The 72,089-nt window shown below is 45.6% G+C and overlaps 1 protein-coding gene across 1 annotated transcript; it reads left to right on the top strand.

The window, feature by feature from the left end:
- Positions 1 to 24,616: 24,616 nt before the first annotated feature.
- Positions 24,617 to 54,686, top strand: LOC147731491 (gap junction beta-3 protein-like). Its single transcript, XM_086956544.1, has 2 exons — positions 24,617 to 24,746; positions 49,356 to 54,686. Exon 2 carries the CDS (start codon positions 49,367 to 49,369, stop codon positions 50,171 to 50,173), a length of 807 nt encoding a protein of 268 aa, XP_086812670.1. The 5' UTR covers positions 24,617 to 24,746; positions 49,356 to 49,366; the 3' UTR covers positions 50,174 to 54,686.
- The last annotated feature ends 17,403 nt before the right edge of the window (positions 54,687 to 72,089 follow it).

Here is a 72,089-nt window from a genome sequence, read left to right as displayed (position 1 = left end):
CATTGGTAACGACATCAGATGACCCCGAGGCTAGCAAACAACCACCAGCCAGACCAAATAGATTGAGCAAAGATGAGCGGGATGGGATTGACAAGATAGTGAAGACACTAGTAGAACGGAAGGAGAGCGAAGAATACACGATGGATATGCACAATTCACATGCCGGTAGCCACAGGCGGCATTTCATTTATGATTCAGCTACCACACCCTGAACGCATATGAGGATAGGTACCAGAATAAGGGCCCCGCTAAACTGACAGCTCTATATAGAAAGGTCGATGTCGGGGATAGGACTGAACACGATGTGACGGACCTCTTCATGCAAACGCTTGAAGTCTTCCGCCACCTCACGGAACAGAAACCAGAAGTCAAGATTACAGTCCCTGAAGCGACCGAGTCCCCATTAGAAGTAGCCAACACTATGATGCCTATCAGAGAAGCGGCCCCTTACTGGGTTCCGCCACGAGGCCAGGGAACAAACAACGATATCAACCACACAGATGCAAAGGGGAGGGTTGTGTACAATTGGGTTTATCAACCATGGGATCGACAAGATATCTTAACTTTTAGGCAAACCCTGCCCGATTTAAGAAAGAACCCGACAACATTTTATACCGAATTAGGCACAGCCTTGGGTTCGACGATAATGACTTTAGCGGACATTGACTTGTTTTTCGGGTTATGTCTGCCGGCTGACGTGTGGAAGCAAATCCGGAAAGCCGACCACACAGATCTGTTCGGACATACCTGGAATCAACTCAGTGAGCTAGATAGACAACGGGAGCCCGGAAGGAAACCTGTAAAAGACGTACTGGAACTCCCAGACAAAATAGTTCAGAAGCTAAAGACATTGATCCCAGAGAAAAAGGTAGATTGGTCGATAGTCACGGCTTGCCGTCAGAAACCCCAGGAAGATGTATCGGAAAACTTCTCCCGATTTGAGACAGTGTTCTCCGACTACAGTGGCCAAGACATGACCACTGCCACTGGACAACACCTGTTTGTGAAAAATTATGTAAAGGGTCTATCGCAAGAGGTCTCCCAAAAGTTACAGACGAGCGAGAGTAGTTGGGGGGCCTCCAAACCCGCAGCTATCCTTCAGATGGCTCAGTACTATGAACATCAAAAGAATGAGAGTGATAGGGCATCCGAGAGAAAGAAGAAAGATTTGAAAGAAAGGGTGATGATAGCCCAGATACAAGGGGTAGCGGTGGGAAGAGAGCCCCAAAGGGGGAACTACCAATCAACCGCCCCTAGAAATACACCTCCTAAAGATCGCACCCCGACACCCCACATTGGACGTAGAGACATTAGCGAGGACCAGTGTGCCTTCTGCAAAGGATTCGGCCATTGGAAATCCCAGTGTCCGGTTCTGTTGGAGATGAACAGAAATAGGGACCCCAAGGACGTAGCGGGTGGACCGAGAAATAAAGGACAGGGACGAGGGTACACAAATGACACCAACAACGACAGACCAGGGAGATCGAACACTTTTGACCGTCCCCGACAGAACCAGTATCAACTATCAGACAGTGAGAATGCCCCCGACTTTGCATAGGACTGCCAGGGGCAAGGGAGGGATCCAGTCGAGCTCTGTGTTGACCAGCAAGGTCCTTACGTAACTGACCGAGTGGGCACGGGTGGGTTTAAAGGACGATGAGGGCTGCTGGCAGACAAAAGAAGCAAACAAATGGTTGCTGCCTGACTCATACCTGATCCCCATACTGACTATGGCACATTCCCCCGCACACATAGGATCTGCCCCCATGATCGAACTCATTTCCAAAGTCTGGCACAACGACAAAATCCCCGACTCAGCCAAACGCCTGGTCCAGCAGTGCCTTATCTTTCTGCAACACAACCCTGAGAAAGGAACTGTGGTGCCCCGGGGAGGGTTTGGGGTCCCCGACCACCCCTTTGAGGTCCTCCAGATGGATTACATCCAGTTAGAGAGATGCCAAAGCTTGAAGTATGTACTAGTCATTGTATGTGCCTTCAGTAAATGGGTAGAAGCCTATCCAACCCGTGATAACACTGCCATGACTACTGCCGAAGTACTACTGAAAGAGTTTTTCCCCCACTATGGCCTTTGTCGAATTTTATGGAGCGACAACGGCCCCCACTTCATAGCTGAGGTTATCCAACTAATCTTGAAGGGGTTGGGTGTGAAGCAAAGGTTCCATGCGGTCTTCCACCCCCAATCTGCTGGTTTGGTGGAGCGACACAACGCTACATTGAAGCTGAAACTGTCAAAAATAGTGGCCACCACAGGACTTAAATGGCCAGATGCCCTACCACTGGCATTGCTATTGATGCGCTTCACTCCCACTAAGCACCATTTGACCCCCTACGAGGTTGTATTCGGGCGACCAATGAACCTTTGGACTGCCCCCAAACCGACCTCCATTCATGACGTCCCGGACGTCCTACTGTCTGATTACTTGTACAAATTAACCAAGACATTGTCTGTCATTCATCAGCAGGTGCAGCAGGCCATCCCCAATGCTTCCAGGGGTCCGGGCCACGACATCCAACCGGGGGACTATGTGTTAGTCCGGAATTTTCAACGGGCGAAGAGTCTGGAACCCCGGTGGACGGGCCCCTGGCAAGTACTGATCACCACCCGGACGGCTCTTCGAGTGGAGGGGAAACGGCACTGGCTGCACGCGCACCACTGCAAGAAGGTCTCCTCGACCCTGGCCACAACAGAAAACATTGACAACCAGGAAGAGCTCCTGAACAAGGATCGACCATCACTGAACTGCTATCCTGATACCGAGGCACTTGAACTTGCAAAATTCCCTGATCCCACTGTGCCATCCAGGGAAGGGTATTTCCTGCGTCGAAAGGAGGGAGCTTCGGCTAAGTAGACCACGGACTAAGTTAAATCTCAGAACGGTGACCTGAACACCACCAAGGGTTACCCGGAGAGAAGCTAAACAAAGTCTGTGGTTCTGCCCGCTACAGAGCACCTTGAAGATGATGGAAGCGCCAGATAAGAAGATGATGGAAACGCCAGATAAGAAGATGATGGAAGCAGCCGGAAATACCCACTACAGGAACCCAAAGACTGACAATCGCCTTCTTCATTGTCTTCCTCTTTTGCCTCCTCCTCATGACTTCCTTCTGGATCTTGGAGGAAAGCACACCTGCTCATCAGATATTGCTAACCACTGCACAGCCAACGACTATGAAAGAGCATCACCTGATCTCCCTCTCACCTCAGCTCCGAGAGAGGCGTAAGGAGTTCTGGAACAATTCCTTTGTACAACTGTTGCACCAGCACAACCTTGCTGCAAATGCCACCAACTGCTGGATCTGCGGACTGCTCCCACATGCCACCGGTCACTCCATCCCCTTCATCCCTTCTCCTTTCTCAGTTCATGGCTCCTGCCTTGCCTGGTTGATCCTCTTGCAAGAAAGCCACAAGGACAATGCCACTTCTGGTCAGACAGTGTCACACTTCTACTATGGGTTCTGGCTGAACAAAACCGGAAGGACATCTGCTCCCTTTTGCCCCGTGCCCTCCGGTTCCGCCTTCCATATGGACATCCCCGCAAAAGAGCGGGTGGAAATGCAGGTGCTCCATAATCCAGCTAGACCTACCTTTTCCTATCTACGGAAGCGAACCGCCGCCACTCTGACTGTGGCTCTGTCTGTTATCAACGTCACGGGCCTTGTGTGCATCGAAGGACTGGGAACGCAGCTGGTGGGTCGCAGTGCCTGCCACATCACCAGGTCGTTGGACTCAATTGATCCCCCCTCATTTGTCGCTTCTCTGAATATGTACTTTGTTTGTGGCACCAAAGCGTACACTTGGCTCCCGAAAGGTTGGAGGGGTACTTGCTACATCGCCTTCGTTCTCCCCCCCACGTACGTAGCCCTTGCTAACCATCACCGGCAGAGACGCGCAAGTGACATTGGACAAGCTGACTCCACTGGAGCACAGTTCCTGGATGCAGTGAAGGGACTTGTTCCCCTGTGGGGCCCAATGGCGAACAGCCGCGCCATCCGACACCTGACCCAGGCAGTAGAAACAACCATCAACATCACTGCTGGCATCCTCGCTAACAACACGGCTGAGCTTCAGGCGGTCCGCCTCGTGGCCCTTCAAAACCGCCTTGTTCTAGATGTGGTTCTCGCCGACCGTGGAGGAGCATGCCGCATCATCGGATCTAGCTGCTGCACCTACGTGCCAGATAACTCGCCCTCAGTCTACAAAGCAATTGAACACCTCCATAGACTTTCCTTGGAGGTTCACCAAGAGCAAGAAGGATGGTCGCTTGGGAGCTGGTTTTGGGATACTTTGAAGGACTGGGGATGGAGGTTGTTTACATTTATATTGATACCAGTTGTAGTAATATGTGGGTGTTGCCTAGGTATTCAATGCTTGCTATCTTTGTGCGTACTGATCTCTAACTGCGTGTGCCCTAAGACTTTGGACTTCAGAACTGAGCACATGAGTCCCCTCTATGAGGTAGAAATACGTGGCCTTATGGGGATAGATCCGAATTGACAAGTTGGCGAGACATGTTAATAGGGAGGACTGTGGGATTTTAGTTTGCGGACTGAACATCATCTGCGCCATCTTGTCACTCACGTACAATATGCACGGCAGCCATTTTAGGTACCATGGTCTCCCTGTTCACGATCGATTGCCAGCGCGCTCCCCTGACCCTGCGAGCATCCCCCGCACCCCCTAGCTGCCCCCGCTCTCAAATGCATAAGTCATAAACCCTCCCCCTTCCGCATGACTCTGTCCTTGGGAGTCACACCCGCGCCTGACCAACACCTCCTTTCCCTTCATGAATACCCCTCTTTTGATAAAACCCTCCCTCTACGCTCAATTGTCCACGCGGACCATTCTTTTCATGAATACCTCTCCTTTGACAACCCCTTCCTCTGAGCCCGATTGTCTGCACGGGTCCCAGGCCATCCCCTAGCCGGAGGATACAGTTTATTGCCCCTACTGTATGAAGTCGCCCCTCTTCAATGAGGCTACTATTGATCATGGCCTCCCCACCCCCTGAGATCCGATCAGGCGCACACATTCTAAAGAATCGGCGGAACATCCAGCTGCGTGATAGCCCCTTCCTATTGCATATGGGTGAGGACCTCTACTATAGCTACGTGTGGGAATGGGCCGGAAACGGGGATTCCGGGGATGTCTTCACAGTGTCTTTATTGTAATAAAGAATGGTCACATGCCATAAACCAGTGTATAAAAGGCCAAGCCTTAGAGAGGCTGTTAGAGCACCTCGAAACGATACCCTGTTGTCTGATCTGATGTGTTCTGCTCCGTCGGAATAAAAACTTCTGTTTCCTGCCTTCCAGTCTCCGGCGCCTGCCTCTTGGTTTGGTAACTAGAATGGTATAGAGGCGGTTAGCGCCGGGCAACTTTGGAAAAGGCCATCAGCCCTACCTTTTTTCCTACAGTACGTTTTCGATATGAGATGTTCGTTCCTTCGTGAACAATGGGAAGATAGCGAGGTAGGTCAAACTCCGCCTGAGTTGTACCGTATACGTTTGCGAAAGGGACTGTTGTGGGTCTCGATATTGAGAAAGCAGTTGGGACTAAGCATGAGCGGAAAATCCGTTCTGCTCACGGATTTCGCTGATTTTCGGTAAATTCACAATCCACGAGATTCGCGAATTTCCCGCAAAATCCGCGAACGAAAATCCGTGAACGGAAGGAATTGGGTCAAAAGTTCAAGCTGACTTTTGTAACTCTTTTAGAATGGCGCCGGCAAGCTGCCAGAGCCATTCTAAAATAGTTACAAAAGTCAGCTTCAACAGGAAGCTCTAATAGATAAAGTAAAGCAGGTGCTGCTCAAATTCAGTTACACAATCATTAATCACCCCAAACTTGGGGTGATTAATGATTGTGTAACTTAATTTGACCTTCAACTGGAGCACCTGCTTTACTTTATCTATTAGTGCTTCCTGTTGAAGCTATTTCTAGCTATTTTAAAATGGCGCCGGCAGCTTGCCGGCGCCATTCTAAGTGGGGCTGAGGGCAGAAGGGCGCAAAAGTGGGACAGAGGGCAGAAGGGGACAACAAATGAGTGGGGCAGAGGGCAGAAGGGCACAGAAACAAGTGGTACTGTGGGCAGATGGGCATAAAAAACGAGAGGGTGGCAGTGATTAAGCAGGCAAACCCCCCCCGCGAAATTGCAAAGCGCCTCGCGAACACCCGCGAACATGCAAAGCGCCTCGCGAACACCCGCGGACACGCAAAAATAAAAAAATCCACAAATTCGTGCGAATTCGCGAATTTTGCGGATTGCCAATTGGCAAATCCGCAAATTTGCGAATTGCCAATTCGCAAAATTCGCCCATGCTTAGTTGGGACGTTGTTGTCATTGCGGAATGCATCTTCTTCTGAGCGATTGTTTGAGCCTGATTCGTCAGTTAGGAGAAAGGCGCGTCAATATCCGATGCGTGAGGTTCCTCCCGTTTGGAGACCTGGCGATGCAGCTGTTAATCCAGCTATTCCGCCACACTTTCAGCGTGTTTGGGTACATGTTCCTTGGAAGGGTGCTGAAGTTTTAACCCTTAAGCAGTCTTTGCCTGATCCGCGCAAAAATCCAGTAGGGTTTTATAAGGAGCTAACTCAGACCACGGGTTCATGTATCATGAATCTGGCAGACATAGACATGTTGTTTGGGAATGTTGTTCCACAGCCTATTTGGGGTAAGATTGGTTATACGGATCGTGCGCAGGAACTTGGTGAGACCTGGAATAATCTTAGAGATGCAGATAATAGACAAGTAGGTGGTGCTAAGCCTGAGGATTTGATTGCTGACCTTCCTGGTAGGATTATTAATTATATGAAGACTCTAATGCCTGAAGTGCGTGTTAATTGGGATAAGTTGTCTGCGTGTAAGCAGAAGAAAGACGAGACTGTGTCCGACTTTTTCACGCGGTTTGAAGAGACCTTTGTAGACCACAGTGGTCAGGACATGAGTACCGAAGGAGGTCAGAGATTGTTCGTCGACAAATTCGTTCATAATTTGCTTCCCGAATTGTGCAATAGGTTGAAGGATTCTGGGAGTGCTTGGGCTGTTTCTACCTCAGCGCAGATTTTGGCTACTGCCCAGTACTATGAGAATAGAAACAAGGATGAGATAGAAAAAGCGGATAGAAAGACTAAGGAATTGAAGACTAAAGTTCTTCTACAACAAGCTTATCTGCCCGTAATAATCAGCGTAATTATCAGCAAAATCAGCAATATCAGAGAAACTCGCAAAGGTTAGAGTCTTCTCAGCAGGTCCTAATCGTGTGCGTATTGCATAGAAGAGGGTCATTTCAAGAGTAGTTGTCCGGTTCTGTTACATCGCACGAATGGTGCCTCTGGTGTGAGAGGTCGAGGTGCTCAACAAGCTCCTAGAGGTAGAGGTCGTGGTCAGAATACGTGTTCTTTGCCTCCACAGAATTCTATGAATAGCTTTGATCAGCAGAATGGTGCATCTGGTAGGACGGCACAGTACTATGCGGATGATTATTATGCTGAAGGTGAGGAAGTGGATGGTAATGATTGCTAGGACAGCCATAGACAAGGAGAGGAAGTTGCTTCAGTTCCAGTAGATCAGAGTGGACCTTATGTTGAAGTGATTGCATCAGGTGTGTCAGAGCCTTTTCTGTTGGATACTGGTGCTGCGAAGAGTTCTATTATGCACTCTAAACTCCCTGGCGCACCTTTGTTTGGCTTAAAGAATGTTTCAGTAGGTTTTTGTGGTGCCCCGGTTACGAATCCGATTTCTAGTCCGGTGTCTATTTCTGTTGGACCTCGTAAATTTGAAGCACCCCTCATTTTGACGACTGGTTGTGGTGAGAACTTGTTGGGATTGGACTTGTTAAAGAGCTGGTATGCAACACTATATTGTTCTCCTTCGGGAGTACATCTTACATTGGGTGAGAGAGTGATCTCTCCGATGTATCTGTCTAAAGATCGACTTCCACCTGAATTGTCTTCCCTCCCTGATTCTCTTTGGGCTACTGGTCTGAACGATGTAGGCCTTTTAGAGATTTCGCCATATGTTGTGACGTTGAAAGCAAATGCTAGGTTACCACGCATTCCACAGTATCGTATCTCGAGTGATGGTGAGAGAGGACTTTTGGCGATCATTTATGATCTGATTGAAAAGGGTGTGATTGAGGAAACGAGAGGTAATGTGTGCAATAGTCCGGTTTTGCCTGTTCTGAAGAGAACAGATTCTTCACAGCCTCCTGTATATAGGTTCGTGATCGATCTTCGCGAGGTGAATAAGATCGTTGTTCCGCAATTTCCTGTTGTACCTGATATCACCGCTTTACTGACTTTGATCCCGGCTACAGCCACGTGGTTTTCGGTGATTGACTTGAAGAATGCTTTCTTCAGCATCCCGATTGCCATGGAGAGTAGAGATATCTTTGGATTCTCTTTAGGGGGACGAAGTTTCCGCTTTAAGCGCGCTCCTCAAGGCTATTGCGAGAGTCCATCTATCTATAGTCAAGCTTTGAAGACTGAACTTGATTTGTTGGTTTTACCTGATGGTGCTGCTCTTATTCAGTATGTTGACGATCTGTTAGTTGCTGCTGACAATGAAGAGATTTGTAGAGAGGCTACTTTGTCGTTGTTACGACACTTGTCTGATTTCCATCATAAGGTTTCTCTTTCGAAGTTGCAATATTGTCAACAAGAAGTTACCTACTTAGGTCACCTCTTATCGAAGGAGGGAAGGAAACTGACCCCAGAAAGAATTCAAGCGATTGCGAAAATGAGTGTGCCTACGACACAGAGAGAAGTGCGTGCTTTCTTAGGTATTACATCGTACTGTAGACAGTGGATCCCTATTTTTTCGTTACTTGCGAAACCTTTGATAGCTCTTACTGTTAAGGATACTCCAAATTCTATTCCTTGGACTGACGAATGTCAGAAGAGCTTTTCAGAATTACGCAATGCGTTGTGTACGGCTCCTGTTTTGGGTACCCCCGACTAAAGCAAGCCTTTCACATTGTATGTCCATGAGAGAGACGGATGTGCATTGTCAGTTTTGACTCAACAGTTTGGCGATAAGCAGCGTCCATGTGCTTATTTTTCGTTGACTTTGGATCCGGTAGCTAGAGCATTGCCGAGTTGTTTGAGAGCTACATCAGCAGCGGCTGTTTCGATTCGAAAGTCTGCTGGTTTGGTTGTGGACAACACACTGATTGTGATGGTTCCACATGCAGTGGATACCTTGTTGAATCGTACCAAGTCACAGCACTTAACTAGTGCTCGGTTGTCGGGTTACGAATTGACCTTGTTAGCGAGTCATGTGCATATTAAGAGATGCAACACGTTGAATCCAGCCACGTTGTTGCCTATTTCAGCTAAGACAGATAACACTGAACAACATGATTGTTTCCTTAGAACTGAGGAAGAAACAAAAGAGAGGATAGACCTTAGGGATACTCCTCTTCCAGAGTGTGATGGTACCTTGTGGGTTGATGGTTCGTGCTTCAAGCTCCCGAATGGTGATACGACTGCGGCATATGCTGTTACGACTTTGCATACGATTGTTGAAGCTGCACGTATCCCACATAATTCAGCAAAAGCAGCAGAGTTGATTGCATTAACGAGAGTGTGTGTGTTGGCGAAAGGAAAACAAGTGACTGTGTATACTGACAGCCAGTATGCATTCGGTGTGGCTCATAGTTTTGGACGTTTGTGGAGAGAGCGTGGGTTCCTGACTTCGCATGGGACTAAGATCCAGCATGGACAATTGGTGAATGAACTCCTTGAATCACTTACTTTGCCATTGCAAGTTGCGATTGCGAAATGCAGTGCGCATAAGAAAGTTGAGGATGATGGTGGTCGTGGTAATGCGTTTGCAGATGAGGTCGCGAAAGAAACTGCAAGAAATGTGATGAGCCGAATGTATGTTGCAGGTCCAGTGAGATGGGTTCCGGATAGAAGTATGTGTGAAGATACGATTGAGAGTGTGAAATCCATCCAAGCTGAAGCTACAGAGAAAGAGTTGAATGAATGGAGAGAGAGTACAGGTAGATTGGATTCTAATGGTTGTTGGATTGATTTGTCAGAGCATCAGAGATGGTTGTTACCCGGTGCGTATGTACTTCCAGTGGTTACAATGACTCATGGAATGGCACATATCAGCGTGAAAGGGATTTGAAAGTTGTTGGCCCCGGTTTGGCAGAATGCTGGAATTCCTTAGTGTGCAGAGAATCTGGTTAAGAACTGTATGGTGTGTTTGATGTACAATCCTGGTAAGGGAATTCCAACTCCAACTGGTCATTTTGCTCCTCTAACGTATCAGTTTCAGGCTTTGCAGTTAGATTTCATCCACATGGAGAAGTGCAACAACCTAAAGTATGTGTTAGTGGTTTTTTGCTCTTTTTCTAGATGGGTGGAAGCCTACCCTTTGAAGGACAATACTGCCTTGTCCACAGCGAAAGCCCTTATCAAAGAGTTCTTCCCTAGATTTGGTTTGCCGAGAATGATCTGGAGTGACAATGGGAGTGAATTTGTGGGTCAAGTGATGAAGAGAGTGTGTGACGGGTTAGGAATATGGCAGAAGTTCCACGCTGCAAATCACCCCCAATCAGCTGGTTTAGTCGAGTGCTACAATGGCACCCTTAAATTAAAATTGGCCAAAATTCAAGAGAGCTCTGGTTTACAATGGCCAGATGCCTTGCCTCTAGCCCTTTTGTCCACTGGAATGACTGTGCATTCACAAATGGGTTTGAGTCTGTATGAGGTCGTCTTTGGCCGCCCGGCGAACATTTGGGGTGTGCCTAGGCCGACAAAATTCAGTGAGATTGAACATCCTGTGTTGCTCGACTACTCGTATGAATTGACAGCTAAATTGCGTTTTTTGCATCAACAGGTTCACCATACCCTACCACAGGCTTCTGAAGATCCAGATCACGCCACCAAACCTGGAAGCTGGGTCCTAGTCAAAAATTTTCAGCGGAGCAAGAATGAGCAGCCCCGCTGGACAGGACCCTACCTTGTTTTGTTGTCTACCCGTTCCGCAGTACGAGTGCATGGTAAAAAGAATTGGATCCACGGTGTACGTTACAAGAGGGCTCCTTTGCCTCTGCCGTACGACCGGTGGGTCCAAAAGGGACTTCCAGACTCTGAGACTGAGACCGTGCCTTGTTTTCTGCCTTTCAGCGATGCCCGTTTGATTGGAACGAGCACTGAGAAAGAAAGTGACGATCTTCTTCAAGAAGCTGTGCCTCCAGTGAAACGTTTGAACACTACTGAGCCTGAACTCATTTTTCGTGAACAGACATTGCCTGGCAAAGACCGTTATAATTTGCAACCGAGAGTCGCTGGACTAATAAAATTATAAAGTTCCTTTTGTAGGATTTTTTTGTTTGCAGGTTAACTCTCCTCCGAGGAACTACTTTGATTTTTGTTTTTCGAACCGCCATCCGGGTTCAGCTGTAGGGTTGCGGTTGACAAGTCTTTGGAGTGCAAGCCTGAGACACTAGGTCGGCGGTTCTGGTTGGCTTAAGGGAGTTGCCCTGGGCTGACAGAGGCATTCCTTAGCATAGAACATCCTACCACCGCGAGCAGCATATGAGTGAGGATGGAGATTTTCGAGATGGAGAGACCTGTTGAGACAATAAGCTTTAAGAGCAAAATTTGCAAACTGATGACTCGAAAAACGATTTTTAATATTGTGTTTATTCATGTTGCTTAGCCTAATGATATTTTTAATTGGTTATGTGACATTCTCTTTTAAAGTGACATTTATGCCCACTACGCAACCTATACCTCCTCCCACTATTTCTTCTCATTCTTTTTACCCTCTGCCCTAACATGAGATAGTTAGAAGATTGGAATTTGCTAACAATTCTTTTATTCAACTTTTGCACCAACACAAGCTAGTTATGAACACGACAAATTATTGGATTTGTGGCCTAATGCCCCATACGACCGATAAAGGTATTCCTTACTTGGTTTTGCCTTTCAGCCTAAATGGTTCTATTTGGGCATATAGAATGATGTTCACTTATGCTCATAGTGTCTATCCCCAACGTTCAGCGAAAGATAATCTGAAGAATAGTGCTCTGGCCAAGGGCATAGTCAACATGATTAAAGGAACTAGTTTGTATGAGACTATCCCGAGAGATGAGAGACAAGCATACATTGGTTGGAAAGTTACTGGATATGTAGTTAGTCTGAGTGTTAACCAGCGAGCGAAAAGTTCTCCACCGATTTGGATAGTGCCCCATCAGGGTCGCTATTGTCTGCAAGGTAATGGCAAGAATCCGAGAGCTCAGTTAGGGAAGAGTGTCTGCACTGAGACTTATGTATTTGCGTCTCAAACTTCCCCAGCGTTCCTGGCAGCTAAGGGTACCTATTTCATCTGCTATGACAAAGCGTATACATTGTTGCCCCCTGACTTCTCGGGCACATGTTTTGTTTCTTTCATGTTGCCTCCCACATTTACAGCTGCGGCAGATTACCATAAGACGAGAGTTGCTAGAGGTGTCTTCAGTAAGGAAGATACCGCAGGGCAAGAGTTGGGAGATTTCTTTAAGGGTTTTCTGCCGTTCTGGGGACCGATGGCTAACAGCAGGAACATTCGTCAGTTGACGAGAGTGGTTGAGTCCACCATAGTCGAAACTGTCGGTGCCCTCAGTAACTTGACTGCTGAGCTCCAGTCGGATCGACTTATGACACTTCAGAATAGAGTTGCTCTTGATGTCATACTTGCAGACAGAGGTGGAGTGTGTAAACTGATTCAATCGAGCTGCTGCGTTTTCATTCCAGACAATGCTCCGGCAGTCTTGCAGGCCATTTCCAAGCTACATAAGATCTTCGAGTCTGTACATATAGACGAGGGAGATTGGTCGTTGATGGGATGGTTTTGGGGATTGATATCGACGTGAGGATGGAAGATTCTGAAGGTCATTGGGATGATCTTAGCTATCCTTTTTCTGTTCTGTCTCTGTGTAGTGTGCTCCTGCTATATGTGGCCTCTGTGCTACTTCATGTGCGAGGAGAGCTGTCCAGAGAGAGTTGCTAAGTACTAGGATGATGCTACAGCAACATCTTGATGATCTGATGAAAATAGACTTGGATTCAGACTGACATGGGTTTGGGTTTATTGCCTATGTAAGGGCAAAAGGAGGGTCTGTGGTTCCGTAGTTTGAGAGTCCGTGGTTCGTAGATTCTGAACCCGTTCAATAAAGGTCGTCGGATATAGACGATTTTGGTATCAGCGGACCGCAAATCACGAGTGCGGTGTGTACGAGTGTTTTCGTCATAATCGATCAATGAGAACACTGCGTATTAAGGGATTTCGTTTGAACCCTCGGGTTCCATTTTGTGTGCGGCAGCCATTTTGTGTGGTTGCCCTCACATAGGCCGATGACTATGGCCGAACAAGTCCTTGGGACACGTACACCTTAGCTGACTTTTGTGTGACCTGACCGAACTGACTCCCTTGCTGATCTCGCTGAGCCAGTTCCTTGTTAAGCAGCTGGTCAGATAAAGATCAAAGAGCAGGACATTGCTGAGTTTATGGTACACGCACCCACCCTTCTATCTTGCTTCTCATCTGTTTCTGTTCCTTCCTTTATGGCTTAATCACTGATTTGGGTTGAGGTCTTTATGATGGGTTTGTCCGGCCTGATCGAACAGGAATATTGGAATGTGCTTGGTCATTTCTGGTGGGCTGGACAACGGAAAGTGGGATTGTCGTCATGCGCTACTTTTGAAATGTCATGTTTCCATTGGTCAGTTTGTATGTAATTGATGCTAGCCAGGAATGTGATTTTGGCATAAAAGACCATGCTCCGCTCGTTGAATTTGCGCAGTCTCTAGCGAACCACCCGTGTTGTGCTTCGTAGACCTCTGTTCCTGGTTGCAGCCAATAAAACTTGGATTTGACGTCATCAAGAAGTGTCCCATGTCTCTGTTTGCCGAGGCAGGGGAACTTGAAGACATCGGGCGTTATCCCTGGCGCCGCTGGGTTCTAAAACCCGGTTCTTCACTACCTTTGAAGTAATTGTGTGACCAGGCTGCCAGGACTCGTGACCACCTTAGTGGTGACCCTGTATGCCAGAAGGAAGAGTATATGTTGCGTTTGAAGTTTCTGCAGCAATGCTGTGTGGCAGGAGGAGCTGTTGGGGCCAAATCACCAAAGATTTCGGGCTGCACCTGGGACTGGAGTGAGGCTGTGACCAGTGGGTCTAGCCACACCAGGAGATAAGCCCTGACTTACCCCTGAGGACCAAGAGGAGGCCAAGGAGGACATCACACCCTCGCTGGGCAGTGAGTCAGGAGCTGAAGAACTGAATTCCCCCCAGTGGGGAGAATGTGGCTTACAGTGACTACGCAAGCTGGAAGCTGCTCTGATCACTAGCGAGAGCCGCCTGCTCCGCTCAGGAGAGTGAGCCTGCACCTGCCAGGTCCTGCCACATGCTCCACGAATAGCCTGACTTCTCTGAGGAGGATCAGAACTCATGTATGCCCGTGCGCAGGAGATCTGTTGCAAGGCAGAATGCTCCCATGCTGCAGAAACAGGTAAGACTTGAACTAGGCCTGTGGGCCCCAGGGGATTTGCTGCTGAATGTGCTGCCTGCACAGTAGACACTTTGGGCTAAAGTCCTGGGAGTAAAATGGGAACTCTTGAGTATGGCCCACTGGTAAGCATTGTCTGGATGTGGCCACCAGTATATGTGGAATAACCCCGATCACGATGTAAAAAAGTGTGGGCCAGGAATTTGCCTGAAAACGACTGGAACACACCTTAAGGGGATTGTGTTATTGCTCATGAATGTATTTATTCCTTTGAATGTGTAGAGATAGAAATAAAATACTTAATTTTCTTATGAAAGTAAGTATTGGACTATACATTGATTTATTGTTTATACTGTGTACACTTTGAGTTCTAAGTTGTGTTTTCTTACCTGTTTCTACGCCTCTCAACATGAGGAGTGTTTGACTGCTTGTCCACAGCTACCACTGAGAGTCAAGTTAAGAAGGTTTAGTTGGCCCTGTTGCTTGGGATCCATAGTAGGTTGGCCCCAGGACATCAGGAGTAAAAGGGCTTAATTACCACAGTTGGCTCAGCAGCCTCAGCATGCCCTGTGGCCCTCTGAAATGGGTTCTGACAATGTTAATGTTATGTTAATGTTATGTATTGTTATGTTTATGTTACATTTGTGTTATGTTATGTTATGTTGTATTGCAAAAACCTATAGAGCCCAAGGGTTTCTTGGTGCTGTGACAACCAGGAGAAAGAGGAGAACTGGAGTAGGCTAATCAAAAGCTTGTTGAAACAGCCAGGCCTTCAAAAGCTTCCTGAACCTCAAGAGGTTGGGTTTCAGCCTGACGGAGGAAGGGAGAGAGTTCCATAAAACAGGGGTCAGGACAGAGAAACACTTGCCCCCTGCTCTCAGTCGCTTGAACTGAAGGATCCTGAATTATATGCTTATGGATAAATGGCATATAATTGATAGGTAGTTATCTCTGGGCCATCATTGTCAGTGATTTAAAGAAACACCATAACACTATTTTGCTGGCAAGATGGCTCAGTGAGTTGGACAATTGCTGTTGACAAATGCAGCGAGATCAGGTGGTTACTAGCTTGAATACTGGCAAATCAAGCTCAGCCTTTCATCCTTCTGTTGTCAGTAAACTAGAGTGCCATACGCTTAGTTAAAAGTAACTTCTATTATTTACAGTGCTTAGAACAGCATCAAGCGCTATACACAAACAGTATTAACGGTTTTAGGGCATTCCCCTTCCCCCTAACCAGGGCTGCTTCTCTGGAGATATTTCTATTTCACATTAACATTCCTAAAGTGAAACAAGTTCCTAAATAGGGGTTGGGAAGGAAGCTGTGTTTGGCAGGATGGATTAGGTGCCTCGCATGTCTTACTCACATTCTCTTTGGAAATAAAGACTGGTCTCTAGGGCTCCTCTGTGCAGTTCCTGTTCATAACCCATTCGCCCGACCCCACCCACGCCACTCCCCCCACGCTGCTCCTCTATTTAGGAGTGATTCACAGTCTCCCCAGCGATTGCGAGCAGCCCGGTGGCAGTGGGCTTGCTTGCAGGAGCTGAGGGCTGCGACTGAGCTTTTAAGTTCTTTTAGCGCGCTGTCACGCTGACCAAAAGCGGCGACACGCACTTGCTTTTAAATTGCCTAATTTTGATGTCTAACCTGTACTGAAATTCAACAGGTACCCCCTAACCCTCACCTTGCTTTTTCAGGGGCCCAGCGGGGCTGGCTGGCAGCTGATTCCACCTCAGGCGCCTAGCGGTAGTGGCCGCCATCTTGGATCGGGCTGGTTCGCCCGACCCCACCCACGCCACTCCCCCCACGCTGCTCCTCTATTTAAACGTCCCCCATGTGTCAGTGCAGCGGACGAGCGCAGCGGGCGCGCCGTAGGCTCGCCGGAGTCAAGCCAGAGTCCTGCCCATCTGCGCCCGTCTGCGGCAGGCCGGGGCAGGGGGCACCCCCTTATGCCCTCCCGCTGTCATACACTTCCTCTGAGCTTCTTTCTCACTGGATCCCTGGCACCATTAGTCCTATTGTGTCTAACTCATTACTACACTTAAATCTCCTCACGAGCCCCCCCGCTGTTCCACCCGCCGTTATTCAAAGTTGTTTCCCTCGGCCTTGTGCCGCTGCTCCTATTCATTCCCTTTTGCCTGTTCCCCACACGCCGTCCTATAATACCACTGCCACGCTCCTCAACACCAGATCCGTCGTTAGCCATCAGCATGAGCTACACGACTTTCTTGACACCCACAATCCGGATCTCTTGTTCTTAACAGAGACCTGGCTCAAGGCAGACTCCCTTCCCAACGTCTTAGCCGCACTCCCTCCCTCATATTCCATCATTCGAGCGAATCGCCCGGAGGGCAGGAGAGGCGGCGGAGTAGCCTTGATAACACATACTGATTCCCACTTTCAAATGCTCCCTTCTCCTCCTATCCCTGAGGTAGACTACCTAATAATTCGCGCTAGCTCTCACTCGACCCCCCTTACTGCTGTTCTCATTTATCGACCCCCTCACGCAACTTCCAACTTTGTCTCTTGCCTTCAAGACATCCTCGCCACACTGGTTATTAACAACTCTTCAGTGTTGGTGTTGGGTGACTTCAATTTTTGGCCTAACGATCCCGCCGAAAGCCCCCTCTCTAGAGAATTTACCAGCCTCATGACCAGTCTTAACTTTTTTCCACTCGTCCACAGCCCCACTCATGTTCATGGCCACTCGCTTGACCAGGTTTGGACCCTAAATATCCCTACTACTCCCCCTGTCATCTCCCCCTGCTCTTGGTCGGATCATTTTTCAATCTCCTTCTCTCTCGCGTTAGCCCCTAAACCTCCTCTCCCCAAGAACACCTGGGCTAGAAAATGGGGTAAGGCAGACATGCCATCTTTCGGCTCATCCCTGGCCAACTCCTGCCCTGACCTCTCAGGCCTCGCCGCCCCGGACCAGCTGACTACCATCGATGGCTGGTTGACCCGGGCAGGCGACGACTTTGCTCCCCTGAGACGGATCACGGTGAAACGTGCCCATGCTGCCAATCGCTGGTTTACCCCCGACCTCAAGGAGAAGAAATTAGCCGCACGCAGAGCAGAGCGCGCTTGGAGAAGAGAATACTGCCCCGCCAAAAAAACCATCTACCTTTCTGTGCTCAAAGCATATAAACAAAGCATACTTGATGCCAAGACCCTGTTTTATTCAAACAGGATACTAGCAGCTGAATCTCAATCTAAAGAGATTTTTGCCACAGTACATGAGCTTGCCTCGTCCAACAGAGCCACGGCCTTGATCCCCCCTTCTCAACCGCTCTGCGACTCCCTCAACGATTTTTTCGTTGATAAGGTCGCAAAGATCAAGGCTAATATCTCCCCCCCTTCCCCTACCTTCATTAATCCCTCCCCTCCCGCCATCACTTCCAAATTCACTTCCTTCCCCCCTTTGACCATAGCTACACTCTCTCCCCTGCTTCAAAAGGTAAAGTCAGGTTCCCCCCTAGACTTTGCCCCTGCTCGCATTTTGCGAGAAGTCTTCCTACACTGTCCTACCCCTCCCCTCACACTTTTAAACGACTCACTCAAATCCGGAGTGGTCCCTACTGCCCATAAATTTGCGGCAGTCATCCCCATCCTAAAAAAACCTGGTGCCGACCCTTCATCCCCTTCCAATTACCGCCCCATCTCCCTTCTACCTTACTTGGCCAAGGTTCTAGAGACCCATGTAACCAGCACCCTGAGTACCTACGTGGAAACCAACCACTGCCTCTCCCCCCGGCAGGCGGGCTTTCGCCCCCTCCACTCTACGGAGAAGGTAGTGATCTCAGTGATGGACAGCCTACGCGAGGGCATTGATACCAACCTCCCCCAGGCCCTCATTCTTTTAGATCTATCCGCCGCTTTTGACACGGTGGACCACTCCATCCTCCTCACCCGTGTCAAGGCGGCGGGCATAGAGGGCCTGGCCCTCGCCTGGCTTAAGTCCTTCCTGAGTGATAGGGCTCAGGCAGTCCATCTTGCTGGTTTCACCGCTGCCCCTCGTAAGGTTGCATGTGGAGTCCCCCAAGGCTCCTCCCTCTCCCCTCTTTTGTTTAATCTATACATTTACCCCCTCATTTTTATGTTACAGCAGCTCGAGGTCACGGTGTTCAATTACGCCGATGACCTCCAGCTAATTTTTAACCTCTCCCACTCCTCTTCCTCCGCTTCAAATGTCCAATCCGTCATGTTGTTCATCCAGGATTGGATGAACTGCAACCACCTCAAACTCAACCCGGACAAGACGGAGTTAGTCTTGACCAGAGGTGGTTGCAGTCCCTGGTCCCCTTCTCACTGGCCCCCCTCACTTGGTGTTCCCCCGCTCCCAGTTCCCAAGGTCAAGACCCTTGGCATCTTCCTGGATCCCTCACTTTCCGTTCACTCCCAGGTCAATTCGGTTGTTTCCTCCTGTTTCTTTTCCCTCCGAATCATCAGGAAGATTTCTCGTTTTTTTTCTTTACCCGCCCTAAAAATTATAGTGATGGCCATGGTGCTTTCGCGCCTCGACTATGGGAACATCATTTATAATGGCGCTCCAGCTTACGCCATTCGCCGCTTGCAGCTAGTGCAGAATCAGGTTGCCCGCCTGATTCATGGCCTGCCTAAATACCATTGAGCCACCCCCTTATTGCAGGCCTTGCACTGGCTGCCGGTGAAAGAGCGCGCCCTGTTTAAGCTTGGCTGCACCACTTTTCAGGCTAAAATGGGCACCGCCCCGGAATTTATTTGTTCCGCCATCACCCCCTACACACCTGGACGAGAGCTTAGGTCCACTCATCAGGGTCTGTTAACCATCCCCCGCTTCAGCAAGAAAAAGACTGGCGGTACGAAATTCGCAGTGCTTGCTCCTGCGTTTTGGAACTCCCTTCCTTCGGAACTCCGCATGTCATCTTCCTATATCGAGTTCCGGAAGGGTCTCAAAACTTTTCTTTTTTCCCGAGCCTACAATGCTTAAATCCCCCTCCGCTCCTGCCTGCTTCCTCACAATCCAACAGCGCCAAGAAACCGCATGGTAAAAGTGCGCTATAGAAATGTTTTTAAATTCAAATTCAAATTATGGTGTGTCTCCTGGAGGCTTTTCAACCTGTCCCCTCTGCTCACATCCTCTTCATTGTCAGAAGGAAGCCAAGAGAACAGTAGTAAATGGATACCGTTCACCAGGGGGCTGCATAAGAAGGACCGGAGGGTCGCAAGGGGCACTGAGGCGTCGTACCTTTAGTATCCTCGCTCTGAATTGTGAGGAATTACCGAGTGGTAATAGCGCCCAATGGGAAAAAAAACGCTGCAACAGAAGTGCTCCACCGCTGCTGTATTCCCAAATGATTTGGGTGGGGGGCGGGAGCAGAGGTTGGAATGGGGCATATCATGCCGATTTTGGGGCACCATAATGATTTCCCCGCATTTCTCTGTTCTCCTGGTGCACATTTCACTGGATATAATAATCTAGTGAAAAGGGCAGGATAAAAATCTCCACTGTATCAGATTCCTGCACAAGACGGAATATTGCATTTGCTGCAAACACTGTTACAGCCCGAACCCAGAATTTCCTCACGGTTTACTGTGGTTTTTTTTGTCTCCACAAGGATATTCTCTGGCAACAGCTATAACAAAGAGATACTTCTGGAGAAAAAATCTGCAACAATTTGGCTGGCTCTGCTGTCTTTGATCCGAGTGGAAAGGATCTTGCTATACGACGAAAACTTTTCAAGGTCGAAAATAAATCGTGACGTTTTGGAAAATTGACAAAGTAGGAAGATCAAAAGCTTCCCAAAACTTCACAACCATATTAAAGTTATATGAACACTCGTCAGCGCCCTTAGGGGAGGCGGACAGAAATTCATATAAAAGTGGTCCCTCACTTCTACCCAAGGTATATCTTTGAATCAGGCAGCCTTAGATTGGTCTAGCTGCCAAATTATATCAGGGTTGTCGCCAGAAAATTAAAATACCCCCACTTTGAACCTCACCTCTAATGACACTCTGCGAGCAGAGAAAGTAAGCCTGTCCCTTCCTATATTCGTTTCTTTCACCCCTGCATCCACCCGTCTGTCCATCCATCCCTCCACTCATCCATTAGCCTTTCACCATTTCATCGATCCTTTTATTATTCTTACAGGGTACTGAAATTACATCCATTTCTTCACACACTCATCAGTCCTTTTCCCCCTCCATCCACCTTTTGACCTTTCCATCCAACAAATCAATGACCATTCACTTCACATGCGGCTCTGTCATCCTTGCACTCTCCTGTCCGTCTTTCCATCCGCGTACCTGTCTCTCCATCAATCCTTTCTTTCATCCTTTCACCCACTGAGCCTTTCACCCTTCCATCCAGAGATTCATCCTTTCAACCATCCATCCTTGCACTCACTCTTCCTTTTTTCTTCCTAATCACCATCCCTTTCACATTGCTATTTCCTTCCTTCTTTGCACCTTTCATTACTTTCACCTTCTGCCTTCTCCGGTTTGTCCTTTCCAGTTTCTAACTACCACAATTATTTATTTTCTCGTATTAATTTTCTTATATGCTTTTCTAAAACATTATTTCCTGCTCTCTTTGTAACTTCTTTCTTTGTGTGCATCATTTATTTTCCTCTCTTGCTGAATGTGGCTCACCTAGCAACGTTCAAACCCCCACTTTGTAGCTTTATCTTTGGCTTGTGTCTGCACCCCACATGCAGAGGCCCGTGCAAAACTATTAAACTTTAAGAAGTTATATCCACTTAAGCTGCTAATGCGGGGGCTCACGACGCCACTGAATGACATGCCACGTCATCCAAGGAGTGGCTTGGCAGTTCGGGCTGGACTGTTCCCATGAGGAACAGGCTCAAGACTGACTTGCATATGGTTGGGTCCAAACTGGGGTGGTGTGGTGAGCAAAAGAACGATGGATTAAACCCAGATATTTGTGGCTGGAGGTGAATGTCTGCATTGTTCATCATTTCGTCCATCATTTGTTCCTTTCGCAACAACAGAGTTGACATAGTGTTAATTCCCTGTCAAAGGAGGACTTCTGTTCCTCTGTGGCACCATTTGGGCACCAGGCAGAGGGTGCCCTATCCATAGAAGATGTCACAGATGGAGATGGGCTAAGGTTGGAGGGTATGAAAGGGCAAAGGGGGCAAGCACCAGGGGCCCTGACTCTTTTGCAGTAGGCGTTTTCTCCTCCCCGTCCATGGAGATACCATGCCACTCTGGCTTGTTACAGAATAACATTCTATGTGGAGCCCTTGTCACCTGCACTTTACAGGGCCATAACTCTCATTAGTGCAGCAGGAGCAGGGGCGCCTGGGCTAGGCCGTTAAGCGGCATGATAATGAAGTCCTGCTTGTCCTTTGCTCCTCCACGGTGGCACACTCTTCATGTCTTTCTTCCTTGCATTGGTAAAGCGCCCTTGCTACGCAGCAGGCCATTGTTATTGTCTGATATGTTGTTGATGGCACTAACCTCTACGATGTTCTGGGTAACATTGCCACAGGGTGACATCTAGACATGCACAAACTTTCCAAATAAGAAAATACACTTGTTCTTGGGGTTAATGTGGTTCCAATTCAAGGACTTTGCATGTCTAGAGCTAAAATGTTATATTATATTATATTATATTATATTATATTATATTATATTATATTATATTATATTATATTATATTATATTATATTATATTATATTATATGTGTCCATGGCCGTGCCTCACCTTTGCACCAGTGCTTAATATGAGCCAGTGGTTACAGGTAAAGGGGGGCGAGCCAATGAAATTTCGAGCCAGGCTCAAGCCTGAAGCCTGAAGCCTGGCTCTGTTATGTTATGTTATGTTATGTTAAACAAATTTATAAGGCGCAACTAACACCATTAGGTTTCTTGGCGCCATAATGAAGAGAGCAGATGAAGGAGCAACAGAGGCCGTTTATTAGTAGGATTCAGTAAAGAGAAAAGCTCTGGCTGAGCTTGAGGTCCTGATGGAACCTCATGCCCATAACGAGCCAACCTTTCATGTGGCTCCTGCCTGTCCAACCCCTCTAAACCCTACCCTCTACCCAGGACGTGGTGTTGTGATCAGAGCTGCCAATTGTGGAACTGGGGAAACTGAGGTTCAGTCTTCGGATCGGCTCAACTTCCTGTGAATCTAAGCAAATCGAGTTTGCACTATATTTTAAAACTGCAGAAAACCGAACTAAGGGGCCGATTACGATGGCGAGCGGACAAAGTCTGCCCGCCATCTCTGCTGGAAAAGGGACCGCCCGCCATAGGTGCAGCGGTCCAGCAAAATAAATTAGGATGTGCCCGCCACACTGGGGGCGCATCCTGTATGTTTACATTGTGGGGGGTGGCAGCACCTGCCACAATGTAAAAACACATGTTTCACATTTGCATGTACAACTTGGCAGGCACCGTGCGGTGCCTGCCACCTTGTACATGCAAATGTAGGTGGGTACCATAGGTACCCCCCACGTGCAGCAGCCCCCCCTCCCTGAGGGCCCGCAACGGGCCCCCGAAGGCATTTTCCGCCTGTCTTTTTGTGGCGGGAACTCCGCCGCAAAAGACAGGCATCATAATGCCCACGGCGGTGCCTGCACGGCACAGCCTCCATAGACCCATTGTACCTGGTCCCGCAAGGCGGGCAGAAAAGGCCCGCCTTGCGGGACCACGGCGGACGGTCTTTCCGTCCACTACGGTACCTTTCACATTCCAACCGCCATCCTAATTTGGCGGTGGAAATTTTTTAGGGTGATGGCGGGAAATCTGTGACCACTGGATTTTCCGCCATCGTAATGACCCATTAAGATATAAAAACAAATCATTAGAAAGTACAAATAAATACCCATTTAGTGGCTGATTTGTATAAAGTGAAACTAGAAATTCTGGATATACCGAAGCTTCCCTACTTAAACTGTGTGATTTTAAGCAAATATTTTGTTTCACCAAAACAATTTTGATTTCATTTTCGTGTAGGAAAGAACTTTGAGATGTGAGAGTTCAGACTTCCAGTTTTACAAAACAATCAGTTTTATTAAGCAGGTGCAGCTGGCACAGGTAACAGCTTTAGGGTTGTGGGCGTGGCGGGTGGTGGGGAAGTGGAGAGATGCCGGGAAAGGGAAAGTAAAATTTTAAAAAATTAATAAAACCACTTACCTTGCGCTCGCCAACTCGGCGATGTAGCGTGACCAAGGTAAGTTGTTTGCTTCATATTTTTATTTTACATTCCCTATACCGTCATCAGTCCACTTCCCGCCCACCCCAACAATGTTACCTGTACCGGCCGCACCTGTTAACAAGCACTTCTCAAGGCAGTACGATAATGTGCCCTATTATTATGCTTCCATACGTTAAAGAAATACACTTTTCAAATTTTGAATTGACTTTATTATACTTTACTTGGTTTGTTGCATGTTTTACAAAGCAAATATTCCCAGGGCTCGGCTCGCTCACAACATCTAAGATCCGAGCCAGCACTCTCCCTGGTAATTTGTTGTCTCGCCCACCTCTAGGTACAAGTGGGGGTCACCAGTACTCATTTTTCAGGAACTAAACTTGCTTTTCCTCAACAGACTTTTTATCCTGGGCAAGAGAAATACAAATTTCAAAGTGGAAAAGAAGGACGAATAGAAAGTCGGAAAACCAGTGACAAAGTGAAGTAAGGGAACCTGCAAAAGCGAGATGAGAAAGGAAGCGACTGGTTGTGGAGGAAAGAGGCATGAGGAGACATTAAGACTGGTGACTTCGGTTTTAGCGCCAGCGAGGCATTTTGAATAAAACTTTTGAGTCCGACACTTATTCTTCTAAAAATTAAACACTGCTTCACACCACTCTAACCGACCTCAAAGCACCGAGGGAGAGCGGGACAAGTTAACCTGTAGAAAAGATTGAAGACACGGCGTCAAGAAGCCGAGAGCCTTTCTTGCACAATAAAAGCAATCTACGAGGAACACATGTATTTTCCAAAAATGTCATCCGCGCTGGGACTGTGGCCCAGCCTCCCTCGCTCTGAGCAACACGAGCGTCTTCGAACTCAAGTATTTTTCTCCCTGAAGCGAGAGAAGCCCCGCCCCGCCTTGGCACATCCGAAGGTAGGAGGTAGACCTAACTCGTTCCAGAGGAGAGGCAGGAACCCGAGCGCGGACTCTCCTCGGAGTGACTTTTATTGAGCGGCGATTAAATCAGGCTTTGGGCGGCAGAGATTTGGAGAGCGGCCCCGGGGAGACGCAGGTAAGAAAAGCACACGGTCAGTCCACTAGAACAGTATCTGCGGAACGGGCAGAGTTTAAGAACTTATCGGGCCCGCGAGAGGCGACTCCCGGCTGCTGGTCTGGGATACAGGGAAGGCGCCTCGAAGTCTAGGGGTAAGGGGGTACAACTGAACAGACCTAGCAGCCCCAGAACTGCAACAACCCTAATCCGCCCTACATGTGGACAGCCACAACTTGGGTCTACCCCTTCTGTTCTCCCCAAAAAGACACATTTGGGGCTCATCCCAGACAAAGTGAGCTGTGCGCCATTGAATATTCAAGTAAAGCCGTGAACTGGGCCTGCAGTTCTATAAGGGCCCCCATCCTATATTTAACCCCTTGAGAGCATCGCCAAACAGCCCTTGCTCTCATTGTCCCCATGGCATACTGGGCGTCAGGGTGGATGGCAGCAGTAATGGGGCCATCAGAATATTAACCCTCAATGTCCCCCTCTCCCAAAATATTTATCAGCTTTTCAATTTTCATGCGCCATGATAATGTAGGTTTTGTATTATGTGAGGTATGTTTCTGCTTGTTGCGGCGAGAAAATGTGCCATTGTAACGTTTGGTGATAACAACAGTAACACGAGAACGGGCCATTAATAGTTAATATTCTGAGAACCGCGAATGTAATCATTTGATGAAAACAGATTCTTGTCATTGCTTGCGGACTTGTAACTCAAGGTAGGTGAAGTGCCTGGACGCGCTGCGTCGCTTTTGTTTGACTTACGGTGTTTGAACAATCATGTCCTCTGCGGAGGGCAGGCGCCGCCTGATCTGCCGCCAAAGGCTGATACTGCGCGCGCTGAGCGAGGAGGTTATTCTGAATCCGTGCAGGTGGGATCTGCAGCCTGGCTGTTGGTCTGGACATTAGACTACCCCGGAATGGGGGCGAGGAGGCCCCTTCACAGAAGGCATGGGGGAAAGGGATGTAATCCATGTGGGATTTTCACCTGGAAGTACCCCTTGTCTTTATTGACGCTGACGTGGGGGGGGGGGGGGGGGGGCGCGGGGGGGGGGCATAGTTTGTTTGGTCAAATACTGTATTGTGTGGCCCGACCTCTGATGGATAGTGACAAAGAGACAAATCAGAGTGTATTGGACCCATTACGTGAAAGAGCCTCGGTGTCACTACACCTCCTGCACCACTGATATATGCTCCTGCTTAACCTCGTATACTGGCCTGATGGCCAATTACAGGTCCCCAGAGAGATACGTGCTACTTTCTAGCAGAGTGGCATTATAGGGAAATATATCCCAACCCTAAGGGCCATATGTCATTGTTATTTAATTAGTTTCACTCAAATTTGTGGCATCTAGAAAAAAAGGTATTTTTTCTATTACAAGCTAAACTCTCTTCATTAATGCTGTCTACAAAAATTGGAAACATTCTAGGTTTGAAACTTGCACATTTTGATAGCTCTTATTGAAGAAAAAAACGGACTCTTTACTTTTCTTTGCACAATTTTCTTGGCAAGGTGTACTTGACTGGAACTCAGATAATGCATTTTCCCCAAATATATAATTTTCGATGGTTTTCCTTAAGCTGTTAGTCCCTGGTTGGCAGCGGGGAAGGGAGAACTGGAATGGAAAACAATGAGTTATCCTTGCTGTTTTAAATCCAAGGAAGAACATTTATACTATTGCTTCCAGAAATAGGCCTCTCTGGGTTTTCAAGTCGAAAACAGGACTCTATGATGTCAAAGATGGGTCTAGCGCTTTGAAGGAACGTGTAGGCTAATTGTGCATCTGAAAGCTAAAGTGCCATTTGGAAGTAAACGCAAATGTTCTACGTTTAAAGAACAATAAAACAAAATGATCTGCCCAGGATCACACAGTTTGGTCGAGCTAGAACGGCTGGTTAGGCCCAGGTCTTGAACGGCTACAACTTTTCCAGCCTTATTAAAAAAATGTACACAAAGAAATAAAACTCGAGCCAAACCTCCTGTTGATATAAAGTGTTTTTCCCCTTGAAGAGTCATGATTTGAAGATCTTGCCGAGAGACATGACTTCACAAAGCCCCATCTGAAGAAGACCCTTGGAATTACAAGAAATCCCCGGTGGGCTGCGAACCAGCTGTCTGCTTTCAGAAATCGATGGACAGAGAGTAGCCAGCCTGCCAATCTGCCCTGAATGAAAACGAACAATTTCTCTGAAGAAACTTAAATTATTTGTCCCCCCCTAAATCCCACTTAAGATGGTTGGAGACTCGCTCTACACTCACGTGGCATGACCTGTGGCTGGTATGAGCACATTTTCCTAGGCTGCTTCAAGTACTTGTCCACCATTGGTGAACGCTTATCCGCCCACCGGACCAAGAGAGACTTGAGGATCCAACTTACTCGAACTCACACCACCAGCTGCAGAAAGGTTTCATTCTAGGTATGTAAGACTATACAGGATCTCCGAAATAGACTCACAATCAAACAGGGAGACACCAGCAATACCAAGCAAGAGGTTTCTGAGCTTTTTCAGGAAAGGGTGGGAGGACCAAGGGAGTTTTATGTAACTAAAGCCTTGTCCCAGATTCAGCTTGCCTAGGAACCCTCGTGGACTCATGTAAGAAAGTAACACATATAGGTAAAGCCAGTAGGTGTGGTTTCAAAGGAATGTTGCATGGCAAAGTGGATCATTAGAAGAAAATAGCGTAGGAATGGATTTGTATTTGTGTGGAAGCAAAGAACTGTAAACTAATATTAGGGTAGGCAAAAAAGGTCAGGTGACAGGTGCTCTTTCAAGTTTATTACTGCCCTCCTCCCATCTGTGTTGCTGCCAGAGAAAAACACCATATATTATTTAGCTATCTAACACATTTTAATAGCATAACAATGTCTTGTTTGTGCCCTCAGAAAGATCAAGCTCAGGCAGCTTGGTAAATAAACAAAGTGATCACAGCTATGTGGGTGGAAAGCACTTTTTTATTGAATGACACAACTTCTGCCCAATCAAAATGTGTACTCCTGGATCCCAACATGTGGGTGGAGCAAAGGTCCCCCTCAAGTGGTGCTCCCATAGTTGTCTGATGACCGCTGTGCTGTCGAGCCAGATGGTAAAAGCGGAGATTGGTTAAAGTTGGGGACCCTGCACTAACGCCAAGAGCTAAGACAGGTGAACAGATGACCAGAGAGATGGCACACATTTACAAACCGTGCATCTATATGGGAATTATTCAAATAGTCAGAAGTCTTCCTTAAAATCTGGCACGGCTAGGCCCTCGTGGTCCTACAGTTGAACAACCTCGAGCCATTAGCTGTCACTCAAAGGTTGTCTCTTCCACTGCTCTCTGTGGCACTCCTTTATTCTCTTTGCTATGACTTCTACTCACCTCGTGCACCATCATCTCTAGACAAGCACCTCAGATGTGTTGCACATTCTAGTCTCCCTGTCTGGGCCAGGATAGCAGATGGAATATTTTGTCCTCACCTCTGCTCCATGGCAGGTTCGGTGGCTGGCAGTGGGGGCGTGGCCTCTTCCCATGGATGCTTGAGCACACCGTCTTGTCAAGCTGCCCATCTACATGAACTTGGCGTGGGGTGGGGCTGGCACATGGTGTACTTTACTTAGTATAATCTTCAGAAGTTTGTTTACTACTGTTCGCTATTGGCGACCTGGAACTCATCTCACACCTCTGTCTTGTGACAATGACGCAGATGCGACTCTTGTAAGTATATGTAAAGGTCTGTAAGCGTCCTCTACACGCTCACATCCTAAGAAAGGCGGCCACTGCACTCGAGTTTCCTAAATCGCAGAGTATCATTAGCTTCGGTAATCCTGCAGTTTCATTCAGGGCTCCATTGTGCCTGCCTGAAAGGAAACCTCTCGTTAATGTGATGCTGCAGCCCAGCCCAGGCCTCAAAACCGGCTCCTCCAGTCTGGTGAAACTCTAGGCTTGTGGGAGTCGCCCGGCGAGGTCTCACGGGTGAAGGGATGTTTGTCTGAATAAAGTACACTCACTGTGACAGGCAAAGCGACCGAGACTTCCACGGCCCAACGAACACGACTGCCGTAAACAGTTAATACAGAGTGGGTCACGAGTAATAATAGCTGGTCTTAAATAGCGCCTAAACTCGCCGATTCAGTGGGGTCATAATAGACGCTGTTATCAACGAACTCGCATGTTTGAAAAAACTGGATTGGAATCCAGTGAATTACAGACTACACATACATCGCTGCAGCTCGTGCACACACCCACTGAACTAGCTTGCCTAGTACATGCCTGTCGGACAGGACAGTGCAGGTCTTTTGAATACCTCAGCCAATGACGTACTCTACCTCATCACAAGGGCCACTGCGGTGTGCGCCTGCTCAGAAGTCCTCGAGCGTGGGCTTTTTCTCTGCTAAATTAGCAACTATAGGTGGGCATATTTTTATTTTGTGCGCAGAGTCTTGCCTAGGTACCTATACGTGGCCTACACCAAGATTCCTACTTTGCCTACGTCTAAGCCTATACTAACCTTCGCAATCTGCCAATATTTCCTCGCGAGTGGTTGTTGGCATTGAAAGCAGACGTTGTGTTCTCCGTAGTATTAACTTTAAAAGAGTATTCCTCAAATCTTTGAAAATGGATAGATAGTGCTGATATTTCTTTCTCCAAGAAAGTTCAAATGTGTGCTTTTGCCTGGAAACATGCAATAGAGAAAACTATGTGACGTACATGTAGTGAACGTCGTATTCCTGAGAGGTGACAGTGTATTTTCTGGATTTAATCAACACCGTGTTACTGGCACTATGTGGCCCTGTTTGTTTGAACTACTTTAAACCACGTGTTGTGCACGATTTGTCATCATGGTCACGTGCGACGTTACATACACTACGTACCAGAAATAGGTCATCCTAACTCACAAACGCAACCTCAAGTGTTAATACATTGAAATATGCGCGAAATATGTCGTTAAAACACTGATTAATTACAATGTAATGGTGATCAAATCGTTAAGGTAAGTCAGTAGTCCAAAGAAATGGATATATATGTTTTAACGAAGGGCCAGAGTTGGGCTTGGGATTTAGTTGCTGAAAAACAAGGTTTTATATCACGGTCACCAACACAAGTAAACAATTCAGCTGTGTGGTAGAAGATTGGGATTCTTCTTGGCCAGGAACCTTGTTCCCAGTGTGACCCAGCAACCTGTCAGTGCAGTCTCCCACCAGAAGTAGAAAAACTTGGGGGCAGATTTACTATTTTTTTATGTAGCGCACTGCGGCACCCGCAAATGCTGTGCTGCGTTATGTGAAAAGGAATGAGGAGAACGTCCTATATCCTAAAATAAGGCACTCTCCTCCGCTCTCACTAGCGGCAGCACTGAAATTAGCTGCCGTGCACCACAATACAACTTTGCGCCATGGTGTAAGGGTGTCTCTGTGAGTCTAGGAGCCCTTCCAGTACAAAATACTATGTATGCACTCACTTTAACAATTTCCCCTCTTTTGTATGCGTACTGTATAGTACAGCACACATACAAAGTCAGAAAAGGAAGGAGAAATAAAAGCATTTCCCCTTCCTTGCGCCTACTTGTAAAGGGCGCAGTTTGCTCATGCTAATTTACTTTCTTTAGTAAATTGGGTTTAGCATGAGAAACCTTGGGTGGTTGCATGAGAACGCCCTTGCGCCACCCATGGCATGCCCCTATGGAGCAAACAAATGCAAATCAGCGCTATGCACTTCTTCTCATTACTTTTCCGTTATTTGCAGCGCTAAACAAGTTTAGAGCTCGAAAGTAAATTGGGAAAAATAGATTTTGCACCGATTCGCCTCACTTTTGTGACGCATACACAGCGCAAAAGCTTAGTAAATCTCCCCCAGGTCTGTTCAAGGTAGACTGGGATGTAGATTTGAGAAATGGAGGGCGAGACCTTTTCGGAGTCATATTGTCATCGAAATAAACACACCAGAAATAGGGATGTGTAAATTATAAGCCCAGCCCATGATTTTAAAGACCTCCGCTTCAGGTTGCAAACCATGCAGTTTCCCAACTTTGCTTTGTCAGAGAATTCTTACACAAAATTGTATTTTTGCATTGTTTTCCTTTCATGAGCCTACTTTGTGCCCAAGATCTCTTGCTCTTCCATGAAGATTGCAAAATACTTCTCGAAATTGTGAGGCTGAATATTTTTTAAATTTACATACAAATGGTCAATACACACAATATGAGGTTCTGAAGAGATTTACTCCGGTAAATAGAATTTACACCTCCGTGGGAAATCCGATAATATGGCAGAATTTCTGCAGCTTTAAGTATAGGGTTATTAAAAGGGCCATGGGCGTTGAAGGGTGTTTCTGCACCTTCACTCGGTTTCCCTCCCGTTGTGCCACCACTCCCTATGTGACGGAGGGGAGATGCATAAGAGAGATGCTGTTGCACCAGGAGCAACGAGGAACGAAAAAGTAACGAGAAGATTGAGAATGAAAGTTTAGAAAGAATAAAAAGCAAGCACTGAAAGCAACGAACAAGCAAGCAGGAGGTGGGACTAACACTGAAAGCACGAGGAGGGAAAGCATTTGAGCGGAGCTTCAGCACATAAGAAAGCGAGCAGGAAAACACATGCATGTTCTCACATGGCGTGCTGAAATTAAAACAAAACATTTCCCATGAATGTCAGGGCCGTAACGCATACTCCTGTAGCTGGTGGTGGGAGTGGGTGTAATGGAGGCATGAGTGGGAGGGGGGTGTTCAACCCAAGGCCTATTTATATCGGAAAAATACACGTTTCTCAGGGGCCTCTCACCACATTCTACAGAGGCCACTTCTCTTTTTGTCACACTACTGCTGAATGTAAGCATTGGAAGTATGCAAGTCATCCACTCAAAAGAAAGGTAAGGGAGCGATTCTCCAGTGGAGGGGCAAACACAAGAAGAGGAAGGCAAACAATTGAATAAGAACAAATACATGAAAGTGGCAAGAAAGTCAACTAATGGTTATCAGTGGGCTGCCCCAAAACCGAATGTAAATGTCTGGTGTGGTACACAAGATGTATTACAACAACAGATAGCTAAACTTTGTCTGTAGACAAGACCAAAGAAAGCACAGGAATAGGAGGGAATCAATGTGAACTTGTAAGGAGGCTCAGTGGGCTGTGCACTCACTGCAGCAGCCTGCGTCTGTATCTGTAGACTGCCGTGCAAGGACCCAGCAGAGCTAACCGAGCCTTTCATCCTTTGAAAGGTGATAGCATCAGTATGCTGGATAATAACACCTGTGATTTCAGAACCAAGAGACAGTTCAATTTGCAGAGTGCATCGTGTAGATATTTAGTGTTATTGTAGTTCTCACAGTGCCAACCTGTCAGTTTGTCTCTTCTGAGCAGAAGGCTTCCCACACGAAGGTTGGTTTCCTGAATGAGATCAAACTCAGTTTTTTTCATTTTTGCATTCTCCTGGGATGGCTATTCTAGTGGCCAATAATGCTACTTCTCTCGGGATGTTTCTGGGAGGATTCTTCACTCGACAGCATCAAGCATGCAGAAACCTGTAGAACTGTATGCTTGTTAACCCTGCGCGTAGTGTGCGTAGCAGGGCCTACGCGGAGTGCCACAGAGTTTGGAACAAACTCCGTGGGACTCCGCGTAGCTCCGCTACGCCGCCCGCCTCCACCCCCTATTAATATATAACTTAAAACTAACTTAAAGCAATTAAAAAACACTTACCTTTTAGCTGCAGCGTCCCCGGGCCGCTGCGACTAAAAGGTACGTGTCTTTTAATTGCTTTAAGTACGTTTTAAGTTATATATCAATAGGGGGGGTGGAGGCAGGTGGCGGACCAACTCCGCTCCGCTGCAGAGTGTACGAGTTTTGCCTACTCCGCGTTCTATGTGGAACGCGGAGTAGGCAAAACTCCCCACACTCTGCGGACGGAGCGGAGTTCTCCGCCCATGGTTAGTTTAAATTACGAATACTGGTGTGCATTGTGCTCTGCATGGACAAATCCTCTTGTATAGCAGCTGGGTGGCGCTCTCGAAGGGTCATCTAGGGATGCCCTTGTGCTCAGAGGTTGGGAGAGTTGTACAGCGTGAGCTCACGTGAATAATACACAAGTGAGTTGGGAAAAGAGAAACAATGAGAGCAGGAGTGAGAGTGACGAAAGAGAAGGGAGAGGAAGAGAATGGGACGATCATAAAAGCGCGAGTGCAGAGGAAGGAGACATGGGGAGAAAACTAATGTGATGAAGATAGAGTGAATGAGAAAGACGGAGACAGAGAGGGCGAGGAAGAGAACTGAGGAGAGTGAAAGAAGGGATGAGTGGGACAGAAGTAGAGAGAAAGACCATGAAAGGAAGAAGGAGAGAATGGATCTTTGAGTCAATACAAAACAAGCACTGGCAAAGTTAGTCTAAGCAAGAGCTATTGGCTTTGCCAATGTTTTATAGTCATGTTATACACCATCTTGGCTTCTGTTCAGCAAGGCTAAAAATTAGTGGCATAGAAGTTGGTGACATGGAATGTCAGAGTGGAATGGTGAAAAGTAGAGTGTTGTAAAGTGGAGTGGCATAAAGTGTTGTGTAATGGAGTGGTATAGAGTGGAGTCGAGTAAAGTAATGCACAGTGAAGTGTCGTAGGGTAGACTGGTGTAGAGTGTATTGGCATATAATGTTGCAGAGTAAAATGACGTAGAGTGCAGTGGTATAGAATTCAGTGGTGTACAGAGCAGCATCATAAAATGCACTGGCGTAGATTAGAGTGTTGCATAGTAGCGTGCAGCAACAGAGTGCAGTGGTGCAGGGTAGAGCAGAGTGGCACAGAGTACAATGGCATAGAGTGAAGTGGTGCAGAGTACAGTGGCATACAGTACAGAGGCATAGAATGGGGCATAGTAGAGCTTATTACTGTAGAATTCATGCCATATAGTGCAGTGGTGTGGAGTGCTGCAGAGTGAAGTGGTGTAGAGTGGTGTGATGGAGAGAAGAGTGGTGCAGAGCGCATTGACAAAGAATGCAGTCCTGTAGAATGCAGTGGCTTAGAGTTCAGTGACATAGAGTACAGTGTTGCAGAGTAGAGTGTCATAGAGTGAAGTGGTGTAGAGTGCTAGAGAGTGCACACTGTAGAGTGGTGCAGAGTAGAGTGCAGGGGCATAGAGGAGAGTGCAATGGTATATAGTGGGTTACAGTGGAGTGGAGAGGCATAGAGAAGAGTGGATTGGTGTAGGGTGCATCAGCGAAGAGTTTTGCAGAGTTCAGTGGTGTAGAGTGCAGCGGCATAGAATTCAGCAGTGTACAATGCAGTGTCCTAGAATGCAGTGGAGTAGATCAGAGTGGTGAATTGTATGGTGCTGTGGTGTAGAGTGGAGTGGTGCAGAGTATAGAGGCATAGAGTGCAGTGGGGGCGTAGAGTGCAGTAGTGGAGAGTAGAGTGGCAGAGAGTGCAGTGTTGCAGAACAGAGTGTTGTCGAGTGCAGTGATGTAGAGTTCAGTGGCTTAGAGAGCAGTGGCATAGACCATAGTGGTGTAGAGTAGAGTGCAGTGGTGTAGAATGCAGCAGTGCAAGGTAGAGTGAGGTATTGTAGAGAGGTGCAGGTTAGAAAGTAGTAGTGTAGAGCAAAGTGGTGTAGAGTGATGGCATAAAGTGGTGTAAAATGCAGTGGCATAGAGTCAGTTGAGCAGAGCAGATTAGAGTAGCTTACAGGCGATTGCCATTGAGTGCAGGAGAATAGAGTGGAGTGGTACAAATTAGAGTGCATTGGCATAGAGTGTATTGGCTTAAAGTGCAGTGGCGTAGAGTCAAGTGTTGCAGATTGACAGAGTGGAATTGTATAGAACAGAGTGAGGTGGTATAGACTGGGGTGGAGTAAAGTGGCAGTGGCGAAGAGTGGAGGGGTGTAGAGTGCATTGGCCTAGAGCAGAGTGGTGCAGAGTAGACTAGAGAGGCATAGAGGGAAGTGGTGTAGAGTACAGGGCGTAGAATAGAGTGGTACAGAGTAGAGTGCAGTTGCACAGAGTGCAATGGCATGGTGTAAAATGGAATGGTGCAGAATAGAGTGCAGTGAGGTGAAATGGAGTGGAGTAGAGTGGAATATGCATGGTGTGGTAACACACTTCTATTACAGACAACACATCTTCTATTGAAATCGGTATGCACCTGTTACAACGCATTTTTTACTCCGCACTACCATTACAACGCGACTTTTACAACGCATACCATTACAACGCATTGCGCTGGGGGGCGCTCTAGGATAGGGAATAAGTATAATTTACTATCCAACACCTTCCCTAGGGTCCACGGGGACTGGAGTTAGAATAGTAAATTATACTTACCACTATCCAGCACCCCAAAGCGCTATGCGTTGTAATGGTATGCGTTGTAATGGTCGCGTTGTAATGGTAGGTAGTTGTAACGGTATGCGGAGTAACGTCATACATCCATTGAAATCATTACATTTGCAATAGCTTGCTTAATCTCCACAACGGCCCCAACAACGCTAGGATGCCTGGCTTCACCTTGGGGGTGCCCAGGAGTGGACACTTCACAGGGAAAAGCTAGGAAGAGTTCCACAGCGGTATGCGTACAAGCGCCTGACATACCCCTTCGGGGGTCGATTCGGTGAGCTATACAAATACTACTACATTTACATTTACATACAGTTTCACTGATAAAAACCTACAGCGCTCAAACAATAATATGTGGAAATGTCATTACCTAGTGTATTTGTTTGATTTGATCAACATATTTTTTTCCACCCCACTTCACAATTACTAAAAAGTGTGCTTCATTTGGGCTTTTCTAATTCTGAAATATCTCCACAGTTCATTTATAAACGTGCACATTTTGTTTTGTGCTAGAAAAAAAGACATCATACATCCTTCCTCAAGCACTGCTGGGAGCCAGCATGATTGGCACCTAAATCATCTCACTTTGAAGTCAAAGGAAAAAAGTAAATACCAAGCTCCCTGGAAGACAGAGCTTGACGTTTGACCCCAGTCTTTGAATGCACAGCAAATGTGACAAGATAAGAACAAGATTTAAAGTCCCGTTTACAGAAAGTTTGCACTGGTGGAGGAATACAATAAATAGGGTTTGGGCAAAGGAAGGGACAAATTCAGGCTGGACAGCCTTAAAGAAATAGAGCCAGCAAATAGAAAGCAAGCAAATGTGAGTTACAACCCACAAAGCCAATGGTAAATACTGGGCCTTCCGTATGTGCCCAAGATGTCGTTAGAAACCTAAAAAGCAGGTACATTTCTTACATTCCATAGAGTTTGACACACTGCTGCTGCCTTACATACCTCAGAGAAACGCTCAGCTGTTGTCTAATCTGTGCAGATAAAGTCCAAGGGGCATGACACATCACCTTATCTATTCACCTTAACGATGTCATAAACTCCAAGACAGGTTTAAAGGGAACTTGCATCACACTTGAGCACGTGGCGTGGGAAAGCATGCTAGAGCTGCTGCCTCAGAATGACAGGAACACACAGAAACTCTTGTGTTGCTTCATGGTAACACATTCTTGGTGCAACAACAGTGATAGTGCATTATGTGTGCTATGTGGTTACCCAGGCACTACCACTGGTACATTCTCCTTGCTTGTCCCTTAGCTGGAAAGTAGCCCCTTGGCATCTCTGACTCATCCAGCCAGTCTTTATGACTATCTGAGTACAAGTAGTACAAGTAGTTATGGTTATCAGGTAGGAATCATGAACAGTGCATACTTCCCGCGTATTGTATTGTGGGAATTCTTAATGTTTGGTTTACCTGTTCCCGAGCACATAATTTAACGTGTGATTGAAGTGTTGTTCTTTTAACTAAATAACATCTGTGTCTGAACATGCCATACTGAGATTGGTATGATTGTGGAGTACTTTATCTGGTCTCAAACTTGACTCCAGATCCTCTGAGCTAGTCTTTGACTGATGGCCATATCTTCCCCACAGAGTCAAGCAAAAGTTTGGAGGCCTTCCTTCCATCTCAGACCAAGTACCCAATCAATATAAGTCAATAGTGAACACTTAAAAAAAAAAAAAAAATATATATATATATATATATATGCTCCAGGTTCCCGAGGGAAAATGAAAACGCACTCACTCGTCTTGATTGATAGTTACAGCGGCTTTATTCCAACCTTAACCCAACGCGTTTCGCTTCTCACGAAGCTTGCTCACGGGATGTTGAGCTAGTTTCTAAGTCCTTCTTTTAACACTATAACACAGGTGACTTACTGCATTACAATCAGGTGCATGCTGGTTAATGTAGTGACTACTACATCGACCTCACCAGGATGCTCGAGAATTGTGTCCTTTAAAAGCAAGAGAAAGACGAGAGCATTCTTATTGGATTGCAAATTGTTTACAATGTTTGCTCTTTGGTGAGTTAATTTCATATTGGATCTCTCTAGTGAGATAATTCATATTGTCTCTAGCGCCGTCCGGTGTTCTCCGCAAATTCTCTGTAGTGTGTTTATCCCCCTCTAGTGGGCAATTATCTACAGAGCTTAGGGGTACCAATTCAATGTTCTTGTGGCATCTTTATCTTCTTAAAGATGTACATAAAGTTCTTCCATGAGATTCAGGCCTCTTGGTTCGAGGGTCCTGAAATTAATGATATGTTTCGACTCTTTTCTTCTTAGGCTTTTTTGACGGTCACCACCCCTTTCTGTGAGTGGTATCTGTTCTATGGCGCAGTATTTGAGTGTTTCCCAATTGCTATCGTGGAATTGTTCCCTGTGTTTCGCCACAGCATTTGAGCGGTCTTTGTTAGTCGTTGCCCTCGTATGCTCTAGAATTCTCTTCTTGGCTTCAAAGGTTGTACTGCCTATATCTTTTTTGTGGCACGGACACTCTATTAAATACACCACAAATGAACTTTTGCAGGTTAGATGCTGGTATATTTTCCACTTTGTTCCTTTTCTGATTTCGATTTCTTTTGTTGTTTTGGCAATCTTGCACACTTTGCAGTGTCTGCACGGGAAGAAACCTTTACAAAGTGGGTCACAACTGCTTCTCATATATATATATATATATATATATATATATATATATATATATATATATATATATATATATTTATATATATATATATATATATATATATATATATATATATATATATATATATATATATATATATATTTATTTTGAGGACAATGCAACACAGGACAATGAGGATAATGCAGTTCTCAAAGGAATATTTTCACATTTTGCAATGCGTGTTTCTAAGCAGCTAACTTCATAACCTCCCCGCCCGTTCCCCAAACACAGCACCAGTTGATTCGTTAGTATGCTACCTCGAGACAGTTCACAAAATAGAGGGTAAAAATATGTCCTCGTTTCTCCAGTGGAAAACCTATCAGGTTCACCCGGGGTCATCTGATGATCACTCCCTTGATATTGCTAGGTTGTCTCTACAACTGCTTAAAATTTATTTTTTATTTATTTAATGGGATTTTATATAGCGCGAACATTACCCGAAGGTGTCAGAGCGCTTTACATAAGAACCCGTTGCAAAACATAAGGACTTAGTCTTACATGCGTTACATAAAAGATACAAACAGAAAAAATTGCAAATGTTCACGATGTAAAGTCACACAAGGAAGAGATACAAACAGAAAGAAAAATTGCAAATGTACAAATGGTAAAGTCACTCAAGGAAGAGATACAAATGGGTATACTCTAAGAGTCACATAGGAATGGTAGAGAGTACAAAGGTCTACTGCATATACTAGTGATTAGAGTTGTCTCTATATACATAGGGAAGGGATACAAATGGATATGCTCTAAGAGTCACATAGGAATGGTAGAGAGTACGAAGGTCTACTGCATATACTAGTGATTAGAGTTATCTCTATATACATAGGGAAGGGATACAAATGGATATGCTCTAAGAGTCACATAGGAATGGTAGAGAGTACGAAGGTCTACTGCATATACTAGTGATTAGAGTTATCTCTACATACATAGGGAAGGGATACAAATGGATATACTCTAAGAGTCACTTAGGAATGGTAGAGAGTACAAAGGTCTACTGCATATACTAGTGATTAGAGTTATCTCTATATACATATATACACATAGTAGATTTTCTCAGGTTAAGACCAAGAGAAAAAAAAAACTGAGCGGTCTGGAGAAAAGACTGACAGTAGGTTTTGTGAGCTCTAGGACACAACCCTATCAATATAGGGCTGTCTGTAAAGAGTGCATGTAGGGTGTAGGAGATGAGCTGCTATTAATAGTAAAGGGAGAGGAGTAGTGGGGAAGGCTTATGGGTACAGAGTTAGCAAGGCCTAATTTGCAGGCTGATGAGACATGCATTTCACTCTCTAGTTTTGCTGATAAGGGCAGTTTACATTTTGGGAAAAAAGAGAAATCAGAAACAAGACTGAATAAAAATATAGATAGTTATGTATGAATATTGTAATGATGATAAATAATGGGCAGACAAAAACCAACGGCCCTTGTTTACAGTGGACAATAAAATTATGTCATCCTAACATTAATGGATGTCGCCGCTGGCCATCTCAAGATTCCTATCCTTATGTAGAAGTGGAGAAATTGATGATTTTCCACCAGCAGAACTGCCTCCTACGCTGACAATGGAAACACGGCAAGAGCCAGCTGAACGCCAGTGGAAATGGTATCAGATAGCCCAATATTTAGGTCGGGCCTTCAGATACTATGTCTACCATATGTTTTACGCCATGTGATGGGTTTGCAAAGTTCACGTAATTTGCTTCTGCCATATTATGGGTAATTTTGGCAAAATTATGCAAGATGCAAATCTGTCATTTTGCAATATATTTTAGCATGAAATGCGTCCTTGTGTCAAATTTGTTATGAGAGCACCTTTAAACAAAGACAACAGCGGCTCATGTTCTGTTGTTCCTGTGCATTTGTGATGAGTTTTTACTGCAAGTGGCCCAAAATTATGCTAAGTGGTGCAATGACGAAATTTTGGAAATTTTTTACAGAACACCTGAAACACAAAATTCCCATACATATGCTGGCATATTTTAAATTTTGCCCAGGTCTCATTTTTACTGTCAGAGTTCCCCATGCACAGCATGGTGGGCCCAATCCAAGATTAAATCCACTGGTGTCTCTAAGGGTCTAGAAGAAAACTTCAAGCGAGTCAAGGACACTGAGTTTGTTGTTGTTCAAAAGCAAACAGCTTTCGTGATTAGTTCACAGAGAAGTCTCAGTACCTGCAATAGGGTATTAACAAGTCTTACAGTGGAGCTAATAGCCCTTCTCTGACTTATGGCCGGCATCCTACTACCACACATAACTCTTCTCTTGACAAATGTGAGACTACAGAAGGCATCCTTTGTCTCTGAGACCATTGGGTCAATAACTCCCTGAGTTTAGATTGTTATATCCATCAGTAGATTTAAGGTAAGACTTATTCTTACCTTACTGCACATGCTGGGATGTAGTAGAGACATGTAGGAATCCAATTAACCCTGATGAAGGCCTAATACCCCGTGTGGGCAATATGAGGGCCTAAACATTTCGGCATTCTGACACTTTGCGGATGTTTGAGACCTAATCCTTCATTCTGCATCCAACTTCTTTGATTTTATTCCGACCCTGTGTGTACCTTTTTAATAAAGGTACTTTTTTCAGGTTTACACAGAGGTGGTTTTAGCAACATTCTGGATCCCTCGTTTATCCGACAGGATATATTTTGCACTCCCTCATTTTGAGGTTGAAGATTCAGTGGGAGTAATATTTTATCAGGGCAGGACATATAAGCCCATGAGTAAGCATGCCACAAACGAGTGGGGGAGGCTTTTCCATGAAATTTTAACAATGCTGTACTAAATAGGTCAGAGTAGCCTTAAAATAATCAATACATTTATATCACTATCGTATTTTGTGAGCAGGATTGATATAGAGTTGGGAGGGTGCATAATAGTGCAATACCTTTCTCTTTTTGCGGTGCTACTCTGACACTGAAGCAACTGAGAAGAAGCCCTACTATGGGACTCTAAATTGGTCCAAATGTTTGATCTATGGAAACATCAACACTATTCCTTGAAGTAAAATGTCTCTAGGTTATGGACATTTCTTGTTGGCCTTAAAAATCAACAAATTCTGCTAAGCATTTCAACATTTTCACTAGAATTATTAGGAAATTGAAAATGTATCCATAAGCTAGGATGAAGCCCTCACTTTTCAGCCATTTGAAGAGGGGAAAGGCATTTTTCAGCCTGACTGAATTCTAACAGTACAAGTCCGTAGATGATGTTCAACATAAGGCAAATCATCAAAATAGGGCCAAGATTACAAAGACTACAGCTTTTATTGAGCACATTAGATTTTTAGTATTACCTTGCCAGTATGAGCATGGCATAAAAAAAGTAAACTTCTTTATTTAATATGCTCTACATTCGAACAGAAAGGAAGGGTCTAAAGTGCATAGTAGCTCTGCACACATTAATGTATAGAATAAACCTTATGTGCAACAAATGATCTTCAGTAAATATTTTGGTTCTTGGAGATTTTCCAATGTTTAGCTGATTCCTAAATTACACACAGAGGAATAAGGAAAGGAAGAAATGTATAAAAATGTGTGTTCAACATATATATATATATATATATATATATATATATATATATATATATATATATATATATATATATATATATATATATATATATATATATATACACACACAAAAGACAGTGACAGGTGTTCCCTGTGCAAAAACGGACTCACTCACAAAATTGTGACATACTTCATCGCTACAGACACCCCCGCGCAGACCAATGTCTGGGGTGGAGCAACAGTGATGGGAAAACAATACAAACAATGATATTTCTTGGGATAACCGAAGACAAAGTGCAGACAGTGAGTCAAAACTAGCTCAGATGTATATCCACTCCCAAATTTATTCTGGGGCTCCTCTGGCTAGATTTTAAAACGTGAAGAATGGAGGTGAAAGGAGAAAATTAAGATTTCTTCACCCTTCCTTACTGCCAAGTTTTCAACGTGTTTCTGCCGTAAAAGGTGTCCCCATAAAGAACGGGTCACTCGGCATTTATCCTCCGGGACCCAAAAAGAGAGGTTTCCTCTGATCCTACCTCCGGTATCTGTGGAACACAGTCCTAGTCATGCAGAGATACATTGATCAACACACAATTCATGTTCGAGTTTCATAGATAAAGTATAATGGCGAGATGTGGGGGTGGCAGCTTGGAGTCAAACTTGCGTCAAGGTGGGTACGCCGTTCAGATAGTTTCCAAATGCTCACCGCGATTTGGAAACTATCTGAGCAGTGTACACACCTATCCTCTACCTCCTTCTTATTGTACACATGTTATTATTCTAGCTGATACTTCCCAAAAACCAGATAACTGCCAGGCTATAATTGAGATTTTATTTATATAGCGCATCCTTCCCCTGTCGTAGCTCGCTGGATAAAGGAGGGTGTTGAACTTTTCTGCTAGTGATAAAGCATGGCATGCTTCAACCCTTTTGGGTGTGTAGTTCTTTGCTTTGATTTTCTCCCTTTCAATTTATCTTCTCCGTCTTCCAGATGGCATCTTAACATGGATGGCCAACATTACTAACCTCGGTGTTTCTGCTTTTATTTCTCTCTGTATTTGTCAGTGAATAATCCTTTGGGAGGGTATTGGGGTCCTATATTACATGTTGGAGGAAACCCCATCGGCCCTATAAAATCCTGAAATGTTTTGCTTTTTGGGCCTTGATGGTGTGACCTCAACTTTGGCTGGCTAAAGAGGCTTGAAGTAGTGTATTTTCACTTAAGTATGACAGATACAAATAATTTTTCCCCATCGTTCTGAATTATATCTGCAGTCACATCATTCCTAAAATAATTAATTGGTCATATTTATTTAATCTGACCTGGTTTTAATTGTTAAAGCTAAAGATTTTCCATGCAATACTCAAATCAAGAGAATTTTTCATTAGAAGATTTCATTCAGATACTTAGTGCAATGTAACTTTTAATATAATTCCTAATAATGAGGTAATTCTTAGGACTATGGGGCAACACAAATGGACTAATGCTAATATCTCAGTTAAGAATTGCCAATTAATGTAGTTCAAAATCTTAATTGGAAAAGGCAGCATGAGGGATGGGGCTGCTACGAATTATCTCCAGTCTGTTTGAGAGTTGCGGCTGGTTCTGGGTTTTCCTATTCTATTCACCAGATAAGTTTAACCAGACCTACTGCCTGCAGGTAACCTCAAGAGGGGTTTCTTTCTGCTTTTTCACCACATAAGGAATGTCTTAGAAGTTTACATGGAATTTTTGGTTTGTATTCACGTGGTGTAGCTTTGAAGAAGCTGTTTCCCATTTTGCTTCCCACCACCCCCCCCTGAAAGTGTCTTTGTGTTTTAGGGAGAGTAAAAGAAAAATTCTGCAGGGCTTGTGGTGTGCAATTTTGCAATGAAATGCCTTTTTATTGACACTGCTTCAAGCCCATGTTGTGTTCGTGGGGCCGTCATAGCATTGATAATGGCTACACGATCAGCGGTGAGCTGCCTTCCCTCCTTCGAGAGGAGATGACCTAAATAGGTCACCTTCCATGATGAGTTGTGGATGGCTAGCATGTTACTAAGTGTATAGCTGGAAGGTATGATATTGTAGTGTGACCATTGTAGATAGTAGATAGCGGCTTTGATCTTTACATGATGGCCAGAGTTTTGCTGTTATTGTGTAAAATATCTTTGAAACTGAGGTAGCATTGGATTGAGGTGGAGGGAAGAGATTTAAGCTTAAGTACATAGCAGTGCTGACTCTGTTTGAAAGATTTGGTTTGCAAGAGCAGCCTATGTGACTTGTGTGGCAAGTGCTTTGGTGTCATGCAAGCTAAGCAAAGCTGGCGGTTTTGAACAAGTTGTCATGATCGTGCACCAGTGTTAATAATGCATTTAATTAAAGGAGGCGTGGGGAGATAATTGCACGTGTGGTTATACCTGCCATTCTTGTTGTTTGGGGCTTGGATTCTGGTTCATTGATGGTCACTGTTCTGGATCATCTGCCATTCATAATACTCTTTTGACACACATTCAGTGTACCTACTCTCAATTTTCTTTCTTGGCAATGCACCCATGCCTACCATGTAGCATGGGCTCAACGTCAAAGTGTTCCCCTGTTTGCTTGGAGCAAAGTTCCCACGCAAATGAGGAAACACCCATTGTGATTGTATTACCACAAATATGTGCACTAGCACAATCCATATTAAAGAAGAGGTTGCACGGGCATCTGGAGCACCTTCTAAAATACCAACATGCCCAAGGACTCAAAAAAGAGGGGGCCTGTTGCATCCCCGGCCACTATCTGTAAAATGGTCCCTGGTGGTCTTCAATGTTTCTTCTCTTTGTTGAGAGTGAGTTCTTTGCCTTTACTGCCTGTATGGGAGAGGGGGCACTTTCACCAATGCCAGATCTCTTGTAGGGTGAAACACTTAGCGGGAATGTCAATTAGAACAGAGGGTTATATTCTGCAAGTATCTTAGAAGCTTTGCTCGAATCAGGAGTAGGCCTCTTTCGTAGGTGGCCCTGTGGGAAATGTAGGAGGATGCTTAGCCAGTGATGCACTTAGATGGCTAATGTGATCTAGTCATGCAAACGTCAATGTAGTAGTTGTTGTGAGCCAGCATTTTGGATTATTTGGAGTCTTTATAGTAAAGAGTAGGATGGACCTGCATAGCCAGTCCTTTGGGCTTTCAAGACTTTAAAAGGAGGAGCCCGTAAGATATTTCTCTTGCACCTCTGGAAGATGAGGATCAGCACCCCCAACCTTGCTCCTAAAGGCAATGCTCACTTATTGAGACATCAATATCAACATCCTCAAATAGACTGCCAGTATTATTGAGGTCCATATGAGCTATGAGCCAGGTGGGAAACCATTTGATCCTTAAAACTATGTCTTGGAGAGGTCCACTCATTTCAAAGGAGCTCCAACCTTACTTAAGGTGCTACGGTCCTGAGATAACTCAAATACATTGTGTGGTGTGAAATGGGTCTGGTAAGACCACTCCAGCAACATTTTCCCCAATCCCATGCGGTTACTGCACACTCGACCTGAACATGTTTGGAAGATCTGGCAAAAAAAAACTGCTGCTAGCGATTTTGAAAGTTTTGAACTAAGGACCATGATATTAACTTTAATCTGGCTCACCGTTCGGTCCAGTGAGCCTTATTTGAACTGCAGCCACAAGAAGTACTATGTCCCACTTGAAGTCCTCCTTCCAGGAGCATAACTTTGACAGAGTTTACAGGATGGGTAGGCTGAGGATTTCTCAGATCTGCTAAATTATCTTTATCCCAATGCAGAAGAACAGTCAATCTGGAATCACCAATTTAAGGCAAACCGCACGCACTTGTAGGTCAGCTAGATGTTTGACCATGGCCTACTCAGAGTTCATGGACGTCAAATAAGTTGGTGTCCAAGTTGGTCTTGTACACTATTTGCCTCATTAATTTAATCTAAGCTCAAAGGTAACTTCTTTCAATGGTTTAAACCCCTTTATCATGTCCAACCAGTTGAGAGTCTTACACAAGGTCGACTGTAGTCATTATTGCTTCACTGTTGTTTGCTTTTCATTGAGTGTTAATGGAATGCGTTTTACTGCTTACTTATAGGTGGGATGTTTCGCTGTCACCTGATTTTCATTGATTTCGAATGCAATGCATTATTCAATTGATTTATGTACAGCTATTTTTCCTTTTCCAAAAATATCAGTTTGTCTTCATATTTTCTTTATTTACCACGTGGGGTGTTTACTTTTTTCATTATACTTGTGCGTACATTGACGTTCTTCATTTGGTTCTTCGTTTTGTACTGTATTCTTTGATTGGTTGATTTATAGCACTTTAACCTGGATTGCCAATCCAAGCTACCAAAGATGAGCAATTGCTGGACCCATGGAAATGTGTTCATGTCCGCGGTCAGGTCTAGAGGATAGGTCAGAAAGCAGCTGCGGCCCGTGCAGGTAAGAGCGGTTGGGCCTGGCTCCTGGGGGTGGGAAGGGTTTGACGGATGAGGCAAAATACGTCCTCATCTGTCGAAATCCCCCCCATCGGGCTTAAGGGCTCTTACCTGCAGTGGCCGCGGCTGTCAGAAATGTCAGTTTGCGTCATGTTTTAGAGTGATTTTTTAACTGCGGGAGATTGACAGAGATGTCGAGGGAAAATTAAACCCATAAATATTTTCCTCTCATTATTGTCCGTCGAAATCCCACCCCACAGGGGCCCCATGCTCTTCTTTCCTGCACGAGCCGTGGCTGATTAAAATAGGGAACATTCCTTCTAGCCCGTAACATTTTAAAGGAAAAGCTACAGAATTGTGGATGAATTTGTCTTTTGGACGAGCCCTCAAATTCCAGACGTGGTTTATCTGAGTAGTGAGGAAGTGACTAAAGGGCTAAGGCTGCAGCATTAACCACCCTGACTGAAGGTAGTTAAAGGTGACTCAGACTGAGGTAGCAATATGTATATGAGGTAGCCAAGGAGATGGGCCATTGGCATTGCTCACCGTGAGGCACTGCTGGGGAATCCTCGCACTTTCTCCACGAAGAGCACAGCGGAGGTGCGGCCGGTGGGTGTATTTCGGTTTGTGTGTGTATTCAAACGCTTCGGCCTCACAACGAATTCAAGATAAGACTGAATTTATAAGGTGCCAAAAACCCGTGGGTATCGAGGCGCTGGAACGGATGGAAAGCAAGGCACACTGGGTCACTCAGGTACAGAGGATGGAAGACAAGGCGCATTGGGTCGCTCAGTTACAGAGGATGGAAAACAAGGCACATTGGGTCACTCAGTTACAGAGGATGGAAAACAAGGCACACTGAGCTGCTCAGTTATATAGGATGGAAAACAAGGCACACTGGGTCACTCAGTTACAGAGGATGGAAAACAAAGCACACTTGCCCACTCGGTTACATAGGATGGAATACAAGGCACACTGGGCCGCTCAGTTAGATAGGATGCAAAACAAAGCACACTGAGCTGCTCAGTTACCTAGGATGGAGAACATGGCACTTTGGGTGATGCAGTTATATAGGATGGAAAACAAGGTACACTGGGTCACCCAAGTACAGAGGATCGAAAACAAGGCACACTGGGTCACTTATTTACAGAGGATGGAAAACAAGGCGCATTGGGTCCCTCAGGTACAGAGGATGGAAAACAAGGCACATTGGGTCACTCAGTTACAGAGGATGGAAAACAAGGCACACTGAGCTGCTCAGTTACATAGGATGGAAAACATGGCACACTGGGTCACGCAGTTATATAGGATGGAAAACAAGGCACACTGGGTCACTCAGTTACAGAGGATGGAAAACAAAGCACACTTGCCCACTCGGTTACATCGGATGGAATACAAGGCACACTGGGCCGGTCAGTCAGATAGGATGCAAAACAAAGCACACTGAGCTGCTCAGTTACCTAGGATGGAGAACATGGCACATTGGGTCACACAGTTATATAGGATGGAAAACAAGGCACACTGGGTCACTCAGGTACAGAGGATGGAAAACAAGGCACACTGGGTCACTCAGTTACACGGGGGGCCTTGAAGATAAGGTACTTCAGTCTGCTCAAACATTGCTTCATCCTAGTTTCTAGATTTAGGGGAGGGCATTCCATTATTGTACCCCCAAAACCTGTAGCCATTTACCTCATTTTTTTGGGGGGGGACCTCCAATTATTCCTTGTCCTGACATCCATGAGATCTGCTAGAGATACAGGATTTCAGTCTGACTCTCCAGTGCGGCAGTTCTCGTTGGTGAATTGTCCTACACATCATAAAAGCCGCACAAAATGTAAGCAGAGGCACTGTAGTGTCAATGACTGGGTTTCTATTCAGGAGCCAGATAGGATCTCAGTAGAACACTGTGAGGGAATCTGCTCGGATCACCTTGGTAACCTCGTATGGAAAAGTAAGAAACTAGCTTTCATGGCTTGGTCGAGCTGGAGTCAAAATGCGCCGATTGATGTTCAAGACCGAGGGGGCTAACGTAGAGAAAGCGGCACACACAGAGAGGACCTCCTTTAAGGCAGGTTCTTGACCGCATGAGTGGAATCTGAAAGATGGGGCATGGGGACAATTGTGCTATGGTTCTATGGCTGCAATAGGAGGGATGTATGTCGTTACTATGCATGCTTTTACAACGCATGCCTTTACCACGCAACTTTTACTACGCAAGTCGTTACAACGACTTGCGTTGGGGGGCGCTGGATAGTGAATAGTTTAATTTACTATTCCAACTCCAGTCCCCGTGGATAGTAGGGAAGGTTTTGGATAGTAAATTAAACCATTCCCTATCCTACAGCGCCCCCCAGCGCAAATCGTTGTAACGACTTGCGTTGTAAAAGTTGCATGGTAAAGGTAGTGCGTCATAATAGTTGCGTTGTAAACGCTGTTCCCCCCATAGGAGAATGCAAGGCTGGATAAGGCATTCCTTATCGAGGGCAACTTTTATTCGAATCAGCAAGTAACCTACGACCTAGAACACTGGCTTGATGCCATAAGCATATTGGAAATTTTTGACTTTAAGAAATGTATAGTGAAGATGAAATGGCGTTCCCTTTGTTTACTATTTCTAATTGTACCAGCTACACATTGGTGCAGACTGGGAGGTTTGACAGCTTACCCTGAAAGATAGAATATGAAAATCCAGTGCTTGATTTGTGAAAATATATATTAGTAATGTTGCCTAATATTTTGTGTAGAAGCCCGTGGCAGGTGTCATTGAATGTCGTCACGCCGAATACCAAGGCTGCGTGGTCTGGATTCTACCTCAAGCCTCTTTAATCCCCCACCATACTTTCCCTGTCCCTTTATCTTACTCTTACAGGTTGCTGCTTCTACCACTGTCACAGGGTCAAATTAAGCACTGTGGGAGTATAATAGGACTTTTGTACCTCTTGGTGGATGGGTAGATATTTAGTGATATGGTTGTCCTTTCCATACAGAGCCAGGCTCACACCACGAGCCCTCATTAATGAATGTGACTGCTGCATTTTCACACGGTTCGCTCATTTGACTAAAGCGTGCAATCCAGTAGGCAAGGCAAGCACCGCAGTCATGAAAGAGATGGGTGCACCCCATCACATGATCACCTTATAATTAGCTGCTCCTTGGTAATGGCTGCCTTGGCATGCTGCGCACTTAGGCCGTCTGCCGCTAACATACACCTATCCAGATGCCACAATGGTGAGTCACTGGACCATGCTGCCTTCCAGTGGGAACTCTGCAGTTTTCCTGTGATTAACAAAGTTCCACAATTGGATTGGCATGTGCTTCATTAGTGCCCCACCCACCGTAGAGTGTGATTGCCCTTGGGATGTTATTGATGAATAAAGATCTGCAGGATAGACTTTTTCTCATTTTACAACAGACAAGTAAATATATCAGCGATTAAGGTTAGCAAACCAGAAAGGCAATAGGCACCTTTTGCTTTGCCTGGAATCACCAAACGACCCAGAGTTGATACCACAGTGCAAGCAGTCCTTTACCTCGACCGCTTGGTGGCATACAATCATCAAGTGGAAGGGAATGTGCAATCAGGCATAAAAAGTGTGAAAATAGACAATTCTATAGTCACTAATAATACAACTCTTCCTATTTGATACAGTTCTTATTTCATATACCCATTTAATTCATCATCACTCTTTCTTTTCTTTCTAGGTGAGACCACCATGGACTGGAAGACCTTCCAAGCATTGCTGAGCGGTGTCAACAAGTACTCAACTGCCTTTGGTCGCATCTGGCTGTCCGTGGTCTTCGTCTTCCGTGTGCTGGTCTATGTGGTGGCAGCGGAAAAGGTCTGGGGGGACGAGCAGAAAGAGTTTGACTGCAACACCAGGCAGCCCGGCTGCACCAACGTGTGCTATGACCACTATTTCCCAATCTCCCACATCAGGCTCTGGGCCCTGCAGCTGATCTTTGTCACCTGCCCGTCTCTGCTGGTCATCATGCACGTAGCCTACAGGGATGACCGGGAGAAGAAAAACCAGCTAAAGAATGGAGAGAACTGCTCCAAGCTCTATTCCAATACGGGCAAGAAGCATGGGGGACTGTGGTGGACCTACCTTCTCAGCCTGTTCTTCAAGACGGGCATCGAGATCACCTTCCTCTACATCCTGCATAAGATGTGGGACAGCTTTGACATCCCCCGGCTGGTCAAGTGCACCGACATAGACCCCTGCCCAAACATAGTCGACTGCTACATCGCTCGACCCACGGAAAAGAAGGTGTTCACCTATTTCATGGTGGGAGCCTCTGCTATCTGCATTGTGCTGAGCACCTGCGAGATCTTCTACTTGATCTTCAAGAGGTTGGTCCGCTGTGCGCAGAAATACAACAAGAAAAGCAACCATTCCGTTACCTACAGCAAAGCCTCCACCTGCCACTGCCACATGAAGCTTGAACACATGGAGACTAAACCCAAAAACAAGGACCAAGATTCTCTGCGAGCCTCTGCGCCAGACCTCACAGCAATTTAACCTACAAGGAAGCGCCCTGCAGTCCCTGCAAGACTGCACTGTACTTTCAAATGGTGGCCAAATGCTCCCTGAATGATCAGATTGCTTCCAGGGACATGTGCAATCTGTTGACTGAGAAGGGAGGATGATGCTGGGGCTGGCCAGCCTCTATTTCAGCAGAACAGTACAGCTGTTCATTATGATAAGCACTCATAACCATTTCACTGGATACTGCCTCAGAGCGCTGGGCATTGTAATGTTCTGATGCGGACCTCCAAAGACCCAGCGCAGCCATTTTGCTCATATATGCTTGGAGTGAAAGGTATGGCAATGCGCATTGGATGTTTACATGCCCTAGCCCGCTGTCTAAAAGACATGTTGTTGGACATAAATGGACAAACAGACCAGTCCCAGGCACTGCCCTAGTAAGCGCTTTGTAATATGCCTCAGTGTTCATAGTGATCAAATAGTTTTTGGGGAATGTTCTTCAAGTCTAGTCCTTGTTTGGGATGGGAAGTTTTGCATTTTTCAGCTTGTCTTCCACGGTTGCCTCTAAATATTTTCCAAAGTTTCCCCCTACAGAGGAATGCAAACATTATTGAGTAACTGGCACAGTCATTATTCGGCAGAGGATATACCAGGAAAGCTGCCTGTGTGCCTGCCACCTCTTAGCCCTGCCCCCAACTCCAAACTTTGATAAATTAAATAATTAGGCATTAAGGCTTGCACTTTTCCTCCAACATTCGATGCATGGGCCAAGGTAGCTGACAATGTCTTCGAGTGTGACCAGTGGGACACACTGCTGGCCCAGCTCTTCCCTGCTTTCAGAAGTCCCTTCCCTAGAACACAAGTGGAGAAGGCAGGAGGCTGCAATTGGGTCAGATTTCACAGTTACATGTCAGAAGTAACTACTAACACTAAACCCAATAGTAACCGATATCACTCTGTCAACTGAGACTAGGTTAAACAGTGGCACCAGTCTAAGTGTTTGTAGAGATGACATTCGAAATGAAGCACAGGCCCTGTAACAACTTCTTTCAGGGAGATCTGCGCTCCAGTTGGTGTGGCAATCCCAGCACAGGCACAAACAGGAGTTTACAAGGTTTGCACTATTTATGCAGCATGAAAAAGCAAATTATACAGCGTAATGCGGTACTTTTTATGATTCGATTACTTCATTATGTTGTCATTTTTACATAGGTTAGCTCTCTCTGAGCAAAAGTTTTACCTAATTAATCATTAATACCTGTTTAACATCCGAAAATTGCAATAAGCAACAGAAAGGGGTATGGCAACCTTTGCGTAAGGCCTAAGGCCTTCTACATGTGTTGCTGCATTTTTAGTAACTTGTAATCAGTTTGAGCGAGAATAATTTTTTTATTGTGAAAATCTGCAGATTATGCAACAGATAATACACTGTGTGGCATATGCAGCAGATCAATAATTATCTGGAAAATGCCACAAAATTGCAGAATTACAGTGGACCTGGTAATTCACCACGATTTACAGAAGTTAAAATGGTGCAGTAAAGCCACAATGTGGTATTAGTAGTTGCCAAGTGCAAGAAATTACAGGCACCTCGTAAAGAGGAACTTAGTGTCCTTTCACGTTATAAGCAAACTAGTTTGACCTGTCACTCAACTGTCCTTCTGTCAATCAACTGTTCTTCTCTGAGTGCTGCTAGCTCCTTCCTCACACTCCTTTAACTTAATAGGGTCTTGTTGCCTTTGCACAGAGGATTGAACTAATGGGTGGATAACCACTCGCATTTTTGGGAGGTCACCATTCTCTTGCTTAGAAATCTAGCTGCTGGGAAGATAGAGACATTCCTACCGAGAGACAGGCAGGAATCCCTTGAAGCACAAGCGACTGAGCGGTGGCTTGTTGGCTGGGGAAGATCTACTTGGATGTAATTCATATATCGATCTAACCTGTGATAGATGCTACCTAACCCTGCTAGCCTCGCAGGCGCATTGGCATATTGGGGGAAAAGCTTAGGATGTCCTGATATGCACACATACCTCTGCTCTGGGTCATTACCTCATTGATTGTGGATTGCAAGAGATCTCGCGATCACAACTTGAGCCCATGCTGTCTCACAACAGAAGGTTACTCAATCCTGCCACTAACATTCCATGCTGCAGGACAGAATGTGGGACAACTACCCTTTTAGGAGAGTCCTGTGCCTGAGGTTTATCCAGGGAAGGAGGTCTATGGCTAACCTCTGAAGGGCCTTTGAGAGAAGCACTGTATTTCAGCTAAAGATAGTGGAACAATAGCAAATATCAAGTGCTTCAAGCCTTGTAGAGTAGAGGTGACTGGAAGTCAAGCTAAAAGAGACCAGTAAAACACCTAAGACCAATCCAAGTGTTAGAAGGTAGGAGAGCTCAGTCGCGGCCCGTGCAGAAAAGTGTGGTTGGGGTAGGGGTGGAAGTGACAAATAACAGAATATGGAAAATTAAATAAATAAATAAAAACTGTTACCTTGCGCTCGCAGCATCGCTGAGTTGGCGATGCGGCAAGCACAAGCTTAGTGGTTTTATTTCTTTCTTTATTTTCCCTATGCTGTTGTTTGTCACTTCCACCCTCCACCCTTTCCCGCCCAACCACGCTTACCTGCATGGGCCGCCACTGGGAGAGCTAGCAGAACTTTGGTACAGCCCATAGTGCTCAATAAAAATACTTCAGTGTCCTGATGAGAAAGCCTACAACTGCAATATTAGGGATGCTAAGGTGCACTGGTAGTTCTGATTAAGCTTCGTAATGGTTTCGATATCCATTGAAAAGGAACATCTATTTTTTTAATCTTTAACATATCCCACCTTGGAAACAATCGCCAGTAGCCAGGGTTATACAGTGCCTTGTTCAATGCTGTCTGGTTGGGCTTTGAGACTGACTCTGACCCCACTGACTGGATGGTATATTAAAGGATCCAAAGTACACATGAAATAATAGAAGACGAGGTTGGGTGCACCAGTATCTGCTGCATAGTTGGACCCATCCACACCTGCAGATCTTTGCAAGTCGCAGTGCTGCAAAAGCATCGAATATTGTGCTTCAGCTTTGGAGGTTGGTAGATGGTGAGAAAGTTGGACTTGCACAAATATAGAGATTCCTTAGGCACTGGATATCAAAGTTTGCATGAAATGACAAGGTTCAGGAATAGATTGCAAGACTGTGTTGGCATGAAGAGCTGTCCTCTATGCAGGGGCTGGCCAGCTTTGTGACCACAGGATGCATTTGCAGGGATGTTCAAACGTTTACAATGTAAACCACTTCTACGGCCACGGTTTGTCTTCATCTGCACAGCTGTAAATATTTAGTTACACAGGTGACATTCCCCAAATTTCCACATTTTCCATTACATGCATTTTCGCAGTATGGCATTTTGCATACATTTTACCAACAGGAAACTGGTTCAGGCAGATAATGTCTTGCAGAGACACATTTTCAGCTGGGAGCAGTCTCTGGCCTGCATGTTGCTTGACTATTTCATGCGAGTTAAGCCCTCATATGAAAAAGTCAGGCAAGATGCCAGAAAACAGCATTTCACCTAAAGAAAAACACAAGAATAAATAGAAGGAATGTCACGCAGTCCTATAGATTTTCATGCTTTATAAACATTAACAGACCTGGATACTAAACAGGCCTAGAGGAGTTCGATATCAGGTGTATGGTCACAGTTTGTATGACTATGCAGGACTGTACACCGTCCCAAGACTAGAGGCCAGTTGTATAATTATAATTTGTATTAATTTGCATACATTTAAAAAGTCTAGAACTTCAAGATTTATGCTTACAACGTGTACTCATCCGGACTACTGCTCGCAGTGCGTGATCACATCCTACAGGAATCGGCAACGCTGCATACAGGCCAGAGAAGAGAGAACGGGAACTTCTACAGACAACTTGACATGGTTCGGAGAAAAAAACAACCACCTCCGGAGCAAGTTTAGAGGCTTTCATTTAACTCAAAGTGTGAGCCTCAAAGCGGATGCTCCGGCCGCACTGCCGTTGGCGATCAAGCTTTCCTTACAGGGCCTACCACTATTCTCAGTTGTTGCCCCTAAATATTGCTCAATGCCTGCCACCTGGAGGTGAACGCTGGCTCACTGTGACGAACTATGCATTGACCAAGATCACACAGCTTGTAACGTGGCTGAAATGGGACCAACTGCCAATGCCTAACCCATTCGTTTAGAGCCGGAATAGACTTCTTTATATGAATCCTGCGTTTTATAAAGCCCCTGCGTTGCACATGCTGATAACGCGTGTAAGATATAAGGGACCTCATTGCTTACTTCAAAAATGGAAGACGTTTTTCATACATGATACTATTGCATTATTATTTTGTATTTATATAAAATGTATATGTATATATTCTACTTTACTGAATGCCTTCTGTTTATCAGGTACCATGTTGTTGCAATTTGAACAAATGCTGTCTTTCTCCAGCAGTACTCCAGTGCATTGACAATTAAATGCACGGTCGGTCTTTTTTTTAATAAATAAAGTCTGATATTTTCTACGATAATATTGATGACTGTTTCTGCAACCCTGACAATGATCTAAGTAGTTCTGGTTCTGCTGCGTTAGCCATGGGCGTGTGCTCCGTCCTACACATGGTCAATTTCGAATGAATGCCACCATGCCAGCCCTGTCATTTCTCGAATCTCTCATTTCACCCTCATTGGGTGGTGGTAATGGATTTTTTAAATGATTCTCACTATCCCAGACGTTCACAAGCTTCTCTTAGACTTCACTAGGAGTCACTAGCCGCGCAAACAACCAAAACATTGTTACATTGACTACAACTTCATCAGGTACCACAAACTCTTGCTTTCACCTTTAAGACTCAATAGGCTGAAGGGTGAGTGAGTTTCTAAGGGCCAAATTATTTGTCTGGCAAGCCGAGGACCACCAGACTCATGGGGGCGCTGCAGTGGTAGTCCAGCCACTGACGCACCGGCTATCCAACTGCCTCATTGTGAGTTGGGCAGAAGGACCGCCATAGCTCTGTCGTAGCTGCCAAGTGACAGCCGTTCCCTGGCAGTGGCGCTGTGGTCAGGGCCTCAGAAATATGCTGGTAGTGCTGCTGTAGCACCGCTCTTCATATTACGGGGTTAAAGACCATCAGCAGTATCATGGAGGTCTTTCTTCCATGAAAAGGCTGGCAGCCCTGGAACAAAGGAGGCGCTAAAGGGCCCATTGTTTTCCATTTGCATGGGGATGCATGCAAGGGGCACAACATGTGCCCACGTGTACATGCACCCCAGTTCTTGCACGGCATGGACTTTATAGCACGACATGGACTTTATAGTCCATGCCACACAGGAAAGTTTTGGGCATTCCCATTGCGGTGCACATTTTCAGAGGCACCACCATGGGACCACCCAAAACAGCCCACCACAGGTTTGACAGTGTGGGAGCAGGCTGCCGGCGTGGCGGTACGCTCCTGCAACGCCAAACTTGTAATTAGGCTGAGTCTATGTTAAAGTTCTACGGTTCCCTTTGTCCGGGATAGGCCCTGAGCATTAATGACGGACATTGTCACACCCTGACAATTTTTTAATTTAGAACCTAACATTAAAAAAAAATATGGTCCATCCATTAATATGATATTATTTCAAAAATAATGCAACACCAGTCTCCTTTCCTGACTAATACCAATTGGAAATGCACATAGCGGTTTGTCCATGCAATGCTTATAGGAATTGACCGGGATTGGATTTAGGGAACAGAGATATAAGCTTGCACACAACGTCTGAGTAGAGAATGCAGAGCTAAAATTGTGAAAAAAGCATTAAAGAACATGTGCATCTTGTTAAAAAAAAATTGTAATTTACTCCAGACATACCAAACATTTTAACAGCAATCTTATTTTAAACGTTTATGCGATCCTTCTTGTTTTGAACTGCCTTCAAACTTTGAAATGAGAAGAAACATCAGAGAAGGAGAGGCAATGAAGTAAACAGTAAACAGACTAATTAGCGCATCAAAGGTGCAAAGTACATTAAAGCAAACGACAAAGAAACCGCATTTACGGAAGAATATGCATGTGTTCGAGGACCTGGGTTGATTTAAGGAGCATTGTAAACATAAGAAATTTGAGCTGAGCTAAACTAAGCTTGAGGGTACAGGTCTCAAGCATGGTTACCAAGGTGATTATTTACAATAGTGTTCAGAGCAAACTTGAGACACACAAGGTACATATTAAAGAATAAGATGTTAATGCTGAAGCGAAACCTATTTTATTTGAGCTATCAACAGCATATGAAAATTCTCCATTCTTGAGGCAATTTCACTCTGCTCTCTGCTGTAACATGAATACCTTTTAGATATTTAAGTAGCAAGCTGGCCTTCTTGATACATAAAAAGAAGGGTGCATTACTGGTTTATGCTCAGACTCATTTGAAAATATGAGGAGGAGTCTTTCCGAAAATCTTGCATCTGGTGACAGTGTCAATCAATCAATCAATCAATCAATCATTGCATTTATATAGCGCACTACTCACCCGGAGGGTCTCAAGGCGCTTCGGGAGGGGGGGGTCCGCTACTGCTCGAACAGCCAGGTCTTGAGCTGCTTCCTGAAGGCGAGGTGGTCTTGGGTCAGGCGGAGGTGGGTAAGGAGGGAGTTCCAGGTCTTGGCGGCCAGGTGGGAGAAGGATCTTCCTCCTATTGTGGCTCTTCGGATGCGAGGGACAGCGGCGAGCGCTTGGCTGGTTGATCGGAGGTGGCGTGTGGGAGCGTAGAAGTTGAGGCGGCTGTTGAGGTAACTCGGGCCTTGGTCGTGTAGGGCTTTGTGTGCGTGGATGAGGAGACAGAAGGTGATTCTCTTGTTGATGGGGAGCCAGTGCAGGTCTCTCAGATGCCCGGAGATGCCCGGAGATGTGGCTGCGTCAGGGGATGTCGAGGATGAGTCTGGCTGAGGCGTTCTGGATTCGCTGGAGTCTCTTCTGGAGCTTGGCGGTAGTTCCGGCGTAGAGGGCGTTGCCGTAGTCCAGGCGGCTGGTGACGAGGGCCTGGGTGACCGTCTTCCTGGTCTCGGTGGGGATCCACCGGAAGATCTTGCGTAGCATGCGCAGGATGTTGAAACAGGACGAGGAGACGGCGTTGACTTGTCTGGTCATGGAGAGGGAGGAGTCCAGGATGAAGCCCAGGTTGCGTGCGTGGTCTGTTGGTTTGGGTGCGGCGCCCAGGGCGGGGGGCCACCAGGAGTCGTCCCAGGCGGAGGGTGAGGGGCCAGGATGAGGACTTCCGTCTTGTCTGAGTTCAGTTTCAGGCGGCTGGTCATCATCCATTCGGCTACGTGTTTCATCCCTTCGTGTAGGTCGGCTCTGGTGGTGGCGGGGTCGTTGGTCAGGGAGAGGATCAGCTGTGTGTCGTCGGCGTAGGAGATGATGTTGAGGTTGTGTTGGCGTGCGATGGCCGCCAGGGGGCTCATGTAGACATTGAAGACATTGAAGAGGGTGGGGCTGAGCGAGGAGCCCTGAGGGACGCCGCAGATGACTTACGTGGCTTCTGATCTGAACGGTGGTAGGCGGACTCTCTGGGTCCTTCCAGCGAGGAAGGAGACGATCCACTCCAGTGCCTTCTCCTGGATTCCGATGTTGCTGAGGCGCTCCACTAGGGTGTGGTGGCAGACGGTGTCGAATGCCGCCGAGAGGTCCAGGAGGATGAGGGCCGCTGTCTCTCCGTTGTCAAGCAGGGCACGGATGTCATCGGTGGCAGCGATGAGGGCGGTCTCGGTGCTGTGGTTGGCCCTGAAGCCCGACTGGGAGGGGTCGAGGGATCCGTTCGTCTCGAGGAAGGTGGCCAGCTGCTTGTTGACTGTCTTCTCGATGACTTTGGCTGGAAACGGGAGGAGCGAGATGGGGCGGTAGTTCTTGAGTTCGGTGGGGTCCGCTGTTGGTTTCTTTAGTAGAGCGCTGAGTTCGGCGTGCTTCCAGCTCTCAGGGAAGGTGGCGGTGTCGAAGGAGATGTTGATGATGTCCTTCAGGTGTGGTGCGATGACAGCGTCGGCCTTGTTGAAGACGTGGTGAGGGCAGGGGTCGGTAGGAGATCCGGAGTGGATGGAGTTCATCATGCGGATGGTGTCTTCGGTGTTGGTTGGGGATCAGGCGCTGAGGGTGGTGGTGGGGGGCGTTGGTGCGGTCGTGGGGAGCGTTGGTTGTGTGCTGAAGCTGTTGTGTATGTCAGCGATCTTGTTGTGGAAGTAGGAGGCGAGGGAGTTGCAGAGGTCTTGCGATGGGGTGATGTAGTTGATTCCGGCGTTGGGGTTGGAGAGCTCTTTCACGATGTTGAAGAGTTCCTTGCTGTTGTGTGCGTTGGTGGCGCGAATCAGTTGATGGTGCTTTCGGGTGGCGAGCTTGAGGGTAGTCATGTTGTCCGGTGTTGGGTCTCTTCTCCAGGCTCTCTCGAGGGCTCGGCAGTTCTTCTTGGAGCTCTTGAGTTCGTCGGTGAACCATGGGGCCTTCTTGCTGCAGTGTCCACATTTCAATCGATTGAATACACTACTCTGATCTACTCTGCACAAGTGCATTCTACACCACTCTACTCTACACCACTGCACTCTGTGGCACTGCACTCTCTCCCACACAACTCCACTCTATACCACTGCATTGTACTTTTAAACAATTTATTCTGTGTGCTGTACTCTGGAACACTGCACAACTACACTTTGCGCAACTCTACTCTGTACCACTTTGCGCCACTGCACTCTACTCTAATACAGCCAGTGTGCTCCACATCACTTTACTCGAAACCAATGCACTCTACGCCAGTATACTCTGCAACACTATGCCACTGCACTCTACACCATTGTACTCAATGTCACTGCACTCTAAGCCACTTTGTTATACTCTGAACTACTGTACTGTACGGTATGGCTCTCTATGCTACTGCACTCTACACCATTATGCCCTACGTCACTACATCACTCAGTTCTACACTGTACCGCTGTACTCTATGCCACTGCACGCTACGCCAATGCACTCTATACCACTCTATTGCACACCGCTGCACTCTACGACAGTCTACTCTGCAACACGGCACTCTGTGCCACTACACTCTACTCTGCACCACTCTATTTTATGCCACTCTATGGCAAAGCATTATACGCCACTGCAATCTATGCCACTGCAGCCTACGCCAAGCAACTCTATGCCACTCTTATCTACTGTTCACCACTGCACTCCATGAGACTGACTGCACTCTATGCCACTTCATTCTACACATTTCTACAGCACACTTTGCCAATGCACTCTACTCCTCTATGCCTCATTGCACTCCGTCACTGCACTCTACACCACTCCAGTCTAGGCCACTCCACCCTGCACCACTTTACTCTATGCCAGTGGCTCTATGCCACTGGCATATGCCAGCCCACTCTACCCTGCACCCCTCTGTTCAACCCTGCACCACTCCACTCTACACCACATCTCTCTACTCTGAAAGAATCAACTTTACACCACTGCACTCTATACCACTGCAATCTATGCTACATAACTGCAATTTAAGCTGCTCCACACCCCTCTACTCTGCACCACTGTCCCCTTGCCACTGTGCTCTACTCTATTCTAAACCACTGCACTCTATGCCAATGTACTGTACACCACTTTGTGCAAAACCAATGCACTCTATGCCATCTACTTTGCACCACTGCACTCTACGCCACTATACTCTAATTTGCAACGCTCTATGCCACTGCACTCTATGCTACTGCACACTACACTACTTAACACCGTTGCTCTATACATCTCTGCATTTAATGTCACTCTATTCTACTCTGCACCACTGTACTGTACACCACTATGGTCTACGGGACTCTACTCTGCACCACTGAACTCTATGCCAATGCATTCTACACCACTCCACTCTATGCCACCACACTGTACACTACCCTACTCTGCATGACTGCACTCTCTGCCACTGGATGTTATGGCACTGCACTCTATGCCACTGACTCTACTCTGCACCCCCCATTCTACGTCACTCTATTGCACTCTGCACCACTTTACTCTGCATCACTCCAATCTACACCACTGCACTCTTTGCAACTCTAATCTACTCTGCACCCCTGCACTCTACACCACTCTGTGGCACTCACCTCTGCACTCTATCCTGCACTACTCCACTCTACCCTGCCTTCTTTCTGAGTTGCCATTATATTCCCCATAGTATTCTAGCTCTTTTTGTTCAGCTTACCTATGCAGTTGCACAGAACAGATGTGAGAATATGGAAAGACAGCCATATTCGCATCTGAATCAATACACATGCTTTTTATTGCATATTTTACCTGCAACCTATGCTGCAGGGCATTTTCCATTTTCCATTAAATGCAGTGTGACATTTAATTCATAACTTTTGATTGGACAATGTGAGCAAAACGACGTTCACAGCATACAATGCAATATGTGGTGCCCATACCTTTATATCACCACATTTACTTCAGTCTGCATTTACTTTGCGGCTTAACCATTACATTAAAATTAAATTTATTGCCCTCTCTTATATTCACTCTTTTGCCTATTCCTAATTCTAAATGTAACAATAATGTTTCTTATTTGTAATTGAATTTACTAGCATGAACTATGATTAAAGTGAAACAAAACCCTGACATATATTAAATATAATTATTAAAATTAAGATGCGACTTTATAACACTAAAATTACCAATCCATAATTAGATTAAATGGCAATTAAGTACTTTTTATAAATAATTAATACTATCTCTGGTATTGATTTTGTAATCCGTTATATTAAATTCAGACTACATAAATACCCTAAGTATAATTCTTAAACCAACTATTAAATCAATGTAATGTAAATATTGTTAATAAAATAAAAAATATTGTATTACATTCTTATTTCGACCATAAATTACAATAAATACAAGCTTTATTCTAGCCCTAATGTCATATTTCAAGACAAACCTTTTTCATTTAGTTGTATTTGATTATGTTGAAAGTAAACTAAACTTGAATGTATAGCTAAAGTTAGGTAAACATAAATCCTAACCCATAATTTTGTATGCTGTGGCTCAGTTTGTAATTTTAAGTTTAAATTAACAGATGCTTATTCATATAAACTAATTACTAATGATTTAGTTATCTTATTAACCAGCATACTAGATTATGCTCAGTTAAAAAATGTTTTACTATGATTTCAGTAAAGTAAATGTGTAACCTTGATAAGGTGCAGGTGGTGTTAAAGCAGTTGCAGGGGAGTAATTGGCAGGCAAATTAAAGGGTAGAGGATATTGATAATTTCCTATTTTTAACATGGCCTAAGAAAACCAATGGTATAGATAGATTATAGTTCCCAAATATCCTTACAGCAGTTGTGAGCAATGAAAAATACTTTGGCGGAGGATGTTTGAAAAGCATTTCAGAGACACTTTGCTCTCCTAAAGCACAGTCAGGAAGCATAAAAACGGAACCTCCTGAGGCTTGAGCCGGGAGTAGAGCGGAAACGCTGACTAGCTTTTAAAAATTGTACTTTTGCTGTGTATTTTAAAATAAGCATCCGCTTTACTTACCCCCCCTGAGCACCTTGCGCTGAACAAACCCCGGGAGGTCAGCTGAGCAATACGCTGCCACCGGAGAGTCTTTGTTTACCTCGCCGCCATTGCGAGGACATAGGCCACGCCCATCGGACAGGCCACGCCCCCTCACTCGCTACAAAAGCGCGCTGAATTCTAGCGCTCTTATTGTAAAAACGGAACCTCCTGAGGCTTGAGCCGGGAGTAGAGCGGAAACGCTGACTAGCTTTTAAAAATTGTACTTTTGCTGTGTATTTTAAAATAAGCATCCGCTGCACTTACCCCCCCTGAGCACCTTGCGCTGAACAAACCCCGGGAGGTCAGCTGAGCAATACGCTGCCACCGGAGAGTCTTTGTTTACCTCGCCGCCATTGCGAGGACATAGGCCACGCCCACCGGACAGGCCACGCCCCCTCACTCGCTACAAAAGCGCGCTGAATTCTAGCGCTCTTATTGTAAAAACGGAACCTCCTGAGGCTTGAGCCGGGAGTAGAGCGGAAACGCTGACTAGCTTTTAAAAATTGTACTTTTGCTGTGTATTTTAAAATAAGCATCCGCTGCACTTACCCCCCCTGAGCACCTCGCGCTGAACAAACCCCGGGAGGTCAGCTGAGCAATACGCTGCCACCGGAGAGTCTTTGTTTACCTCGCCGCCATTGCGAGGACATAGGCCACGCCCACCGGACAGGCCACGCCCACTCACTCGCCTTCCGATTTACCCCCTATAAAAATGTGTCCATTTAGGAAGCGCAGCGGACGAGCGCAGCGGGCGCGACGAATGCGCGCCGAAGGCGTGCATAAGGCAAGCTCGTCTGCGCTCGTCCGCGCCGAGTCCGGGCCAGGGGCCATACCCTTTACACCCCAGGAAAACCAGACCATAGCCTACAGCTCGGCTGCCCTCCACGACCTGAGACCCGTGGAACATGACTGTCTGAAGTACGCTCTTGACACCACACCCCTTCCAGCTACTTGTCCAAAATGTAGCGCGCTTCTCTCCATAAGGCAGAGAAAAGCCCCATGGCATGAATACCGCATGCTCCTTTTAAACTGCAGATCCCTCCCCAAACACAAGGTGGAAATATCCCTCTTACTAGAAGAACGTAAGCCGGACGCACTGTTTCTTACGGAAACATGGTTAACGTCTGATTCCGACCCTGATGTGGTAGCTGCTCTCCCCGCTGGTTATCAAATCACTCGTCAAGACCGCCCAGACGGCAGAGGGGGAGGACTAGCAATCATATTAAAAGACCTATATCGCTGCCGACTCATCATGGAAAACATTCCAGATTGTGAAAGCTTAGCTTTCGCGCTGGAGTTTTCCCCCAACCACTGCCTCTCAAGCACCTTGATATACCGCCCACCCGGCCCCCCGAAACAATTTCATAACGGTCTCCCAGCAATAGTGGCACCTCGCATTTGCACTGCTGCAAACGTAACTGTGTTAGGCGACCTTAATTTACACTTTGACTCGCCATCAGACGCAACGGCCACTACCCTGACTGACGACCTGGCCGCACTACAACTCACTCAACGAGTGAACACTCCAACTCATACGAAGGGACACCTCTTAGATCCAGTATTTAGCAACTGTGCGGAGCTCTCAACTGAACCCCCTCTCCCCCTCCCCTGGACTGACCATTCTTTGGTGCCCTTCACCTGGTTCACTGAGAAACCCATTCTCCCAACCCCCTCGACTAGATACGCGAGATCGTGGGCACGGATACAAGTGGATGAATGGACAAATAAACTATTGGAAAATCTCCCCTCAAATAATGAAGACCCTTGTCTGGCAAACCAGGAGTACGAAAGCTGGATTCTGCACTCCCTCGAGACCATCCTCCCCCTTAAGAAATCATCGGCTAAACGATCCCACAAAACAGCACCATGGTATACGGAAGCCCTTAGAGACAAAAAGCGACACTGCCGAAAAGCAGAAAGAAAATGGCGCTCAAACTACTCTATGGAGGACAAAACCCGATATCGGGAAGAAATAAAAACATATAAAGAGGAGATAAAAACTGCCCAAACAATATACTTTTCCAACAAGATCCTATCCTCAAATTCCAAACCCAGGGAAATCTTCCAAACTCTGCAGAAACTGATCAAACCACCCCCCTCTAGTGTTCACAAGGAGAAATCAACCGCCCAATGTAACGATCTGGCAGAATTCTTCTCGGCCAAAGTAAACAAGATATACACTTCTTTCCCAACCAGCACTGCCTCTCCAATAGCTCATGACAACAACAGGGGGTCAGACCTTGAGCCAGCCTCCTCACCCACACTTGACCACTTCCCCTGCATGGACCTGGAAGCGGTTGAATCTATGGCTCGGAAAGTGAAATCTGGCTCACCAACCGACCCGGCCCCCCCAGAGACAATGTTACTGGCATCTCAGACGGTTCTACCCATCATCAAGAATCTCGTGAATGCATCCATTGACTCTGCCACTGTTCCTCCTGCCTGGAAACGGGCAATGGTTCGAGCACTAATAAAAAAGCCACAGCTAGATCCCTCGGACTTCGCCAACTACCGCCCGATCTCACTACTCCCCTGGGTGAGCAAAATTGCGGAGAAGTACATCAATCTCCAACTGGTCAGCTATCTGGAAAGCAATCAGCTGTTAGACCCCACCCAGACAGGGTTCAGGCCTAAGCACGGAACAGAGTCCGCCCTCCTTATGGTCGTCGAGGAGTCCAGGAAAATCATTGATCAAGGAGGATCAGTGGCAGTGGTCCTCCTTGATCTTAGCGCGGCGTTTGACACGGTCAGTCATAACACCTTACTGAACCGTATATCAAACGTCGGCATCGTGGACAAGGCCTGGCTCTGGATAAAATCTTTCCTAAGCAATAGGTCGTTCCAGGTGTTTGACGGACAAGCAGTCTCCTCCAGCATACCCCTGAAGTGTGGAGTCCCCCAGGGCTTCTCTCTTAGCCCTGCGCTCTTTAATATCTATATGAGGCCACTGGCCGAGGTAGTTCGTCCGTATGGAGTCAAGATCATATCCTATGCGGACGACACACAGCTGGTGGTCTCCTTAGCGCAGGAAGCCCAACATTCTCCGTCGGGGGGCCTAACCAAATGCCTGGAGGAGGTGAAGTCCTGGATAACCCTGTCCTCACTAAAGCTGAACGGGGACAAAACAGAGCTTATGCTGTTAGGCCCGGCCGATCCGATCCTTTTCAAGTCATTATGGCCCACCTGTCTAGGCTCCCCCCCGGTTCCGAAAGATAACATCAAAAGCCTGGGGGTATGGCTGGACAGGAATCTGACTCTTAACACTCAGGCCACAAAGCTCTCTGCCACCTGCTTTGGACTTCTTCGGACTCTGAAGAAGGTTCTTCCCTTGCTCCCAATGGAGGCAAAACAAACAGCCATACAGGGCATAATACAATCACGCCTGGACTCAAATAACGCCCTTTATCTGGGAGCCCCAGAGTACACATTGAATAAACTACAACGGGTACAGAACTGTGCGGCCCGTACCCTACTGCAAATTCCACGCAGAACCCCAGTCAGAGAGGCACTGACCAGCCTTCACTGGCTGCCAGTACGAAAAAGAGTCACCTTCAAAGCAATGTGTATCGCCCACCAGGCCTATTGGGACTCGGGCCCCAAACTCATGCGTAGCCTAGTTAGCCAATATCATCCAGGCAGAGACCTACGCTCTAGTCAGGCTTTTATGGCAACAGTCCCCAGAATTAAAAGGACTAGAGCAGGCGGAAGAATGTTCACCTTCAACGCCTCAAAAATCTGGAACTCCCTTCCCCTTCACCTGAGATCAAATCCTAACCTTGCCTCCTTCCGCAAGCAACTTAAAACACATCTGTTCAAATCCCCGTAATCATTGCAGCCCCCTTCCCCTCCTCCCAGTTCTGCCAGCCTCACTACACCCCCTTCTGGTTCCTTAGCGCTTGGACGCCCCAGGGCAGCAACCGCGCAGTATAAATTCATTTTCATTCATTCATTCATTCATCAGAGAAGACACAGCTTGCATGAGGTGGAGACCAAGGGATGTCTGATGGAATGAGACGTCCTTTGAATTCTAGGAGGCTAAGCTGGGCAGGATGGCGTTGGATGGCAGTGGAAAGCTAAGCAGATGTTAGACAATAATGAACTTTTTTTGTTGGAGCTTTTGGTACATGGATCTCTTGAATGGTATTTGTTGTCCACTAAAAATATACCCCAGGTAAAAAAAGATTGCTTTGCTGAAAAACTGGGAAATATGGCACATTTATTAAAGTGGTCTAAATTTCTCCATAAATGACTTACTGTCTTACCATGTACATCGTCAGTTTCACCCATCACTCAAGAATATTCTTGCTAGTAGATTGTCCTAGCAGGTCACAGGCTCAGTAAATTAATTTTGTTAGATGGTTTAAAGATCATAAGAAGCAGCAGCCGCCAAACAGCTATACGGGTGAAGCGACACTCGCATACACAGATAGTCTCGATTGCGATACCGCTTACCGCTTGCTGCTTGACGCCGTGAAAATGACTTTTGCGGCTGTTTTTATTTATCGGAAGCACTTCTTTTGCCACTTCTAAGGACGGCGAGAAAGTCCGAATATCCCTGCCGAACAAAATTCAATAGCGTTGGTGAGTCCCGGTGAGGGTCCGAAGCCGGATGACAGAGATGCTCACACAGCCCTCAGCACGGCAGCCATCTTGCCTCCTTCCTATTTTGCCTAGCTAGTACCGCGGTGAACTGCGGTGAAGGTGTTGAACACAAAAACGAACACGAGCATAGTAACGGAATTAATTGCTTACCGGATTTTGACCTGTTGATTGTTGGGAGCCCGCTCCTCCTTTAATTCTTCGAATGCGAGCTGACTTGCTGCTCATACAACGGCGTGCACCGTGTTGGCGTTTTCCTGTTCTTCTTCCATATCGAATTTTTATGGTTCGGGGCCGTGGCGGCGGGTCCCGTAAGAAGAAGATGCAAGTGCAAGTACAAGTACAAGACTCTGCGCCCACAGTGGCCTTAAGTACACGAAGCAGCAAAAATACTGGCGAGCAACAAACATTAATACATAGCACCAAACCTACAGATGTTGTTACTGTAACTCCGAAACAGGCTGTATTAACGCTCCCCGAAATGTTTAAAACTAAATCAAATCAAAAAGGGAATCAAACAGTGCTTCCCACTGCTAGCGCTATTGGAAAATCAGGACAGTGCATTGTGGGAGATGAAGTTCGGGATAGCTCAATGATTCAAGTAGAATTGCACGAACACTTATCAGCAAAGGCTGTCACAGGTGGTTCTCTTTCTGTGCCTGTGCAGGGGGCGAGCGCTATAGAGGAAGGTGTGCCGCCGGGGCTAAAAGACATTACCGAGAATTTTTATTCCTTATCCGATTTATCTTCTGAAGAGAGCGCCAATGTTAGTAAGGATTGGGCAGAATGTAGTATGGAAATAAGTTCTGCTACGGATGAAGATATTGTCAATACCAATCCCAATTCTTCAAATACAATTGCCTCCACTGTAAAAAGACGTAAAAAGAAACCCTCGCAACGCTCTTTGGTTATGCATTCAGCCCCAGATGCCAATGTCTCATATTCAGGACTTGGGCCAGATTTGCGTTCTGATGTGAGTGATGTGAATAAACCTCAAGAGGGTGCGCTCAGGCTATCAGAGGATAATGATCCATCGAACCTGGTACAAGACGTATGCAACACATCACCCGGTACTGCGGAGATTACCTTGACAACTATATACAACACTATGATGACGCATCGCGCTGAAATAAAAGCCGAAAATTTACGCACCCTGGCCACCTGTTCTAAACTCAAGAATGCTGTTCGTCGTGCTATGAAACTGGGTAGTGAGACAGCCGATAGAGTGACTGAAACTGAGGCAAGGATCTCTGCTCTGGAAGATGAGAATATCAGTCAGAAACAGGAGTTAGATAATGTGAAAGCTCTTAAGGACGACATTACTAACAAACTGCAGGGCTTGGAAAATCAGGCGCGTAGGAATAACCTGCGTTTCCTTGGAATACCGGAGAAAAAAGAAGGGGGGGATGCCAGGAGATTTATCATAGAACTACTTAAAGAAGCCTTTCCACAATTGTCCACCTGGGACTAGGTTAAAGAAGTGCAGAGGGCGCACAGATTTCCGTTTACAATAAGAAAGCCGCGTCAGGGCACCGAGGAATATCCCAGGGCAATATTGGTGTCCTTCAACAATTTTTTGGCAAGGGAAGACATTTTTATGCTAGCAAGGCCTGACAAAAAAGCCTCCGCTAAGGCCAGATTTTTGCCAAGCAACGGTGACTCAAAGATGGCATCTCCCACAACTTATACCTGATTTTAAAAAGAAAGGCGCTATTGTATTATTGCAAAATCCGGCAAGCTAAAAATAATTGTGAAAGGGCAGACCAAATTCTTCTTATCTGAGATTAGAGCCAAGGAGTATTTAGAGTCATTATGAGTCATATAACTCTATCTCAGAACAATTATTCTCCTATGTTAACAATGCTCTTTTTTGTGTGTACTTAACTGGTGTTTTCTCGTGAGGGCCTAGCAGCGGGGGGACACGGCAAACCATTTTTTCCAGGAACTGGACGTTCCTGAGCCTCTGATGTTGGGGAGGGGGGTAGTGGGGGGTACAGGGGGGGGTGTTGGGATTGGTGGGTCTGGGTGGGTGGTGGTGGGGGTGTAAGGCAGTGGTAAATGCTAGATTGTACAGAGCAAAACAGGTCGAGAATTTTTTTTCTATGTTAACTTTATCCATATGTTGCAGAAGAGGACTCCTTATGTTTTTTGAAATCAGAATATTGTATAATGGATAAGAAAGTAAAAATATGTACCATGAATATTAATGGTCTCAACGATTACAAAAAGATCAGGGTGTTGTGTAAATTAATTCAATCTATAAGCATAGATATTTTATGCCTGCAGGAGACCCACATTCCAGGGGAAAAACGCAGTATCTTGAGGAATCTGGGGTTAGAACTCTTGATCAGCTCTAAACAAACTGGGGTAAAAAGGGGGATCGCAATTCTTATGAGAAAAAATCTTGGCAAATGTGGTAGAACATTATCAGACAAATGGGGCAGATGTGGATTGGCTGAGCTTAATATTAATGGTAACAGATTCACTTTGTGTTGTTTATATGGTCCGAACCTCGACGATTGTGAGGTATTTAATACTATTCATTTGGAATTAGCTGGCTGGTGCCAACCGCTAATTTTATGCGGTGATCTTAATGTCCATGTCGATGCCAAGTACAATATTAGGACATGTGGAAAATACAGTGGTCGTAAGATCAAGACCTATAAAGCTCTAAGGGAGACAGTACTGAATAATGGATTGTATGATGTGTGGAATAAAAACAAATCAATCGATCCCGGTTTTACCTTTTTCTCAAATCCCCATAAAAAATTTGTTTGGTTAGATTTTTTCTTTACTTCTTCTTTTTTTTTGGAGAATGCCGAAATAGAGATTCTACCTCAGATGATTTCAGATCACAATCCTATAATACTAGAGCTGGCATTTTCCCTTAAAAAATGTTATACAAACTATCATTGGTCATTTCAAAGGAGTCTCCTGCTCGACGAGAATTACTTACGATATATGACTGAGACCATTAAAGATTTTTTTTCCCACAACTCGGACACTGCTTTAATCCAAGTGGTCTGGGATACTTTTAAATCTGTTGTAAGAGGGGAAACACTAAGTTATTCTAATTTTCAACGTTTGAAGGTAAAAAAGGAGCTAAGAGATAAAATGGATAAAACACGTATTTCTGAACTAAATTTAGTCAAGCAGATTATAAAAGGTAATAACTCTGATATCCAAGAAGCTCAACGTCTGTTAACCATCGAACGGGCTATTTCATATTCTTATCTAGCAGATCAGGTAGCAGTACAATTTAAGCAACATAAAGCAGAAAGCTATGAGTTAAATGAAAAAACCGGGAGGATCTTAGCCCAAAGGGTCAGACAAAAAGCTATGCAAAATGAAATAACCAGAATCAAAGATTTAGCTGGAGTATGTCAAGAATCTAAGGAAGGGATTCTGAATGCATTTAGTGACTTTTATAAAACACTATACAATAAACAAGTATCTGAGAGTGATATAGATAGAAGGTTAATTGAGTATTTGAGTGGTATTGAGAATACATCAATGTCTGAGGATGATGCAAGGTCTCTTAGCTCCCCAATTACATGGGAGGAGATTGAGTTAGCTATTCTTAATTTACCATCTGGGAAAGCCATGGGGCCAGACCAAATTCCTCTTGAATTTTATCGAACCTTCAGGAATATTTTAAAACCTGAGTTACTAAAGATTTTTGATCAAGCTTATCGAGGATTTCCCCCAGCTTCTTGGTCCTTAGCCACAATTATAGTGTTTAGTAAAAAGGGAAAAGACCCTAATGAACTCGGGTCATATCGACCTGTTTCTCTTATTACAGCAGATAGCAACATTTTTTTTCAAAATGTTAGCAAACAGATTACTTAATATTATGCCCAAGTTGGTTTCCAAAACTCAACATGGATTTATTAAAGAGAGAGACACCACTGATTATGTGAGAAGGATCATTACTTTATTTGATTGGGCACGGGTTATGGAATCCCCAGTCGGCGCTATTCTGTTGGACGCGGAAAAAGCGTTTGACAGAGTCGACTGGGGGTTCCTATGGTCCGTCCTAACCTGGAAGAAGTTTCCAAGAGAATATTTTGTGGCAATTCAGGCGATGTATCAGGTTCCAAAGGCGGTAATACGTATAGGGACGGAAACCAGGGGGACAAGGCAGGGTTGTCCCTGCTCCCCCCTGCTGTTCGCTCTATATATTGAACCCTACCTAAAAAAGATCACAAACGAAGTCGGAATTCCTCCAGTGACTATCCAGCAAATTAACCATAAAGTCCTTGCGTATGCTGACGACGTCGCAGTGGTTACTTCTGATGTGGACGCTTCTATGCCTAAAATCGTAGAACTTGCACAAGAATTTGGTGAGCTGTCAGGCTACAAACTTAATATCTCCAAAACTCAGGCAATTCATTCCTCTATTGGTAAACCTGACGGAATAAATTTTACATCTACCCCGTTATATCTTGGTGTGATATTATCTCCTACAGTCGATGATATTGTAGGGATTAATACAGACCCTCTTTTAAAGTCTACTAATAGGACTTTGGAACGGCTTAATAACTTACACCTATCTTTAATCGGGCGAACCAACGTAATTAAAATGGTTATATTACCAAAATTTCTTTATTTATTTCGCACCATTCCTCTTCTTTTCTCCTCTTCTTTTTTTAATAAACTAGATTATAGTGTTTCTAGGTTTCTATGGGGTTATCGGAGAGCGAGATGAGCACTTAAATGGTGTATTCTTCCAAAACTTAGAGGCGCTTTGGGAGTCCCTAGTTTTCGCCTATACTATTGGGCAGTCATGTTAAAACAGATGGGTATTTTAATGTTTCCAGATTATGGTCTAGATGAAGCTCTGAGTCTATCAATCTATGAAATGTTGCTCGGAGATGATGCGCGGCAATGGCTGTTTAAGTTAATAGAACCCAGTTATCACAAAAAATTGAAGATTATGATCACCGTAGCTCGGACATGGAAACAAATTAACAAAAGGTTTCATCTTTTGCCAAAATTTAATTACTACACTCCTCTCTCACAGAATCCCTTGCTACCCGAGATATTTAATGACCCGGTTATGCATAGATGGCTGGGCTCAAATATAAAAACACTTGGTCTATTATATCACGAAGGGCAATTAGCATCATATACTCTACTAGAAAACAAATTTGGTTTAGATAAAGCGGATTTTTTCAAATATTTACAGATTCGTAGTTTTTTAAGTGCGAAGAACTTAATCACGTCAGATTCGATGAAGACAATAGATTTGTTGGAGTGCTGCTGGCAGGGATACAAGATCAGTATAATATACCAAAAATGCATAGAGAAGATGGAGGATAACTTAGAAACTTATGAAGAAAAATGGAAAACAATTTTTGGTTTGGAATCTGTAGACTTAATTAGATGTCTTGAAGTCTGTAGTAAAGTTATTCTCAATGATTCACTAAAGAGCCAACATTATATGTCAGTGTTCGATTTGTATTATACACCAATGCAAATATCTAAATGGAAAACTCAGAAGGGTGTGAACTGCTGTTGCTATAACGCTGCTAACCTGTGTCATATGCTGTTTGATTGTATAAAACTGACCCTATTTCAATCTCAGATACAAGCCTTTTTAAGAACTATTCTAGGTGTAGATATTGTGTTAACACCCGAACTTGTTATAACTGGAATAGAAACTGAAAAAATTACTGTCAGAACAATTGCTGAAGAAGGGCTTATATTTATAGCTATGTCAGTTTATCGTAATTCTATAACATCTCGCTGGCTGGACGCTGAACCACCCGCATTCC

The sequence above is a fragment of the Lissotriton vulgaris genome, chromosome 2_1, assembly GCF_964263255.1.
Source record: "Lissotriton vulgaris chromosome 2_1, aLisVul1.2, whole genome shotgun sequence".
Taxonomy (NCBI): Eukaryota; Metazoa; Chordata; class Amphibia; order Caudata; family Salamandridae; genus Lissotriton; species Lissotriton vulgaris.
Note: the sequence above shows the minus strand (reverse complement) of the source record. Positions and strands in the feature narration are given on the sequence as shown.

Bases quoted from the DNA above. Each gene is read 5' to 3' on its own strand.
- LOC147731491 (XM_086956544.1), top strand. From the start codon at position 49,367: ATGGACTGGAAGACCTTCCAAGCATTGCTGAGCGGTGTCAACAAGTAC.